The sequence below is a fragment of the Aptenodytes patagonicus genome, chromosome 1 (assembly GCF_965638725.1).
Source record: "Aptenodytes patagonicus chromosome 1, bAptPat1.pri.cur, whole genome shotgun sequence".
NCBI classification, from domain to species: Eukaryota; Metazoa; Chordata; class Aves; order Sphenisciformes; family Spheniscidae; genus Aptenodytes; species Aptenodytes patagonicus.
The window spans coordinates 31,994,410-32,063,614 of NC_134949.1; the positions used below are offsets into that span (position 1 = coordinate 31,994,410).

General features: G+C 38.6%; 2 protein-coding genes across 8 annotated transcripts in view; one reads left to right on the plus strand and one right to left on the minus strand.

Annotated features, from left to right (window-relative positions):
- Window positions 1-3,183, minus strand: part of LOC143156852 (arg8-vasotocin receptor-like) — a 4,598-nt gene extending 1,415 nt beyond the window's left edge. The window contains exons 1-2 of the mRNA XM_076330994.1: window positions 2,144-3,183; window positions 1-1,053 (exon numbers count right to left, since the gene is read on the minus strand). The exon at window positions 1-1,053 is cut by the window's left edge and continues 1,415 nt beyond it. Of these exons, the coding sequence (XP_076187109.1) occupies window positions 854-1,053; window positions 2,144-3,056 (1,113 nt within the window). The 5' untranslated portion in view covers window positions 3,057-3,183 and the 3' untranslated portion in view covers window positions 1-853. The remainder of the gene's footprint in view (window positions 1,054-2,143) is intronic.
- A 14,746-nt stretch (window positions 3,184-17,929) lies between these two features.
- On the plus strand, window positions 17,930-60,010 carry PNPLA8 (patatin like domain 8, phospholipase A2). 7 transcript variants are annotated; one of them, XM_076331050.1, is made up of 13 exons: window positions 18,322-18,408; window positions 19,135-19,207; window positions 19,495-20,348; window positions 21,164-21,313; window positions 22,554-22,705; window positions 24,464-24,558; window positions 29,408-29,579; window positions 34,595-34,652; window positions 36,886-37,080; window positions 37,544-37,663; window positions 48,846-48,905; window positions 56,825-57,020; window positions 59,139-60,010. In XM_076331050.1, exons 3-13 carry the CDS (start codon window positions 19,518-19,520, stop codon window positions 59,411-59,413), a joined length of 2,304 nt encoding a protein of 767 aa, XP_076187165.1. In that variant the 5' UTR covers window positions 18,322-18,408; window positions 19,135-19,207; window positions 19,495-19,517; the 3' UTR covers window positions 59,414-60,010. The 7 variants fall into 7 exon arrangements, with proteins under 7 accessions (XP_076187132.1, XP_076187174.1, XP_076187165.1 ...); XM_076331017.1 differs by lacking the exon at window positions 18,322-18,408 and adding an exon at window positions 17,930-18,014 and having other exon boundaries at window positions 19,135-20,348; XM_076331059.1 differs by lacking the exons at window positions 18,322-18,408; window positions 19,135-19,207 and adding an exon at window positions 17,948-18,014.
- Window positions 60,011-69,205: the final 9,195 nt, after the last annotated feature.

The following is a 69,205-nucleotide window of genomic DNA, read 5'->3' on the forward strand; positions in this document are numbered from 1 at the left end:
AGGGGTTCTAAGCACACTCTGTCAATAAATTGCATGCCAGAAAAAATAGGTCTGAATAGCAAATGAAAGTTTACATTCCTAGCACCCATTTCTATTTAAAGTATGTATACATGTGTGTATGTGTGTGGAGTTTCATTTAACTGCCTGCACATCAGGGAATGTATGGAAGACCAGATCCCATGGTGTGAAGCCACAAACCTGGACTGCTACTATGCTGCTGACCTCCTGCAATCCACAATGGCGTTTGAAACTCAGGTAGGTGTTCAGTGTCACAAGGACACTGAATTCTTTTTTTGAAAGATGCTATTAAGCTGCTAGGCATTTTATAAAAGTATATAAGGAGTTAATTTAAAACAGGTATTAATAATAGCTGGCAATGGATTTTTCTTTCTGCTGCCTTCTCAAGATTTGCCAAACTGTCCCCCAATCACACCAGAATGATGAACAATTCATGGTTCAATTTGAACACATATTCAAGTCTAATTATGTCAGATTCCTTTCCAATTATGTTTCAATTTGTTGGACCAGTTAGTTGTAAAATTTTACTACTTAGAAATCCAGAATCACAGAAAACAAAATACTTTAGGACACAAAATATCTAAGATACTTTTATGTATCTTTGTCAGTCTTTACAAGAATTCATTCTGATAACACAGTGGTGATGGAAGTACTGAGTCAGGCTTGCACAACACAGAAACTTCCTGTATATGCTGCAGAACTGCAGAGGAATATATTTCTATAACAAAAGACACTTTTCCAGCTTCATTATCCACAAAACAAGGGACGGTGGTAAAATATCGATACGTCTTGCGAACATAGCAAATGTAACAAAACTACAAAAAGCATTCAACATTTATGCAGAAGTACTGTTTTCCTCAGGGTCCCTGTCTACGAGATGAATGCTCCCCGTGATCACCGATTCCTCTCGAGCCGAGGTGTTCTCCAGCTGCTTATTTGTGCAATATGGAATGTGGCCACAAAAATACATGTAAATCCATGGGTTGGTGCAACTATTTAAATTGCCAAGGAGCATGATAATGGTGAATGCCGAACCTAGAACGAAATAGTTAAAGCAATAACAGAGTAAATAAAGTGCTCATACAAATAAGTAACATTTTCACAGTCTGCTGCTTTCTGGTGTACCTGTTCATATATTAAAGTTAATCTAACAGTAGGAAATTCCCATTTATTCCATGCAATTTGTAATTGTTGAAAGTATGAAGCACACTGTATTGTATGCATTTCAGAGTTAAATAGATCCATATAGCTCTTTTTTGATGTAACTGCATTACCTTTAAAAGCAATTGCAAACCTGCTATACAGATATGGATAAATACAGACATAGCTATTGATATAAATATATGTGCAGTAAGACTCAAATTTACACTGAAGGAAAGAATTCTTAAAACAAAGATCAGAAGTTTTTTTTCATCAGACAGAGCTATTATCTTTTTTTTCTCCTTTGGTTTATATCTTTGAGTTTAGAATAGGTGAACTTAAATAAAGTCACATACAGAGTCTGCCCTTCACAAAGAGGCAACAGTGTAAGTTTGACAAGATTAATCTTGTTTACAACATAGTGTTCTTTGATATCTCTCTCAGGCTTGTTTTTTTTCCTTTATAAACAGCTGTTTCACAACTTTTAATTGTTTCATAGTGTAATACAGAGATTTCATCAATATGATTTCAATATTCCAATAAAAAAATCAGATGTCTTATAACACCACTGTTCTATCCAGTAAATATGAAATCTTTATTTTATTACTTTGGATAGTTAATTACTCCTTTTCACCTCAAGAACCCAAAATACTGCTGCTATAATATCTAAAACCTCTAAAAGTCTGAACCCTTGCCAGAGCAGATGATGCTTTTCCCTGTGCTGTTTATTAATCTTTAAATCATTAATCACTCAAAACATACGCATACACACAAAATACACACTTATATGATGTTTTGATCACAGAACACATGAAGTTCTCTGTACCTAATTAAATAGAGTAGATAATCAATCCAGGATTCTCTTTTTAATCGTACTCAGATGATCACATGTAACTCTTACACAAAAGCAAAGTGCAAATATAAAGCAATATAGCAATGTGCTAGCCTGCTATGAAGTTATGAATGAGGATGGAGAGTACCTTACCTTCGGTCACGACACTGGGGAACCACACAGACCACAGCTGTGCAATGAAGAAAGGTGACCAACAGAGAACATACGCAACAACTGTCACCACTGTCATTTTTACAGTCTTGATCATAGCCTTTGAAATACAGTTCACACTGCTTGCTCGGGATGGCAGGACTTGCTTCTGATTTGTTACTTCATATTCATTCTGTTTTTTCACACATATATTTCTTTTGATTATTTTGCAAATCTTAACCTGGCACGTGATAAGGATGGCTGAGGGAATGAAGAATATAACTACAAAAATCCATGTCACATATGCCCTTGGGCCCCATGGCTGAATAAATTCACCCCAACATTCAAAGATACCAGGAGATATTTCAGTCTTAGAAAAGATAAATACCTGTGGTAGGCTAAAAATCAGTGATATAGACCAGCTGGTGCAAATGGGGATGTTCCACAGAGCTCTCTTCTTTTGGAAAGTGACCATAGGGTAGCAAACTGCTTGATATCTGTCCACTGTCATGACCACTATCATATAAGTAGAGGCAAACATGCCCAGCAATTGTAGATACTTGATAATTCTGCACAAGAAATCTGGCCCTATGAAAACGTCTGTAATATCCCATATGAGTTGAGGCAGCACTTGAAAAAAGGCTACCACTAAGTCAGCGATGCTGAGGTGAAGCATGAATACATACATCCTAGAGAGCTTCTTTCTTCTTCGCCACAGCACCAGTATGAGAATAAAATTGCCCACAGACGCTGTCAGAAATATGACCCCCAGTACAGCAATCTCTACTTGAGCTAATTGCTCATCTCTTTCTGGTCTTCCAACAGGATCTGACTGATTTGTCAAACTCAGGAATCTGTGAGGAGGACTCTCGGTCTGATGTGTGTTATCCTGCATAGGAAATGAAAAATTCTTCATAGTGCACAGAAGCTACTTACAGTAGCTGCTACTTGCGACTCAGGTTGACAGCTGTGAAGTGCTGGCTAGCACGGGTTCAGGTTTCGGTATATCTTCAAGCAAATCTCCTCCTGCTTGTGTGAACTAAAGCAGTGGGACCTGGATCTTGATAAAATTCCGTCTCTTGCTGGCGTGCAAAAAGGCTTTATATAGGCTCCCAGCAGAGCCTTATGTAACTGCAGAGCCCTCGGGTAGGCTGCAGGGACCGCAGCCAATGGCAGACCGAGCCACACAATTGGGGGAAATATATAAATAAAAGGCAAACTTCAGAGGCTCAACGTAATTCAATTACTCACTTCAGTCAAAGCCCGAACTCATAAATAGCTGCGGCCAAAATCATACTTAAATGATCTTACTCGGGAGAGTTCTTGCAAATATTTTTTTACGCAAACCAGAAGTGCATGCTTCAGCTGAAGCGGGAGAAATGTGTATATGTAGATGGAAAGTTGGGCCCCTGAGCTCAGGCGCATCGTAACTGCAATTCTCTAGGCTCCTGGAGTACAACCACATCCTAAATGAAGCAGAGACAAAGAAATGCATTTTTCCATAGCTTTTTTTTTTCCCTTCTGTTTTCTGGAGTCACCTGATTCTGAAAAAAAAAAAGAAAAAGATTTTAACTGCCCTAAAAATAATCTTTTTATTTCAAGATGGGGTCAAGACTTAGAGGTTTTTTCTCAGCAAAATGAAAAATAACACATGTGAAATAAATTACTTTTAACGGGACTGTGAGTCTACTGAGAATTTAATAGAAAAATAAGTGAAAATTCAGTGGGAAATCGAACTGAGGAAAGGGTCTTTACAATGAAACAATTTCCAAACGTCTCTATTCTACTATAGTGCTAAAGGCTGGGAGGTAATTTTTCAGTACCTAATCCTTTTTATTTTTGTGGAGTAAGTTGTCTTATGACCACAAGAATTTCATTGTTCTTCAATCTTCCAGTATGACTTTTGCATATTGTTAGTGGCAGATAAGAAGAGCAATTTTGATATAATTTTATTTTTTTCTCACTCAGTCTGCCCTCTTAATCACAAAAGATGGATTTAATAAAATTAATTAATTTAACATGAAAGGTACTGTATATATTTGATATATTTGTATGCCATCTTGTCTGAAGCTAGAGCACTCATATCCTTTTGGTTACAGTCAGAAGACTGGTAATTTGAAGTCTTTTGAAGAGGAAACCTATAAGGTTAAAAGTATGTCCATGCTGCATGTATAGTACATAATACTGCACCTACACTGATTAATCACTGTGATCACGACTATGTTATAAAACCAGCTGAGGAATCTCACAAACAGACTACCATCTCTTTGGCACTAAATGTTTTCATGTATCAACAGACAAGGGAAGAGCAAAAATCATAAACAGGATGCTGAGAGACACTACAACGCTTTATAAAAACATCTTTTCTCTCCCTCTTTCCCCCTTCCATCCCACCACGGGACTGATGTTCATATCTCAAGCAAAGGTAAGACTACGAGAACAGACAACAGACAAGCTGAACAACCTCAGGAAATGTTGCCACCGACAGCAGCTATACATATCCATAATCCAGATTTGGCTGAACACTGCTGCAGCTGCCTGAGTCTACAACAGCTTTTCTCTATGACCATATTGTAAAGAGTATGAATCACAACAACTTAATCTAATATACCTGATAATTTTTTTCCTAAATGGAAGCCTATTTGTAGGACACTTGGATTCCTGAGGTTGTTTCCTTTTAGTTTTGCCCCAGTTTGGAATCTATCCCAATTAGTGGGAAACAGCATGGCAAGACTGTAAGGGAACAAATGGTTTTGCCCTTACCCTCGCCCTCCCTTCACCCAGCAACTTCCAGAAGAATAACTGAATTGGCCACAGACCACGAGTCCCTGGTGATTCTGCTGATGGCAAACACTGCGCTGCAAAGCAGGCTGGCTGACCACCCTCACTCCATGAGTTAAGAGAAAGCCAGGTGGGATCTTTATTCTTCTAGCAGGATACTTGGTAGCCATCTACATCTAGGCAGAGCTAGGACTAAGTGGGTTGAAACAGGAACATGCTGAACAGAAAACTAAGCCCAGGGTCAGACATGGAAGATAAATTTACATTTCGTGATCTGAAAGATGATCAAGGAATTATATGTAAAAAGACGAGAATATGCAACACAAGTCACTTCTGGGATACTATTGGAAGACTAACCAGAATATAGTACCAGAAGCATATATTTGTGTCATTTTCACAATGCATAATGTATGGGTAGACGTATTTCTGGCAAATGTGTTTTATCACCTACACCTAGAATAGTTCAACAAGATCCCTGGGAACAGGCAACTCTTCCTAGGCATACACACGTACACAGCACACACTCTCTGGGCAGCAGACATGCTATAATAGGTGTCAGACCCAGCATGTGGACATAGATTGAAGGGCAAGCACGCTGTGCAACAAGTAGCCTTTGCCATGGTTATAAAAAGGGAGGTGGCCCTCCTTGTACAAGTTGCCCTAGTGATGTAAGACTCTACTCCATCTTGCATATAATCAGTTCAATATAGGTTAATGGTTTCATAGTTTTATAATTGTGCCCTTCCCATCTTTTTCATCCATGCTAGCAGACATTCAGGATAATGTTATATTGAAATTGAATCCACTCTGGGAATATAACTTTCTGAGAAAATAAAAACAGGATAACAGATGAAAATATTTAAGTAGTCTTAGCTGTTCTTTTACTCCAATAATGTCCTTCTCCTGTTGCCCAGCTTTGCTCCATTCCAAACCATATCTGTCCAAGTTAAGCTCTTTTCTTAAATTATTTACTTTCAGTAGTGTGGGAAGGCACATTTTAATTAACTTCTGCTGAATTTCTCAGTGTGGGCTCTCATCATAGTTTGTTGGTTATCATCATCTCATAGTTTGTTGGTTAGCTAGTAGGGAGGGATTCAGCTCACGGATTAAGACTTAAGTTCAGGTGTCTGCTTAGAATTACAGAATCACACAGCTGCTCAAAACAGGGACAAAACTGAATTCAGGCCAGTTTACTTAGAGTTTGTCCAGTCAGGTCTTGAAAACCTCCAAAAGCAGAGACCCCACAACCTCCCTGGGTAACCAGTTACAAATGCTTAATTGTTTTCATTGTGGAAAAGTTTCCTTATGTGCCACTAGACCCTCCCATGATTCTGACCACTGTCTCTCGTTCTTCTGCCATGACATCAGTAAGAGCCTGGCTTGGACCTCTTCCCAGCCTCTCTGTAGGTACCAGGGGGCACTGTTAGGCCCCCTGAAGCCATCTCTCCTCCAGGCTGAACAAGCCGTATTGGGAGCCTTGCGGAAGATGTTGTATTTGAGGAGTTAGTGGTCTTGAATAGGACACGTCTGCTCTACTGGGCCTTGTACTTAAAGCCTGTGCTGTGTGCTGGTGAATGGTATGACAGAGATGACATCCCAGCCTGTCAGGAGAAGATATATGACTCTTTGCTACAGAAAATAAAAGGCTCCACGGCATGGGAGGGAGGAGGAACCCCTCCACAGACGGCATCTGTGCAGCGTGCCGGTGTCAGATCCATCTGGTGTCTGTCCGATGCTGCACAAAAGTCGGCTTCCCAGCATCAGAAGGAACCTAAGATTTCCTCACTATCTATATTCCTGGTTTTATCCTATCTTACGGAAACAGCTATTTTACCACACCTTTTATTGTTGCACCCTCCTGGTGCAAAGCACAAGCCCAGCTCACTCAGCCTCCCCCAACAGGTTACGTCTTCCAGCCCTCCGATCATCTTCACGGCCCTATGCTGAGCTCACTCAAGCTCATCACAGCCTTCCCGTGCAGGGGCTCCACAGCCGGAGGCAGTATTACAGACGTGGTATAACAAGTGCTGAGTAGAGGGGAATAACCACTTCCCTCTTCCTACAGATTCGTGTGAGCTGTGTGTCCCAAATTCTATCATATCCAAAGGAAATCAAGGCTTCAGTTCAGTGCCTAAATGTAGGTACTGAGTACTGTTTGAGTTGCCCTAGGGTATACTGAGATGGCCCAAGACTCATTTAGCATAGGTTTTATCCTATCGTTGTGTTAGGATTGTGGAACAATTTAACTTTCTAAAATCTTTCCATGTAGTTTCCTCAGTGTATTATTTTTTAAATATATCTTGGAAGATGAGATATTGCCTAGTTTGTTGTTATTGTTGCCATTTGCAAAATTCCAACATTATCCAAATAATAATTCCTTCAACCTTCCTCTGGCATTTGATACTTTAAATCTGTGGCACAGTGAAGTAATCCATTTGAATTTACTGAGGCTATACAAGATGTAAATCGGGTAAGCATTTTTTTCTGTACCTGTAGCTGGGTAATTCTTTCAAGTCACTTTGTTGTTCAAGGAGGTATTTTCAAAGCTAGGATTTAGGCAAATCTCAGCTGCAATTTCTCCTGTGGCAACAATAGTGACTATACTAGCCTAAGTACCTTAATCATAGAATCACAGAACCGTAGAAATATTTGTTGGAAGGGACATCCTGAGGTCTTCCTCCAGAGCGTAACTGCCTATTGAAGTGGGACTATCACCATCACTAGATCAGGTCAGACAAAGCTTTGTCCAGCCGGGTCTTGAAATCCTTCAAGTATGGAAATTCCACCTCTCTGGGCAGCCTGTTCCAGTGCTCTTGGTGATGAATTACTCCCTAATGCTCCTTCAGAACCTCCCACAGTGGCCATTGTCCCCTATTAGATCACCTGCCACCACTGAGAAGAATTTGGTTCCATTAACTCCATAGCTGCCCTTAAAGTACTTACAGGTCAGTATTAGATTACTCCTTAACTAAATCTTTGCCAGACTAAACAATCTTTGTCTTCCAAAAACTGCATGAATTACAGTGCATTGCAGATGCTTTTTGCCAAGCCAGGCAAGGAATATATGCTGAAGCAGAAATACGTGCATTTTAGTGTTACCCCCCCCCCCAACTTCTAAAAACCAGCAACTGTTTCATCTCATGACAGACATTATTTATTAAATACCATTTGTGAAGATAATAGGTTTGCACTCTTTTACTTTGGAATGCATAAACAAGTTCTAAAAAGTTCCTATTTAAGAAAAGATCAAGTGGAAAATACTGATGTCTGCTTTTGATGTAAGAAACCCAGGTCTGCCTCTTTTCTCTGTGAGATTCTGTAGATCTGAAGAGCTAGTAGATTATCGCTACTGCACTTGTCAAGTCATGAAAACTGATTAATTAAGAAAAGCAAATTTTTGCATGGTCGGCTACATCTCTAGAGGATTTTAGAGAAATCAAAAATTATTTCCTTAGTGCTGATGTGATTCTATTTCTTTTCAAACATTAAAATTTAAAGCCAGCTACCATCGACCTTATAGGGTGGAAAGGACCAGAGTATGCAGTAAAAGATTCAGTTATCAAGAAGATGGTAGAAACATTTACCTCTTAATATATTTTTATATAAAACATTTACTTAGTAAAATATTTTAGGGTAGATAAAAAGAGTTAACATAGTATTGCATTGGAATTGCTCTAGTGATAGAGAATACCTCTGAGGAGATGTATTAAGTAATGTAAATACATACCAGTAGCATGAAATGTAACAAGAACTCCTTTTGGAAGTAGTACAATGGCTAGCAAATGGATTCTTTCATGTAGGAGATTAGTGAAAGTTACACGAGTACTGTTCAAGTATTTAGCCTGTAGCACGGAGGCATTTACAACAAGATAGATTCATATTTTTCAGTATTAAAATATTGCTTATTTCCATAATGTGGTGGATAAACTACTTCACTCTAAATCATCTTTACTGGACTAAAATTATGTACACCTTTTTGCTGCTGTACTGGCACAACCTCCTACAGTTCTGGTTTCTTAAAAAAAAAAATCCCACTGCTAATTCAATAGTTATATTAACACACAAGGTTCTTTGGACCAGGCTTAATGATTCACTCCAACCCTATATAGTTAGAAAGTTACTAGAGAGGGTCTATGGAACTAAAGCAGCCTCAAATGCAACAGCTAAAGCCAATGTGCCAACAAAAGCTAGAGAAAAATGTATCGCAGACAGTATTGCAGACAGCATGCATACAACCATGCAATGCAGGCAGCTACAATGCTGTTGTCACAACACAAGAAGACACAAAATGATGAATAGTGTCAATAACTCTGTTCCTCGGAAAGAGTTAAGCTTTAATTTGGACAAAAACCCTTTTGGGCAGGAAGGAGACCTTTTAGGGAAGCCAAAAGACTATTAGAAAATGTCAGGACAACCCAAAATCTCATCAATTTCCAGTCCAGATGCACTATAAACTACCCTTAACTTTTCAAATTAACATTCTAATGAACACAGGACAATGTTCTGTCCTGCTAACCCTGATTATTATACACACCCTCTTAGTTGTGCACATGCCTATGTTTTGTGTGTCTGTGTGTGTGTATGTATGTGCAAAAGCTGCTCCCCTACGCGCGCGTGCGCGCTCACACACACACACACGAGACCTGGATGCCTTTCACGTTCTGTGAAGCTATGTTCACTTCCCAGATGAGCAGGTTAACTGTGTATTTAAAGGAAGAGGAAGTTAGTTTAGTAAGATTAAAAGCTACATAACAACTAATCCAGCTTTATAGCCTTAAAATGTAGTACTGCAATGCATAAAACTACTATAATTACTGTTAAGCAATATTTTGGAACAAGACTCTCCTAAATTAAGTGCATCCTTCAGCAGGAATTAGCCACAGGCATTAAAGCCAGAGAAAAAACAATGGGTATGGGCCCCCTGTGACTCGTAACTCGACATGACACAGGTACTCATCATAAAACAGTACCACTAACTACGTACATTACTACGTGCCTCTTTTTAATCCCTAAGGAGATTATGTCTGAAAGAATAACTTTTTAACCTGTTTCAGTAAAAGCTTTATTATTCACCAGTGCTGACCTCATTCTTTGGACATGTTTCTGATTTCAGAGACGTTACTGACAGCAGCGACGGAGAGTCCCACTCAGCCCAAAGCCTGAAACTGGTTTGCTTAATTCATATACTTGAATGATGGTGGTTGAATTATCTTCCACAGTTTGTAAATCATTCTCTAAATAATGCCTTTTTCCCATTGCTGCTGTAAAATATTGTGCAACTTTAATAAATAGTGTTTACCTGTACAATACTGAGCTTTTATTGGTACTTCTACAACTTTCATCAGGCTACTTTAAGTTGAGATAGAAATAAATCATTATAAATCAGGTACGTAGGCTTCTGCCAAAAAGTATCTTTTTCATTTGCAGCATTCCAGACAGTCTGGATTCCCTATTAGGACACTAAATGGCCTGCCAGCTCACCTGCCACCAGGGCCGTGGAAAACAACTGACAGATAAGGAGCCTCAGCGAGGCTGGTCAGAGCAAACAAAAATGGAGAAATAACGTGTAACTTCAGGAGAAGGAACTATGATGGACTGTTTTTGAAGAAGAATGACAAAGTACTTTTTACACAGATGAGAAGTTATAAACAGAGTTTTTTAATAAAGGGAAAAATGCTAAGATGGAACCTAGTATAATACCTCAAGGTCTGGTGCAAAGGTTAGACTTATTTCAACGTTTTAATTAAAAGACAAAGTAAATAGCAATGACTCAGTTTCTCTGACGATACTGAATAAGCAATTGCAAACAATGAGGACAGTGAATTAATTCCAGTGGACCTAAAGAGACTGTGCGTTTTGACCTCCTTCCATTCATGCCAAGAACTTTGGCACTTGCACAATCATACTCTCAACCAGACGCTGCAGTAACAAAACCCACATCTATCAGTCCTTGAGTGCTGAACGGCAACAGAATGACTATTAAAGTAATCACAGGGGGCTGAAAAGGAATTGTAATATAACCTCTAGTATGTGTCTGGATTTCAGAGTCTAAGTAATCAACTGCATTATTCATAATTGGTATATTATTTTTTGATTAGTACACTCGTGTTTTTAGCAGCTAGATTTCTAGAATGCACAAAAGCGCTGATCAAGGCCAAAGACCATTGACTATGAGCTGCGGAGGCATAGGAAATCAAGGCTAGCTGCGTAGAGGACTTCAGGTACCAATTCCCTGAGCAGAATCCAGAACCCTGATTTAGGGATCCAAACTCCTTTACATTGTGTGGGAAGCAGGAAACTGCTTGGACTTAGCAAAGCAGGAAAATGAACAGAGGGGGGCATAGCTAAATCCCAGATCCAGTTTCTAATCTATAGTCTTAACTCCAAAAGAGAGCCAGGTGCCTTTACCGATTCAAAATGCAGAGCCTGTAACTCTAAAGGCACCTCACAACCATTCCTTCAAGGAACAGGCTGGGACTTGTCCAGTTCTTTCAAATGGGGTGACAAAATGGAGATCCCTGGGCAGGGAGAGGAGGAACAGCAGGAACAGGAAGGAAGAGGAACAGAGAGAAGGTCTATTGACAATATCTAGTATAACACTATTCTGAATAGAGTATTTGCCCAGGTGATGAAAGAAAATAGGCTCAGTGCTATTTTCAGCCTGAGAAGGTTTAAATACACATTTCTGATTCCCTAAGAGAATATCCTGTTCGCCAATTTATTGGCAAGGCAGAATGGAAAATGCTTTCTCCTCTTGTTGAAACTAGGTGACTATGCAGAAAAGAATGGAAGATTCATGGAACCAAGAAGAAACCCTGGAAAAAGGGACATAATGTTGTATCCTTGTGACTAAAGCACTCCCACGGGAAGGGGAATGCCACAGTCTGGTGTTTGCTCCTACATATGCATTTTATACCAAAAGCTATTGCATAACTAGAATAATCTGAAGAACCAAGACCAGAAGCTATGACCATCCTTATAGATGACTTCCTAACCATGAGGCAGAAAATCATATTTACTTTTGCACTTACCCTTCTGTGCCAGCACACTTACTTTTCTCATTTGGAACAACCCCAACAGGAAAGACACCATGGGAATAACTCGGGTCATTCTGATTATAGTTCATAAGGCTGCCCACACTGCCCAATGAGGCGCTGAAGGTAGCCAGGCTGGCTTGGAGTCTGTGCAGCCGCAGCAGCAGCACAGAGAGGGAAAGATCAGGTGGGATTCAGTGCAACATGTGACTGTTCTAGTACTGTATATGCACATCACGGTTTAATAGCAATGAAGTCCGTGCTGGTTATCAGTCCCATAAATGCACTACACATCTATACATAACAGGCAATGCAAAGCAGGTTTTTGTACAGCAATCCCAGACCATCTTGTTAACTAACATGCACCTTGTGCGTGCACAAAGAGCAACCGCCTCGTCCACGGTGCAGACAGTAGCTCAAACCCTGCAAGCAGGCACATTAGTGTGGTGCTACAGATAGGTGAACTCACATTTTAACGTGTGATTCAGTGTGGAGGTACCCTTGGGGACTCTGACCCTCCTGCTACACTTCTTTTGGAAGATGTATGTGGGAGAGGAATGGGGTAACAACCCAAAATATTCACTGGCTGCTAAGTGAACTGATTACATAATATTTAGTACAACAATTTGTAATATTCTATGCAAATGAGTTGCCTCCTTAGCAAACGCGTTACTTCCATATTATTTTCTAAGATTCAATGACAATGAGGAGCAAAGCAGCCTAATTACTTTAGATAACTGATGTAAGACAAAGATACTAAGCAGTTGCAATGTAAGTCTTATATTGCCTGCTTTTTGGATTTACGGAAGGCAATTTCACAACCATGCGACTACCTGGCAAGGACAGTTTTTTCTGAAAGTTTTTCTTCCATTTGAGTTCTTTAAGCCTTTCTAAGGCTTCAAGAATTTTTAGTTCCTCTTTGACAAGAGCAAAATATTGAAGGGAAATAATGGAGATAACAAAGCAATAAGAAAATAATGTAGAAATGTTTCACTGGATTATTTGCAGTATTTGTGCCAAAAAACACAGCCAAATGAAAGGCTGCAGAAAGCATTCATGCTATCATAAGCATGATATTTTGTGTCTGTGTCCAATGGTCTTCATTCTTATTATTTCGAGAACTTTCAGTGAATGTTCATTCAAGCTGCAAATTAATTTTTCAATATTCTGTCTCTGAAAACAAGGAAATGTTTTCCCATTTTTGTCTGCCATCTAGTGTTAAGAGGCAGAATACCTGTGTTCTGCATTTACAAAGCTTAAAATACTTGGGAGCACTACACAGCTTCTGCCTATGTCATGCCATGTTGATGAAAATAGGAAACAGCATTTTCCCTGAGGCTTAATTGAAGATGTTAGATTTAAGTAATTATCTCAGACATCATCATTAGCAGAACACTACCCTACCAACGTATGTTAATTTGTCATAGTGCATTCAAATACTTGGGGTATTTTTAAGTTGTTTGAGTCTCTTAGGTGACAGCGCTGTGTTTCCAGGATACCATCCATAACCAATATGGCAAGTAAAAAAAAAAAAGCAACCCTGCCTGTCTATACTGAAATGTTATATATACTTATAATACCTTTGTATCAAATGTATAGTGAAAGTATATGCAAAAATATTTTCTCAGAATTAATATCTCACCCCTGGAAGTTGTTCTATTCAGGTTTAATTCATCTAAGCTGAAGTCACGGAACAAAAAAGAGTAAGATTTAATTTTGTAGGGAGTTCCAGAATTACTTAATTTCAGTGTATTTGTGCCACCTTTTATAGTGAAGGAGACTGTAAGAAAATAGAAAACTTTCATATTTCATAGATTGGGAGAGAGAACCCTAGAAAGACAAATTTTGGAACTATTACTTCTGGTAAATATCCAATTTTTATCAAACTGCCTCATAATGCATTATGACTTTCTCCCCAAGTAGCAGCCCAAGACAAACATACAAATGGGAATGTTAGAAATAATTAAGGACGTTTAAAAGTATAGCATACATATAAATGAACACAGTTAACTCACTTGTAGTATGGACATCACAATACTTTGGCTAAATATGACAAAAATCACGTACACCGGAGAAGAACTCTCTTTCATTAAAGTAGGAAGATTTACCACAATTTTTGAGCTGTAACTTGATTTACAAAAGTTTGCATCTTACCTACAAAAACATGTATGAACATGTATGTTGAGAAAACATTTTGAAAGCCTTTGATTTTTTAAATTAAGTTACAGGGATAGCACTCATTAAAACCAAACTACTTTCAGTGTTGTCCTAAACTGGAAACTACCATGTTTTAAGGGACCGCCCTGACAGAGCTTGAGTGCTGGGTATGCAACCTAATAGAGATCAGCAAACACCCCATTAATAATCACAATGAATTCTTGTTTGAGATTTCCCATGGAAAGTATTGAAACAAAAGTATTTTTAAAAGAGTTAATGTACTTCCTATTAAAATATATCTCAAAATGTGATAAATGGGATCATTTCCATACTATGTGAAAACTACTGTAATTGGAGTAAGCCACCCTCTGAATACCGCAGGTGGATTCATCTCTTACCTAAAAAGTAAGTGTTTAGTCAAATGGGATGAATCAACTCACCTCTGACTATTAAGAGAGTTTAAAAAATTAGCTTAGTTGAGTGTCTATCTTTTAAATAAATAAATTTGAGATAATTTCTTCTTAATGTCATGACCACAGTAAAAAGAAGGCTAAATTGGCAAAATGTGGATGCAGAATTTGTGCTTGGGGATACATAAATTTATCTTTTTTCATCCAGTGATTTTAGTTCTTTTGGAGAGTTGAGTGGTTGTTTTGAGAAGCTGATGACTCATGGGCCTCTGAACATGTCACATCAGACAGGCCCGTTCATCCTCGGGGAGAGCTGTGTGGCAAGAATGCGTGGGTTTGTGATTAGACCTGAAATGTGAAATCCCTGAATCCTTTCCTTCGCAAAGGTATGAATCGACATACCAGTTGTACATATCCCAGTGGTGAGACGGATGCCTAAGCAGGCACAGAAGAGAATTTTACAATGAGATTATGGGAGAAAGTGTGACTGTTTAGGAGGGAGCTATGTGCAGATAGAAGGGATCAGCTGCCACGTACCTCCAATGCCTTATTTGCCAGTCAAAGAGAGGCAGGATGTGCGCTCGCAGCATGAGGCTTCACGTGGCCAAACTTCCTTCTTACTGAAGTTGTAGGTCTTGTTTTGCCTAACCCTTTGTTGTCATAAGAATGCAAGTTAGCCTGTTTAAAGCCAGCTCAGGCTGTGGCTTCAGATGGGCCACTGCTTCTTAAGCCATCTTATGAGTTCCAATTCAGTTCACCACACTGGCAAGCAAAAAAGAGTCCTGGGGCTTGCACAAGGGCAGACACAGGTGGGGAAGCTGCTTAAGCTAACACCGCTACCGCAGTCTAAAACATATCAGTACCATGTTGCTCTCATAACAGTAAGTGGCCTTTACCTAAAGCAACTCATAAAACAACGGGCAGTAAAACCTCCCTGCTTAGCTACATCTGGCACTTGGTGCAGACGCCACCACTGTTTCAGCTATTTGGTTTAAAAATGAACTTAGCCATATATAATGAAAACCCACAACAAATTAAAGAATAGCACACAAGTCTTAAAAGCAGTTGCCAGGAGTAAACCATCACTAGATAATACAACCGGATGTGTAGTCATCGACAGGCAAGGCAGGCAGAGCATACCTGCAGAACAGGCCACTGTAATCCAGAAAGCAGCAACTCTGAAAGCATTTAGGAGGGAACAGATGAGCACCTGGGTGTGAACCACCACTGTCCTGTGCCAAAAGGATCCTAGGTAGTACGCGGCTCATGAGCTATTTGTGGCCACTGAGTACTTCACTGAGAAAGTGATACTGCAATACAGCCTTTAAGTCTTGCCTTGAAACTCTTTTAAGAGTGCAAAAATTTGATTGTATTGGGTTTACGTGACAAGGTTTTGGTAGCAGAGGGGCTGCAGGGGTGGCTTCTGTGAGAAGAGAGCAGAAGCTGTCCCCATATGGGCCAGAGCCAATGCCAGCTGGCTCCAAGATGGTCCCGCCGCTGGCCAAAGCTGAGCCCAGGTGAGACATTGGTAGTGCCCCTGTGATAACGTATCTAAGAAAGGGTAAAAACTGCTGCGCAACAGCAGCTGGGAGAGAGGAATGAGAATATGTGAGAGAAACAACTCTGCAGACACCAAGGTCAGGGAAGAAGGAGGGGGAGGCGGTGCTACAGGCGCCAGAACAGAGATTCCCCTGCAGCCCGTGGTGAAGATCGTGGTAAGGCAGGCTGTCCCCTTGCAGCCCATGGAGGTTAACGCTGGAGCAGATATCCACCTGCAGCCCATGGAGGACCCCACACGAGAGCAGGTGGATGTGCCCGAAGGAGGCTATGACCCCGTGGGAAGCCTGCGCTGGAAAAGGCTCCTGGCAGGACCTGTGGCCCTGTGGAGTGAGAGGAGCCCACGCTGGAGCAGGTTTGCTGGCAGGACTTGTGACCCCGTGGGGGACCCACGCTGGAGCAGTCTGTTCCTGAAGGACTGCACCCCGTGGAAAGGACCCACGCTGGAGCAGTTCATGAAGAACTGCAGCCCGTGGGAAGGACTCATTGGAGAAGTTCGTGGAGAGCTGTCTCCTGTGGGAGGGGCCCCAGGCTGGAGCAGGGGAAGAGTGTGAGGAGTCCTCCCCCTGAGGAGGAAGGAGCGGCAGAGACAACGTGATGAACTGACCACAACCCCCATTCCCCATCCCCCTGCGCCTCTGTGGGGGGAGGAGGTAGAGAATTTGGGAGTAAAGGTAAGCCTGGGAAGAAGGGAGGGATGGGGGAAGGTGTTTTAAGATTTGGTTTTATTTCTCACTATCCTACTCCGTTATTAATCGGCAATAAATTTTCAGTTAATATTCATAAAATATTCAAGAGCTGGAGAATGACTTGCATTGGGAGATGCAGAAAGTTCAATCTGTTCAATTTATAAAAACAAACCGTGATAATAGTTGCAACATGCAATGGATATAAATTTTCCTTTGCGGAAGAGAATACCAGGTAAGAAAATTAATTTTACTTTTTAGTTTGTGAGAGAGAACAGAAGCAGATGACTGGAATCTGAAACTACCAAAGAAGCATTATCCTCCTAAGGTTCAAGGCAAGGCGTTCACCAGTCTACTGAGGCACGCGGCACATTCACCATCCTTCGCAGTCACCGCAAGTTTAGGCAACTTCATGAAAATTGTATTTCAGAGAGGTGGGAAGCTCACAGGCCTGCTGCTGCTCTCAAGTCTGGCTGGGTAATACCAAGGTGTCCCCTAAACCTCCCAAACCTATGAAAAACACAGTACTTGTGATCTTTCTCCAAGTACTAAGCGGGAAGTGCGGGTGGATATGCCCGGGGCGCCTGCACCGAGCGGCCGGACAGGAGCTAGGCCGGGTAAGGGCCCTCCTCCTCCTCCTCACGGCCCCTCGCTCCCAGCGCCTCCGGGGGGGGCGGCACCAGGAGCCCGGCGCCGCCGGCAGCGTCAGGCACGCCCAGCTCCGCTGTCACCGATGGGGCACAGGGCAGCGGCCGCCCGCCGCCTCCGACTACGGGGAGCCGCCCCCTACCCGCCCCGGGCCGCGCTGAGGCGAGGCGGGCCCGGCCCGGCCCCACCCCCCGCGTGCCGCTCCGCACGTCGCCGCCCCGTCCCCGCCGGCCGCGGCTCGCGCGCAGGCGCAGCAGCCGCCGCCGCCGCGGCCGTGACCTTGCCCCGCCTTGCTCCGCCCCACGGGCCGCCGCGCGAGGCGCGCACCCGCCCTGCGTCACACCGCCCGCCGCTGAGGCGACGCGTCTCAGCTGTTTCCGGCGTGCTGGGCGCGGCGCAGGCGCAGTAGCGGGGCCCAGCTCGCTGCTCCGCGCCGCTGTCGTTGTTGTGGCTACCGCCGCCCTCCTGCCCGCTCCGCCGGGGTGACGCCGCGCGGGCCGCGGCCCCCTGCGGCCGCCCTGCTCGCGAGGGGCGGCAGGCCCTGCCTGGCGCTCGGCGGCGGCCTGGGGCGCGGGGGGAGGCGGGAGCCGTTGCCCAGCAGGTACCCGCCGGCGCCGGGGTGGGCCGCGTCGCCCCGGGAGGGCGTAAGGGGGGGCGGTGAGCGCGTGGCAGGCACGCGGGACTCGCGTGCGTGACGCAGGGGTGGGTGTGGACGCGTGACGTGGGGCGGCAGGGCAGGGGCGGGGGCGGACGGGACGGGACTCGCCGCTTGTTTACGCGGCCGCTCTCGAAATCGTTTCTGCGAAATGGCGCAAGGTAGAAGCAGAACCCGCTCCCCCTCCCGGGGCGGGAGGCGGCCGGCCGTGCGCCTATATATCACCCCGCCCGCCGCCGTGGCCCGGAGCCCGGCTGCACGGCGGCGTCGGTGACCGCGCCGGAGGGTTGGCAGGCGTGGGGCGGGCGCGGCGTAGGTGCAGGCAGCCGCTGAGGAAGCTGTAAGTAACGACGCTCCTGCCTGCGGCCGTGCCGCCTCTGCTGTTACCTTGGCGGGTGTTAGCCTGCCTGGCCTCCTCTGGCACTTGTCAACGGAGCCAGGGAAGTCTCAGCTTGCCATTTAGGCAAGTGATGGATTTGCGCCTGCGGTTTCAGCGCAGCTCTTGTATACTGTGTAAAACTCTGATCCACCTTAGAAACGTCTACGTTTTTCTTGTAGAGTAAGGCATATATACTGCCCTTAGCTCTTAGGATAGGAACATTTCGTTGAACTTGTGGCTTTATACTGAAGTTTTGCTCAAAGAATTGGTGTCCTTTCTCCACTGGGAGGAATTCTGCAAAGGGGTGGTAATATAATGACAGCTTCGTTTGAAATTTGGTCTCTGCACGAGATAGTTTGCTGAAGAGATACAAATTTCTCTTTATTGGCAAGACCGGCAAGCAGTTTTCTATATGTCACTAACTGCTTTTGACAAGTCTTGCATATGGTTTAAGATGGACTTAAACTGGCCTTTAAGGAATAACGTGTTGAAATTAAAATGTTGGGATGACGCTGCCAAATGTCTTGAGCAGTAGATATCCCCATGAGATTATTTGATTTGAATTTATATTTATCTGTCTGTACTGAAAGAATAAATAAGCTGCATCTGCTTTAAGCAACTCTGTGACTTTAGTTTAACTTGTTACTGGTTTTGGGCTTCCATTGTTGTTTTTTTTCCTTTTTTCAGATAACACCGTGATACGAGACTTATTTATTGAAATATATTTTCAGGAATGAAGTAGACAAGCAACATAGAAAAGGTGTAATTATTTATAAGTAATGACAGTTCATTTATCTTTAGACGCATATTTGTTCTTTGTGATTAACCCAAAAAGTCTTTGGTGGAAGCGAGGAAACAAATACCTGTATTTGTATAGACCTAAAGTCTGCTGGGGAATAAATCATGCCATTCACCTCAGAGTTTTTCATACAAGTGAGCCTCGGTGTAAATGGGCCAGAAGCAGAACATTTTGGTATAACAAATACATTTACAGCCATGACTTTTTATACTACAGAGTCTCTAAACTTTTAACTTCTTCTTCCAAAGGACTTGCAAAAGTGAATAATCGCATGTCACGAATTAAGAGTACTATAGAATCTGTTTCAAAGGCAGTGTCTGGCACTCACAGTGAGCTGGTTTCACGGATAGCTCGATTAAAGTCGCACTCAGGTACTCTGGGAAAAGCAAATAAAAGTAACGCAGATGCAAATAACATCAATGCAAATCTAGAAAATGATAAACAAGTCACAGATGCCAGAACTCAGGATTGCAACAGAGGCCCAGCTGCAAGGAAATCCACTTGTGCAAATGAAAACTCGGAGTCTATGTTAGTAAGTTCAAGTGGCACTTATCAAGATAGTCCAGAAGATTCAGCGTCTACTAAAAGCCACCTTTTTCATATAAGCTGCTTTTCTACAAATTTTGGAGAGACTTACAACTTCGTAGCTGATCATATCAACGGGTACTTTAATTATAATTCTGTTATGGATCAAGAGAAAAAAAGGAATGCTTTATTACAGGACTCTAAAAGCGAAGAGAGGAATAAGCTTGATTCATCAGAAAATACTGTAATGAGTGAAGAAAAGACAGTGGATTCAGCAGCTACTTTAGCTCCTGAAGCAGAGACTGTGGGTGCTGAAAAGACAGATACTGCTTTTCCAGTTTCCACTAAAAAAAGTATTGCAAACTTTCTTTCATATCCCAGTAACAGTGTACAAGCTTTTGTAGACAGTTACATTGGTGGGTTGGTTCCCAAGTTAAGATCCGACACAAAAGTTGTTTCACAAGAAAAGAGTAAACAGCCAGAACAAGAAGGCTCTGAGAAAGGTGAGGAGGACAAAGGAAAAGAGGCTAAGACTGCAGAAGAGAGGGAAAAGCATCTGTCTCTTCAGAGAGAAAAGGCAAGTCTTCGTTTAGTGTTATTTCTTCATATATTATTTCTATGTGTATGTATATTTTATACAAGTGTATATATACACGTGTATATACCTATATGTAAACTTATGTATATATACACATATATACTTACATAAATAAGTATATACCTATGTATGTACATACATATAAGTACATATGTACTTCCATAAATAAGTATATATGTATATACACCTATATAAAAACCATATAAATTTATATATACGTAGTATATGTAGGTTATATGTAAACTTACATATACATACTTACAAATAAGAATATATACTATGTATATATAAAAATATATATATACACACTATATAAAAATGTGTATATACTCTTTATATAAGTACATATATGTATATATAAGTTTATATGTAAGTGTGTATAGTAGATACATATATTTAGCTCATATATATGTAGAGAGAGAGTACATAAATACAGATAGATAGATCTAGTTGCTTTTTTTGTTGTTGTAGTTAGAGTAAGCTTACACTCCTCCATGGTCCAAATGCTATGATTTCAGAGTTGCCCTGAAAATAAACGTGAGTACATGCTGACACGTTTGTTTGGTGTATTGTTGCTGTGAGCTGCCTTTATTTTTCTAGTAAACAAAGAGTCAGAAGGTTGCCTGTTTACGTTTAAGCAATGCTTACTTGGAGCCTGTAGCAGATCTCTAGTAGAACATGCTGTCCGTTACTTCTGAGAAATCTTAAAATAACAGTTTGGAATTAATCTTGCCAAATTTTACACATTTCTTAGAGTAGTTTTATGTTATTTGTATAACTTTATCTTTTTTTAGATTATTGCAAGAGTGAGTATTGATAACAGGACTCGAGCTTTAGTTCAAGCCCTACGAAGATCCTCTAATCGAAGAGTCTGTATCAGCAGGGTTGAAGAACTGACCTATCATCTTCTAGAATTTCCAGAGAGCAGAGGAGTTGCAATTAAGGTGCAAATAGTCTTTTATGCTTAGACAAAAAATAAATATCTGACAGACAATTGACATAGAATAACATAAAACTTTCTTCTGTGCTTTTGTGGGCTAGTTGTATTTTCTGTTTGTAAACATTACAATGTGAATGTCTCTTTTTTTTCTTATAGCTATTTTTTAGCTGGTTCAAGCAGATTCGTATGCAAACTGTCAGTAGTTTAGCTAAAGGCTCTTAAGGTTGCAATGTTTAATTTAGAAGCATACAGCATCGTCATGTGGATAGATAGTATAGCTTATTCTAGTGGTAGACGAAGGTCATACACCGTGTCCTCTGTTGCAATTGACCAGATGGGAATGTACGGTACAGTTGATCTGCATATGCACAACAGTTTTTATGCTTGTTTGCATGCTTCCTTCAAAGAGAGATGACAAGAGTGGAGTATAACCATCAAATAAGTTCATGTAATCTAGTCCTACTCATTCTCTTTCCTGCAGTGAGAGGACAGGAGGTGGGTGGTAGACTATTCTAGCAGTACTAGCCAAGTCACAGCATTTGTCATGCCTTTTTCCACAAGATGTGACAGATGTGTGACATAGATTGTAGAATTGCTGGAAAAGAGATCTTTGGGAATGGAGTGCAGGCTAGATGAATCATCCGAGCAGGGTACAGGTCGGGCATCCACGTGAAGAGATGTGAATTACTTTATTATGAAAGAGTACATTCACTACTCCCATTTTGATTATAATACTGTATATCTTTGTGATAACAATTGTACATTTAAAAATTACTCAGTGTAAGGAAGAATTTTAATTTTTGTTTTGTTTTAATATTAGTGTACTTAGAAGGCATTTCCTGTTTTGAAGCAGTGTGATACTTATTCAGCAAAATCTGGGCTTTTAGCTATACTTGGTGTGCTCCATACTTGAGCTTATGCTTGGCCAACGTGACATTAAAGTCAATAAAACTAAACTGCTGGTAAATACAGCTTTTCTAGCTATTCGAAAGATTTACATTTCACCCTGATTGTTTAACTCTGATAGGTAGTCACTATAGCAGAGGCGCATACGGCATAATATTGGAGTCCTTTCTTTCCCTTGTTAGAAAGAGAGATGGGTAAATACAGATTTAAAGAAGCTTTCTTCTGAGTTTAACTAATATATTACTTTTATACTTAAATGCCAAACTAGTAAATTTAAGCATGGATTCTTTTGGTATAAACATACTTTTAGAATGAAATATCTCTGTATTTATCAATAGGAAAAATTAATCCCATGCCTACTGCGTCTGAGACAGGCAAATGACGAAAGTCTTCAGGCTGCTGTTAGAGAGACTTTAGCTATACTTGGATATACAGACCCTGTGAAAGGCTGGGGCATTCGAGTCCTCACTATTGATGGAGGAGGAACAAGGTAAAACCTCTGGTTTTTTATATACTTGTAGCCTTTTTCATACTGTAACTGGAAATAAAATTTCAAATTCTCTTTGATAAGTTTGTGCCCAAACATGCAATTCATGATTTACAGTTCTGTTACATTTAACTGTCCAGGTGATGGGTATTATTTTTGTATGCATTTGTGCTTAAATTTCCATGCATTGGTAGTCCTATGACACTGAAATTACTTACCCATTTAAAGTTGGCTACACACTTAAGTGCTTGGATTGGCTCTTTCTCCTTTTGGAAGTAAATTAAATGGTTATTTGAGTTAGTCTGCTCACAAGTCTAATCTCAGAAATACAAAATTAGTGTGAAATGCCAGAAGTAAATTTATACTCTTATGATTGTGTTGACTTAGTAATACGAAAAAAGTTCTTGTACTTGTCTGGAGGGTGACCTGCCTTAGCAGGACTGGTCTCATATGAAAGAATGAATAGGCTAGTGGTGAAAGCTTCTCTAGCCAAGCTGTTGATTTATATTTCTTCTACAACGAACACTTTTTTCTTTTAATTTATGCACCACATGCCCTTAGTTATATGTGCTCTAGTTCTGCATGAATTTATGCATCTACCACGATTTGTAAAGAGTAGTAGCAGAAGCATGTTCATTAAATTTGAAGTCTGATGTTTACTAAAAGCTGTGTTTTCAGGCATATTTGAAGAAATCTTGTTGGCAAATACTGATTCACAAATTTTTATTGGTAGAAAGTGAAGTATGAAGTCATTGCAGAAATACAGTTTCACGAACTTTTTGTTTCCCCATAGTATTTCTTTACTTGCATCAAAATCAGTTGTCTTCAATAAGGAGTAAGTGTATGTCACAACTTCAACATTTGTGTTTCCAAAAGTTCATTGTAAACCATAAAGATTTTACAAAGTAGAAAGAAGGATGCTATATGTATAAATAAAGTGTGTTAATTTTTCTGTTAGATTTCTAGGGGAGTGACATTAGAAGACACCTTATCTTTAGAAAGTGGTATCTGCATCTATAGCACCAAGTGAAACAAGCCCAGAGGGAGCCTGAGTACTGACTACGGGCTGTTGTGTCACTTAATTGGTGGTGTTCAGCTGGTTATAGTTTTGGACTGGGTTGACTAGTGCTCTTCAGCACATGCCAGGACAGATTTGGGGGCAGCATGCAGGAGGTGCCATTCTCAGCAGAACGTGTTGGCAGGATGGTACTTGGCTTGGTGCTCCTTTTGCCATACACAGTTCTCTAGCTTTAGCTCAGCAGAATTAGCACCTTTGCGTGCCAGATACTCTGTTTCGTGCTATAGGAGCACAAGTCTGATGGTCTGGAATGCATCTCTCCCATTATTTCTGACACATTGTATTGAGGCAAAAAAAACACAGACAGAAAAATACTGTGTCCTAACGCACATTATATAGCCCTGTTAAGACCAAACTTTAAGTGCTGTGTGTTGTGGATGCAGCTAAAATCTATCCTGAGTTTACATCCACAGAAGATGATCATCCCTGAGCCTTTGCTACAAATCAGTATGGCTGTAGCTGTTGAGTACTATTCTTGGTATGCCTGAGTATGTCATTTATATTTAGTATTCATCATTCCATTATAATTGTGTTCTGCTACTCTTTCATTCCCTGAAATATTCAGGATTCTTACTGTTGTAGTTACTCAGTTATAATTAGTTATAATTAAGCAAAGGTGGGCTTAATTAAAGCTATTAAGATAAAACTACCATTGTATGTGAAGGGGTTTTTTTGTGTTTCAGGGGGTTAGTTGCACTTCAGACTCTACGGAAACTAGAAGAACTAACTGGAAAGCAGGTTCATCAACTTTTTGACTACATTTGTGGTGTAAGCACAGGTAACTGTTAAGCCACAAGTTGGAATTTTGCTATGAATATAGTAAAAGAACATCTGAGAATAAATGTAGATTTTGCAGAACTTGCCAGTTTCTGACTTTGAGTGTAAATTGGGAAAGTACAGGTGTGATTTCTAAAGTTTTTCTTTTTTTCTTCTGAATAAGAAGATCCATGATTCATGATACACTTGTAACTTCAAACTGATTTATGATTTTTTCCAACGAATGTGAAACCTTCATTTTGCACACAGATACAAATACCTTAGATGTTTATGGGGCTTTACAGATGACTAAGGTAACGTCCCTCAGGGACTGATACTGGGCCAATAGTGTTTTCTGTCTTTATTAACGACCTGCACAGCAGGACAGAGTGTGCTGGTAGCAAGATTTTGGATGATACTAAATTAGAGGAAGCGGTCAGTACAGTGATGCCCTCTGTTCAGATTGGCCTGTACAGGCTGGAGAAATGGCTTGACAGGAACAACCTAAGGTTCAATAAAGCCACGTACCAAGCCCTCCGTCTGAGGTGGGCTGAATGCCTAGAAACCAGCTTTGCAGAAAAAGACCCAGTCTTGTTGGAATAAGTTAAACATGAATCATTAGTGTACCCTCTCAGCAAAGAAAGCTGACTACGTATTGGCTGTATGCACAAGAACATACCCAACAGATTAAGGGTCTCTGTTTGGCCACTGTATGCCTAGTTTTGGGCTCCTCAGTAAACCCTTAATCTGTTGGGTACATTCTTGTACATACTGAGTGAGTCTGGCAGAGGGCCAAGTAGATGGTCAGGGACTGGAGGTCATGACATACAGGGAGAGAGTTTAAAACCCAGCAAGAACTGGGTTTATTCAGCCTTAAGAAGAGAGGCCTTATTGCTGTTTCAACTAATGGGAAAATACAGAGAAGATGGAGCTAGACTCTTCTTGAAGGTGCACAGTGATAGGAGAAAAGCTAACAGCCAAGTTGGAATATGGGAAGTTACAATTAGGTGTAAGGAATCATGTTTTCCTTGCAAGGATGGTGAGACACTGGAAGGAGTTGCCTGCACAGGCTGTGGAATCTCTATCCTTGGAGAGACTCAAAACTCGGCTGAACATGTCCTGAGTAACCTGTTCTAACTGAACCTGTTTGAACAGGAGGTTGGACTAGATGACCTTTAGAGGTCCCTCCCAGCCTTAAGTACTCTTGTGATGCAATGGTAAGTTACTCCTCCCTAGGAAGTAGGAAACTCTAAAGCATGAGTTTCTTTTTAAAAGACAGTCATCTCTTTCAGAAATCATGCTAGACCAGTAGCAGCATAATGCTGATTTCTAACATGAGAGGTACGCTGTAGTTCAGTAGCTCAGTTTCCTTTAGAAACCCACATTCTTCAATTTTTTTTGCACTATACTTATCTTCCATACAGTTTAATTCAGAAATAATATTAAATGAAGATCACCACGAGTAGATACAATGTTCGTGTTTCCAGAGATTTGCTTAATAGGCTCAAAATAGTAGAGAAGAAGAGAATGTTTAGGTCTACTAGACAGGATTTGTTTGTAGGCACAGTATAGTTTCCTGCTTTACGTTTTTAATAATCTTTGAAAAAAATCCTTTGTTAGTTAATTGAGCAGTAAGTGGTTGTTTTTTTGGAAGATAGTTTCACTACAAAACACTTCCCTAATGTCTCCTTCAATCATAATAAAGATATTTTATCTTTGATAGAGGGGCCTGGTGTTCTCAATTCGATCCCGCTACTCTGATCAGAACTAACAATTCTTCACCCGATTTTGGGTTTTGTAACTGCTACTAAGTACTTAACGTGTTCTTTTAAGCTTTGCTTACACTCTCAAGCTTTTGTCTGCAGTAGTCCAGCTTGCAATAATAGGTGACAAGAAATGGCTGGGAGAGGTTGTACATATCTGTCAGCATGTGCTAGCAGTGTACTTTACCATTTCAGTTTGTGTTGACCCTACATATGCCAATAGGATTTGCAGAAGCTTGCAGCCGGATGAATTGTGGTTTGTAAGAGTGATGTATTAAATGACAGGAAGGATGCCTCTTGTGCATTACAGTTCTCTTTTTTTTTTTTTTTTTTTTCTGCTGTGCTTTTCATATCTCTTAATATCATTTAGCTGTTTTGCTTTTGAGGTTTAGAAATAATCAGTTTGCTGTGAATTCAGCATCACAGAGTCTGTCTTTGTAGTTAGCTTCCCTGTACTTCTCTTCACTGGTGGTCACAGGGTGTAAATGCAGGCAGTCACAGAGGAAGATCACACTGTAATGATGCTGTAATGGGCCCTGCATACTTAGGTCACCTGCCTGTTGCTGAGCACAGTATCTGGGCATAGAAGCACTAGAAAATCTGCAAGCACGTGCAACACAGTGGTAGCCACTGAACTTTTTTTTTTATGGGGAACCAAGTTAATGTAAATTGTATACTGAGTTTGTGCCTGTTCTGTGCAAAAATCCAGAGATGAAAACAGGGCAATTGAGAAGAGGAAGTGCCATTGCCCCATGAACTAAGCTGCTGGGAATTCTGTAAGTGAGGGTGATTTTCACTGTTCTCCAGAGTATGACATGCTTTTACAGATGCACAGAGCACTTAACCCACTGAGGATAACTTATGTGCAGGTATGCTGTGGATGTGGCTTGTATGTTCTTCTTGCTGCTCATGCGGTCTCCCAATATATCAAAGATGATATTATAGAGCTGGAAGCATCCTTAGGAGGTGATCTCACTTCCCAAGGGAAGGATCAGCTGTGTGTGTTTCACTATTGACAATTTTCTAAGATTTTGAATCATGTCAGACCTCTTCAGAAAATCTGTGCTAGTGCTCCACTGTCTTTACATTTGGGGAAAAAAAATCCAGATGTCTAATGTGGATCTTCCTGTGCAGTTCAGATTTGCTTCCTCTTGTCCTGACTCCCCAGAGACATGGATAACAGATTCTTTCTTTTCTCTTTGAAGCAGCCTTCTGTGCATTTAAAGGCTTTTGTCATAGCCTGTTTACTCAGGCTTTCCTTACAGACTGATTTCCTTGACCTGTGATTGTTTTTTGGGGATTTTTTTGTGTGGTTTTTCTTTTTGTCAGTTGGTCCACATCTTTTTTTGAAGAATGTCATTCAGATGCAGATATAGCACTTCAGCTGAAGTCTTACTAGTACTGAATAAGGAAGGAATACTTTTGTTTTTCAGGTTATATTCTTGCCTATCGTGTGTCTTATTAGCCAACTGTATCCCTGTGTTCTTCAAGATATGCTCCTTAGCCTCCCAGGTTTTATTTTAGTATTTTTTCCCCCCTGAAGTGTTGGCTGTCAAGGCTGAGATGGTGGCTGGAGTGTAGGAGTCTGTGATACAGAGCAGGATGTGATGGAAGCGTCAGAAACTTTTTTCACTGGACTATCTGATAGAGCCTGAACTATATCTTTGATTTTGACCTTACTCTCCTGTGAGTGTCTTGTTAGCATCCAGCGGGTTTCAGCAAAGCCTTTTAACATGTACCTTCACTCTGATATTATCTGCTGCCACTTGTGTGCTCATGTTTACTGCAGTTTTTGGTGCTGTTTCTCAGGGGGTGAAGTGAAAATGAGTTTGCATTTGGTATGAATTTTGGCTCTTTGGCTTTGAAACTGTTCATCAAAATAGCAAACGCATGATATTATAGAATTGGTGCTGGAGAGTTAAGAGGAAAAGAAGGTAGCAAAGGATTTGCCTGATTCAGGAAAATGGTCTTTCTCTGCTGCTAGATGTTTAGTCTGTGTTGAATACAGGCATTTGGTGATTTGGCAGTTGAGTAAGTTTCTCTTGATGAAACTTTGATGCGTCCAGTAGGCCCAGGTTATATTGAGCATGTGTGCTACTTTTTAAAAAAAATTGAGACCATCAAGTCCACTGACACTCAGCTATCATGGTGGTGGGATGATATGTGAGAGCAAAAGAAGCTTGGAAGTCATGTTTCCTTTAAAGCCATCTGTAACTTTATTTATGTAGCTCTTTCTGCATGTGTTTTATTCTTACTCTATTTCAAGAATTTACTCCTTTTTAAATTAATTTTATTCAAACCTATTGCATTCATTTCCAAATTGGAAAAATCATGTGTTGTCCTAATTATTCATAATGCTTAATTACATGTCCTCACAGTATTGCACAATTAGATTTAAAGGTTGTATATGTCACTTTCAGTTTAATGTATCTAAGAACTGTAGTGATGCATTGTGTTTTTCCACAGTCTTTTTAATGGTATTCTGCAACCATGCTTTCTGGATACTGTTGTTTTGTTCCTACAAGGGTAGGTCATAATTTTTTTAGGTACACACTAGATGGCAGTATGTATGAATGGCTAATTATAAATGATTGCAACCAAATGTATCCCAAACTAGTCAAAACTCCCTTCTTTTTTACAGAGTTTTCCTAGAATTTTCCTTTACTGACTCAGAGTTTGCCAGAGAGCAAGTAATGCTCCAAATATATTTTTAGTACCACAGCATAGATTTCTCTTACTCATTTCCCTTTCCAAATAAAGCAGTAGATTTAATTTGCTTTCTGCCATGTACATGTTTGCAGGGATGAAATCTGCGAAATGAAATAATGCCATGTGTCAACTTCTCATAGTTCTGTTTTTGAAAGTAGACTCTTCCTATCTTGCATATGTCCTTTAAAACATAGTTTGTGATCTTTTAGTGATCTAAATTTTAGGAATTCCTAATTCCTAAATTCCTAATCACTTTTAGGAATTTAGTGATACAAACGTCAATTGATCTTCCCTTTTCAAGATAGATATTCTGCTAACCTATGAAATACATTAAATGGTAATCCATCTTTATAATCTTACTCCAGGCTATATTTACATTTCAAAATATTTCTTTTTCAGGAGCTATATTAGCTTTTATGTTGGGGTTGTTCCATATCCCTCTGGATGATTGTGAAGAACTGTATCGCAAATTAGGATCAGACGTTTTTAAGCAGAATGTCATTGTTGGAACAGTCAAAATGGGTTGGAGCCACGCCTTTTATGACAGTGATATCTGGGAAAAAATGCTCAAGTAAGTAAAAAATGATCAGGTGAAAAATAATTAGTGTAATGTGTGAGAGAGCCTTCGGTTTTGTTATTGTTTCACTGGTAAGGAAATTCTTAAAACAACTAGAAAGGATTAGCATATATTCTCATTCTTTTGAAATAGCTGTTTCCATATTTCCCAAAGCATTGAAAGCCTTTAACATAATGATTTCTGTTTCTGGGGAGTAAAGTAAGCTTTAGTGCACTGATGTCTGATTATATTCCTGTATGCTTGCCAACTCTGCTTGATTTGACTCATTATGGATCTGCTACAAATTTTACTGGCCACCTGCTGTGCCTTTTTTCTTATAGGAGACGTGGTGAGAAATGAAATAATGTGCTGTAGTAGGGATTTTTAATCTTAGCTGCTATATGGAGGGGGTTTGCCCATTGCCCCTTTCTTTGAAAAGGGACATGAGTTGTAAGGATTGCAATGAAAAAATATCTGCTCTGTCAGAGTTGCCAGTGAAATTTGTCCATAGATATGTATACAAATGCATTAATGGCTATTCGGGAAAAGTCACTGGAAGAAATTATTAAAACTTATTACGAGTTTTATTACTTAGTTTTATTCATCTGTATTTGTATTGATAGTTCCATTGTTTATAATTTTTAGCAAACTAATGTCATAGTTTCCCAAACAGTGTAAGCTGGCACTACTAGTAAAAGAACTGAAACAATCTTCTCTGAGAGCAAATGTAAAATGGTAAAAAGCGTCTTTGGATAAGCAATGACAGGTTCCTTTAGGAACATGATTAATGTGTTCTATGAGCTTGAAAGAGTTTTTTCTAGACATTATAGTGGGAATACCTGTGCTGCCTGCGTTTTAAGCATCTTACTTCTTTGCTGAAGTGGAGAGAGAGGCTTCCAAGCACCACTTCTCTCTGCTTTTGCATGTTTTTAGGAATAAATGTCTTTATCAAATGAATATCACGAGTTTTTCTTCTCAGATATCATATCTGGAGTTCCTGTTTTTTTAGAAAAGATTTTTGTCTGCCTTTCCTCTTTTCCTCCCCTGCCTAACTAAAAGAAGTCTTGTGAAAATCAGAGTTACCTCATGTGAAAGTATTTTAAATGCCTTTAATTAAAATGCTGTTATTCTTTGCAGCTACATGTAACACATGAGGGAGGTAAAGCACTCTACTCCCGTGCAATGGACAGAAGCCAGGCAATTATTATACTATCCATAGATTAAATGAAAAATTAAATTTACTGATCAACAGATGACTTTCTGTTGACCTAATTCTGCAGTGTTGAAGGGAGATACTATGCCTACACAACATTTTATTGAAACAGTAGGGATTCCCGCAGGCTTCTTTGTGGTGTGGAAGCCTAGAACTAAGAAGGGAATTGAAAGGTTATGTAGCATCTCTCTATGGCAATAAGAAGGTCAGGTCTAACTTTCAGTCATTGCATGGGAGAACTGCTTTATGTTTTGTTTTAAATTTAAAAGCCTTACCTGTGCTGGGTGGGTTTTTGTTGTTTAAATGGTAGTAGACTTGTCAGCCTTGCTTGAAATAGGGAGTATCCATTTACAGTATACAGGCATGCAGTATACCTTTAGCCCTACCATAATATTGATGGTATTATTTTCTGTTAGAAAGTATTCTTGCTGAAAATAATTAAGCTAATGTTGCATTAGGCTAATGTTGCATGCATTCATAAGGCATACTATAAATTCCCTTTCAGAAAATGACAACTAATTTTGGTTAACTAACTTTTTATTCTGAGTGCTGTAGGGAATTGATTTTGTGTCTTACGTATATGCTTATTTTAACTCTTACGTATTCCTTGAATTGCATTTTGAGGACTAGTTTTAATCAGTTACTTTTATTACTTTGTGCAGAAAATTATGCTTACCGTACATCAGTCTATGTAATGCTATATTGAATTGCATTTGTAAGAAGAACCTGGCTTATAGTTCCAAGTTTTCTGTTTTCTTTTGACTGTTGTTTACATATACCATTTTCTTCTTTCATACTGTCTTGAGAAACTACTGGCAAAATTTGAGGAGCAGGTAGGGCTTTGCACAAGCTAACTAAAATCCCATACTGGGAATTTGTAATCTTGAGAAGCAATAAAGCACTGTATAGAGGGTAGGGGTAAAAGTTACATGTTGGAAGTTATGACAAGTTATATGTTTCCATATAGGAAAAAGGATAATGCATGTGTTTGGGATTACAAGTAATAATACTTCAAACCAGTATTCGTTACGCAAATTGAAGTGTAAATTGAGACTGCTCTCCAGTGACTAGATGGGCAACACATTCTGTACCAGTTAGCCACTCCAGACATACTTAACAGATTTTGCAGCATTATCAGTGAGATGTTCTGTATTTTTTATGGAACACACAATAAAAGTCTCTCCTGTAGGTTTGGTAAAGACCTCATAGTTTTCTGGTACTGTCGTTGTTGTTGTTGTTGTTAGAAGGGGGTGAAAGTTACAATTTTGCCTTTCGAACTGAACGATGCTCTTTCTCCAGACTATTTGATTGCACCCTGGCTGTAGCCCATTACAATGTTTCTTTCAGCATATGGTTGGCAATATGTTCTTCATAGCATTAGTGAAATAAGTCATTGCTTCGAGTCACTAATATTGCAACAAAGAGCAACATTTGTAAAGGAGACTTGTTGCTCAGGTAGATCATGTCTAGAGGACATAGGTCACAGACAGACACAAACAAAGCAGATAAATGGAAAAATGGGATGGCAAATGAGATTATGTGTAAAGTAATAACCCATGAGTGGAAAAATGTAAAATGCTTACAGGATTTAGACTAACTTTAATATCAAAAGTGATTTAGGTGTTGTTATGGACAGTTCAATGAAACATCTGTATGCTTGTGGTCAAACAAGATGACTCAGTGTGTGATGGTTGGGATTGAAAATACAGAAAATATTATAATGCTGTTATATTAATCCATAATACAGTTTCATTTAAAATAGTATTTACAGTTCCAGTTACCCCATTTTAGAGAATGTTTCTGTTGCAGGATTGGTATAAAGTAGCCAGTGACCTAAAGACAACTCACACAAAGGAATTAGGACTCTTTATCGTTAAAAAAAGCAAACAAGTTAAAGCAGTAATTTGAGATAGTAAGATATCTTGAGAATTACCGTTCTCATCTTTTCTTCAAGAACAAGGGACTATTCAATAAAATTAAAATTAGGGGACTTTCTCTTTTAACACAGTATGTGAATAAACTGGAATTAATTGTGTTGTGACTTCAGTAAAGAAAATAATTGAACAGTGAGACTTGACAAAGACATTTATATAGTACACAATTACAGTATTAATGCTAGCAACAAAACTAAAATAAATTTGGAGGTGATATTAAACTTTTATCTTTAGACCTTAATGTCTAAAGTTGCATAGTAGTTTAAGGGATTTCTTATACCTACTCTGAAGCATCAGTCCCTGTCCTTCATAAGAAACAAGATGTGAGAAAGTAATTACTCAGTTTGGCAGTTCCTGTAATTAAGCAGTGGATATTGCTTATGCAGTTTTTTTAATCTTTTTCAGAGTTTGGTAAAAAATATCTAATACAGATATTTAGGAAGAAGTAGATGAAAGTGATGCAAATCAATAGATGTCTTTCATATCTCACCTCTGTCAATCTCATCTTTTATTTCTGAATATTCCTACTTCATGCTTCTGTGTGCCTTCATCTCCTTCTGTAATCAATTAGTGAGTGCAGATGGCACTCTTCCCCTTCTGGTTGTTGACTGTGCGACTGGAATTAATGCATTTATTGGAAAAAATAAAATAAAACAGCGCTATTGATGTAAGAGTTGCAGTCTTCGATCATAGGACTAGAAGCTGTCCCCCTTCCTCCCTGTCAAGGACACGTACACAGCCATCCTTCAAGCACTGATATCCACTAGTGGAACAGTAAATTGTCCTACCTCCAAATAGAGTTTACTGTCTACATTGAGGACTACTGCTATTGTAGCATTTAAAGCTTCTTTTATCTTCTGACCTGACTAGATTGATAAAGGTGGTGTTTTTAACAGTGGAAGCGCTACTACCTACTCTCACAGTAGTGCGAGCTATAGATGGATGATCTCTTCTTAACAGCAACACATGGAATCACCTTACTTAAAAAGTGTGGCAATACTGAAAACGGTCTTTGCAGAATAAGGTAGATGCACCTTACACAGTGCACAGATGCACCTGTGTTTGTGTGGGCTGTGTTCAATGGGAGAAAGAAAACTTGCTGATTTAAATGAAAGCCTGTTTGGAATCGTTATGGATGAGCACCCACTGCATAGAGTTTTATACCTTTACTGTGAGCAAATCGAAGTTGAAATAGATGCTGATGTGAGATTATTGGCTAGTATGCTGATATCCTTCAGTCTCCTGCACTATGCAGGAGGGCTCCCTTCTAGTTAGCAATTAGAATACTGACCCTAATGCTGATGTGATGATAAATTACAATGCTGACCATTCGTGTGATTTCACTGTCAGATTTATAAAATGTATGCATATGAAAAAATCCCACCTGAAAAATTGATGTTAAATGCATATTGAATTATTGTTATGGAAGACTACGCGTAGGTGTTTTAACTTTCTTCTAAGTCATGTAGAATGTTGTCTTTCTTTCCCTAGCTTTTGTTTTCATAACAGTTCAGAAGAGTAATTTTCATTACTATAAAACTGCTTAATAAAGATGTAGATTTTTTGATTCTTAAATGTAGCAAAGTACTTTGTTTTCCTCTCACAAAGTAGTTGAGTAATCCTGATGATTAATGGTTAAGCATGTGGTGAAGTAAGTAACTGAATCAAGACCTCAATCATTCTTTAGACTTATTTTCAAAAGCCTAGAAGGTTTGAAGTGCTGGTCCGTTGAAGTCAACCGTAGAAATCCGATTATTAAAGTGAAATCCAAGCATTGCTTCTTTTAAATGCAAAGTTCTCAGAAGTAAAGATGGTAAAAATATAAGTCTTTTTGTTCATACTAAACTGATGGAGCATTTTCAATTTTTTACACTTATTTGTAGAGAAAAAATGGGCTCAAATCTTATGATTGAAACTGCAAGAAATTCCAAATGTCCGAAGGTAAGTACAGTTTTCTAAAGTAAATACTAACTGTGTATTCCACAAGTACTTTTAAGAGTTCTGAGTAAGAGTACTGTCCCTGGAAGAACACTGGATAAACAGGATGAGTGTTGATATGCTCTCCTAAGCTTCCATATGAGATAACTCATGCTTTTAAAAGATAGAAATTCATTACATTCTTAATTTTTCGCAGTAATTTCTCATATTTTTATTTAATACTTTAAGTTAGATTATGTTTGAGATGTTAAAAGGCTTACAAGCAGAGAAATACTAGGTCAACTTCTTGAAGTTGTGCAGAGTTTGTTTTTTTCCATATAGGAGAATTCTAGTACCTGGAGATCCTGTCATGTCAGCTGTGATCTGGACAGGGTTTCTCCTCGCTTTATCTGGATTACCAGGTTTTCTCCAGTCACATTCATAGGCCCCATGATCTCTACTCTTCCTGTACCATCTAAAGGGCACCAATTAATTGGGGGGGTGTTATATACAGCAGCAGCAGCACAAGAGTGAAAGATGAGAAAGCATGGGTATTTTCTTTTTGGTGAAGGATAGGGAGTGAAGAAAGAAGAGAAATATAATAGCACATATTTCAGAACAATCTGTAATTAACAGGTGTTTTGCTGTCATAGCACTATATTCAATGCTTTACTGTTAAATGGAAGATACTCACGTTTTTCTAAATGTAGAAACGTGCTTGACTGACTGTGTTCCTAGTCCATGTCTAAAACAAGGACATGAAAAGGCTGGAGTGGTATGTTGCTTTCTGTGAGAGAGAAGCTATCCTATGTTGACTTGAAAGTTATCTTTGAACCAGGATCTTTGGCTTCCTTCCATGTTCTTCAGTAATAAAATGTGAATATAAATAGAGTTGAAACTAGCTATTCCCAGTAATCGCTTTGTAGTGCTGGCAGCGGTGGCACTCTTTACAAGGCACAGCAAAATCAAAATAAAACATGCAGTTGTGTGCTCTGCTGCTGTTAAATTCATCGCAAGATGGATTTTTTCAGAAGGTGCTCAGCACTTTACAACTTAGACTGCATCATGAAGTGGAAGTGTATATGGGTATTACCAAAAATAAATTCAAACATCAGTTTGATAAGTTTTCTATTAAATTTTCAAAGGTTTTTTTTTTTTCTTACTGCTTCTAGCAGTGCTTAGAACCAAACCTTCCTTTTGACAAAACCAGGAAACTTTTCCTCCATCAAATGATGGAGTACGAGTCATGCATGTGTTTTACTTCTGCATTGTCATATAGAAGTTACGCTTTTCTTGTTCTCTTTTTTATAAGGATGGACTTACTGTGAATTAAATGATGTAGCTTATGTAGCTGAAGAATCGAAATGAATGCAGTGATATCACAGCATCAGCTGCTAGTGCTGTTGAGTAGTGTTTCCCAAAAACACTCTACTCTGTAAAATAGTAAACAAAATAGAGTTGAACACCCACTTGTCTGCTAAAGAGTATTGTTCTGAACAGTGCCAGCCAGGCTGGGTGTATCATCACTAAAAGGTCTTGCACATTCTAACGCTCACCCATAACTATAGGTGCTCTCGCCTCCTGTGATTAGATCTGTAAGATGTGATTTTTTTTTTTGCAGTCATGTTTTGTTTTATGGAAATACCATTTTGGCTTTTCACTTATATTTACATATGTGACTTTTTGTTAATGACATTTCAGTGTCCTTACAAAAAACCTTGAAAGATTTATGTGTGATTCTTTTGTTTTTTTCTTTGGGAGAGATTCTTCCTGCAATCCTTTAACTCAGGTTCTAATATTAAGTAATCATTTTCTTGGAGAAAGAAACATCAACCAAATTCTAACATTCTTATTTAATGGCGTTGTTACATTGCTGGTTACAGACTTTTGAGAACGAACTACTATTCGTAAAGGCACAACACTTCAAAATCATACAGATGACACCAGCTTTTTGTTTAAATATTGACGGATAGATTTTGGTAGAAACAGAATAGCCAGTGGAAAGAATTTCGGGTTAAAAATAGCATTTTGTTTAGGGAGTTTGGTTTTTTGGTTTGGTTGGTTTTTTTGTTTGTTTCTTTTTACTTTCACTTTTTGAAATTTAGATAGGCATTATAAAAAAGTAAATAAATAATGAACCAAGTAGGATTCCAGAGATGCATTTAATGTATAAATTGAATTTCATATTGTGGGAGGTTGTCATTATTATTATTATCAACATCATATATAACTATTTTTGTTCCTCCTAACTCACTAGGTAGCTGCAGTAAGCACCATTGTAAACAGAGGAACACCACTGAAAGCATTTGTTTTTAGAAACTACAATCACTTTCCTGGTGTTAAGTCTCATTATATTGGAGGCTGTCAGTATAAACTGTGGCAGGCCATTAGAGCATCATCTGCTGCACCGGGTTACTTTCAGGAATATGTTTTGGGCAACGACCTTCATCAGGTAAGTTGAAATCTTCTCCTTTAGTAAATATTTTCCAATATTATACCTGAGAAAAAAGTTGTCTGAATTTCTGAATCAGAACTAAGCAAATAAGTTGGTAGCAGAAAGGAAATCTAGGGTGGATAGGGGTAAGAAAGGAAATTTTTAGCTTGTATAGCCCTTATGGAACTAGAAAGGGTATAGGCTTAAAAATCATAGTCTTCTCAATACAAACTTAAGCTCTTCTGCTGTTCCTTTCTTCTCTGCCTGGAAGGAAACCTTATATGAGTTGTAAATTGCTTCTGACTTCCTGCTTACAACTGGTATTTCACTGAGCATTATTTCACTAAACAGGTGGTATGACTTAAAATCTAACAATACTGTAAAATATGAAAAAATAAAGTTACGCATCAGTGTTCCTTCTTTAGTGCCTAATTTCAATTTACGGTCTACTTTTATTTCTTTCCATTGATGGCTTATTAAGCTCTTCCCTGGTTCTGAGCCAGTAAAAAGAACAAGAGATGCCATGGCAGTAAGATTGAACTCGGAGGATAACTGCAAAAGAAATTCCCTTGAGGATAAAGCAATGTCTCCTATGAACAGTGTATGCTATTTTATTGTATTATAACTTCTGTTGGTGACCCTGGTTAGTAAAGAGCAAGGCAAATGAATTTCTCTAGTAGTTTTTTTTAACCGTTGTGTTCTTGTCCTCCAGTGCCCCTTTATTGTTCTGCAGTTCTCTTGAGTTTTCAAAGAATCCTTTTTACAGTACATATTAATTTAAAACTATTCATATTTCTCTTTAAAAAGATCTGTTGCAGATCTGTGGCAGAAAGGACTACAAAGGGTGGCTGAACCAGAGACCATCAACAAAGACAGCATAGGATTCTATCACTTTAAATTTAAAGAAAGCATCTATTACATTTCCATCATATTAATTCATATGCTGGCATTAGCCTTAACTACTAGAAAGCAATAATAGCATATTTTGAGTAGTAAGATGTACCTGGATCACATACAGAATTTCTCATGGTGTCCATTAAAAGGCCATGTAATCTCATTAGCATTGTAATGTGCATAAGTAATACTGAAGTTTAAAGATTAACAGATAAATAAGGAGTATAAGATGAAGTAGTGAAAAATTCATTAGGTTAAGAGATAATCAGCAGAAGCATTGATACAGAGAAACAGCCAGAATTTAATCTGAAAAAAACCAGCATACTTCCATATTTTGAATTAACATTTATGAGGAGATGGAATAACTATATTCAGCTATATAAAAGCTCTACATAAGTTGGGGGATGAAGGGGAAGGGTTCCCATGGAGGGCAGAATGGTGCTACTACATCAAGCAGATTCTGAGGGTTCTTCCATTTTATTCTGTTTCCCTGTTTTGTTTAGGGTCTTTTTTTTCCCCTCCCCCTCCCCCCCCCCCCCCGCCCCTGCCCAACCTCCCCAGTATGGTACATCGTGTTATCCCCAAAATATTTTAATCAAATACTACCTGAAATAAGCAAATAAGGTTTTGGGCTTTTTTTTTAAAAGCTAAAAATGGAGTAGCACATCAGATATTCCAAGCCTAAGCACTGCTTGAAATCCTGAAACATGGTCATCTTCCATCCGGCCAAGCTGGAAAGGGAGCTGCTTTAGCCTTTGGAGCTGTTCCAGGCTGCTCCTTAACTGCTTGAATGGGTCAGTGTTAAGCTATGTGAAGCACTTTTCTTCCTCTTCTCACCTTTCCACCCCCTCTTTCCTTGAACTGAGAGTACATCAAAGGCTGTCTGTGCTTCTGTATGAAGAATAGCTAAATAAACAACACGATTTTTAACTTCTACATAGTGCTTAGACAATTATTTGTCTTAACTTCATTTCTGAATTACCAGACTTGTGTGAAATACAGTAAGGTGGATATTAATTTCATCTATATTCATTTTCAAGTCCAATTTACCAGACTAGAGAATGAATTATTAGTGTTAATAGAGATCAGATCCAGTATTCTCAGACACACAGAGCTAGAATGAAGTCTAGTTAATTTTTCCTTACTCCAGACTCTTTGGACAAAGCCCTTCCATATGATCTTACCAACCCTGTTTCACAAACTCACCATTCTTTTCTATTTGATGTGTTTTAATTACTGGAAAGCAAGGGCTTGGGGTGTGGTTCACTTTTGTAAGCCATAAAGAACTAAATATGTTTTCAGTACTAAAACTGTTTATTGTAGTAGAACGAGATACTAAATTTTCTGACTTAAACTTTCATATCATCTGAAAATCTCTCTTCTACCCAGGCATGATATTTAAACACTTTTGAATTCTTTTAGAATCCAAAGATTGTCATCTTTCATGTTTTTCTTTCCCCCGATTACACTTTTCTTACTACATCTCTATTTCTGTAATTATCTATTTTCTGTGGGATGTGCTTGGTTTTTTACGGACAGCTGGCTAGCAAGGTGCTGCATGGCAAATGCTACATAACTGTCTTCATGCAGATTTCTATCTCAGATTATAAATCCACCACTTCACACTCAAGCTACCTTGTTTTAACCCTGGGGTAAGAGCCTCCATGCGTGTAGCAGACTGTTACCCTTACGTTCTTGGGTGTAATGGTACCTCAGTGTAAAATGCAAGGTAATCAAGAGTTTTATCTCTATTAAAGTATCCAAGATGAATTGAAAAGAATACATATGCATAAATACGTTTTTAAATAAAGAGACTCCTAAATGCAGTCATATTCCTGTTTAAAATAGCTTTGTGATTATTGTAAAAGTATGTTATTAACTTAGTCCTTAGTTATAGCTCATATCATAAATATGAGATAGTAGATTTTTGTTAAGTGTCTTTATTCTAAAAGTGCACTGCAATCGTCATGTTAAGTTAATTGACCAGATCATGTATGATATTAACATTTGTAGTTTATATGGAAGTAATTGCTCTTTTCTGTCTTATCACTTTAAGCCTGTACACTATCTAACAGGTTGGGCTGCTTTTGAACTACAGAAATAAATGAAACATAACATTGTTAGACATTCTCAGCAGTACCATGTTTTTTGTAAAGTGCATCAGCACAGTACACATTAATTGTAAATAATAATTTATGCCAAAGGCTTCAATGTTGTAGTACAGTGTCAGAAAGATGATGGTCTTTTGAGGATTTTTTTTTTAATGGATTGGAAACTTCCATTAATTAATCAACATATGTTGATTATGTTCTTTTCTGAACATAAACCATGCTAGTTTCTTATTAACTTATATATAGTCTGCTTCTGCAGTGTTGTTATTTCTAAATAATTCAAAGAATAGAGATGGCCAAAATGTGAAAATGACTGTAAAATGTCTGTGAAAATTCAGAATAGTAAATATAATGGGATTTGTTTCCTGACTTTGAAGTTTGGGACTTTAAAGGGTTATATATGGAGACCAGGTTTTGTATTGGCTTATCACTCAGTTGTACGTTTAAATCTGAATGAAAAGTACTCTGGCAGTTGATCTGACTTAGGACTCTTTAAATGTGTGAAAATATTTATTTTGATAATGGAAATTTAGTGGATTTGTTTTATGGTCAGCCTGCATATTCTTGTCTTATGTTATCTAGCTTTTGTTTAAATTGGAGTCCTTTCACAAACCCTGTGAAGTAGTTGAATGAGAGTTATGCGTAGGGTTCAGATTAATGCGTAAAGATTTTATGTATGACTCTAGATGTATATGCTGGAATCATGCCTGGACTGAACTGTAGCTGTTTGCTTTAACCCTCACTTTTCCATAATATATATATATGTGTGGTATATTTGTGTACACACATGCATGCCCTTTCTCTGGGAACATTCCGGTCTGACTTCCTGCACTAGTCACTGTAAATGTTTGAGGGGATTGTAAAGTGTGTTAATTTATTAATAAAGTAACAAATTGTTTTTACAGTTCTTCTGATGTAATTGTTTAGAAAGAGATTTCTAGGTGCCTGAACACTTATTCTTATTTGTGCTGCAGATAAGCTGATGCCAGGTTTGCTAAATTTTAGCAGAAAGTAAGGAGTTCAAAACCAAATAGCAATGTTTACGTTCAGGTCAATCATGCTATGCTATCTGGTTCCACTCTGTCAAGTAGGAAAAAACAGTGCAGCTGTTGGTAGATGAGGGGAGGAGGATTAATATTCTTTGTGGTTCAAAAGAGGAACATATTAACATTCAAATCCCTGTAACGTGCTTCTCCAGGAACTGTGCAAGTCAAGAGAGACCAAGTCATGATGTTACAATATAGAAGCTGTATTGCCACGTATGTCAGCTTTTTTATATTAAAATCTATTTATAAAGCACTGAGGGTCTCTTAACCTCTCCCCAGTCCTGTTAAAACCAGTGATTTTTTTTTTTTTCCCCGACTTCCCACAGAGGGGTGTTGTTTCTTATATATATTCTTCTTTTTTTTTTTTTTCTGTAGTGTGAAAAGCATTTTGGGCACTCAATAATGTCACTTCAGTAGACAGTACAGTATGCTGAGAAAATTGCCAATTAATTAAAAGAGCAATTTAAGGTTTAAGAAAATCATTATGCACACTTCATTTACTGGTTTTACAGTAAAAACTAAATTTGTCCCACAGGATTAATTAAAAAGGCAGCAGGGGTGGTGTGTGTGTGGTGGTGGCGAGTTCAACAAAGCCACAGATTTTTCTCAAAATAAAAATGCTCAATTTAATACAAAGGACTTGATCACCTTTTTCTTGATAGCTTCCCACTATTTCATTGCTGCATTACAATTCCATTTATTAAAATGCTGGTGTTGCCTTATAATAGTGTTCAAATAATCATATTTTCTTTGAGCAAGATCAGATACTAAAGCGGTTAAATTGGCAGCTAATCTGTTAGTGGAGTTTTGATAATGCAGATGTAACAGGATGTGTGGTGAGAATACAACCTAGAAATAAAAAATATGTACAGTACAATAATATGATGTAACTAAAATTTCAAGTCTCACCTTCGCTAAAAAAAGATAATTCGCAGTTTCTTTGTATTTTTCAAACTTTTCCCTTCCTTTATTAGGCAGTAAATCTGTAAAGCCATTTCATCTTTGTAGCTTGTTACAGGAGAGGCCTTCAAAAGTGATTCACTTAGTGGATCCTAATTGGTTTTACATGGTAGTTCTTAAAATTAGATTCAAGGGTGCTTCCCAGGCTCTAAGAAGACATAGAATATAGGTCACATTGAAGTTCTTTTCATTCTTAGGATATGCCACAGTGATCAGTATGCACCAGAGCTTATATAGACTGTGGTTTAATAGGTGTATCTTGTTCTCACAATGATAGAAACAAATATTTCTTTGTTTCTCTGTCTACTTGTTGCCATACACGTTTTCCTACGGCCTCGGAGGCAATGTCGCCTACTGTTTAAGGAAGAGGGAATTTACTGGAATGTGTTAGCTATATGGATATGTGCGTTTCTTTTTTCTCTTACGGATTCTAGAGGTTTGGTTAGCAGCTCTTAAGGTGGACGTGCATGATGCAGTTTACCAGTCTTCGTGAAATTGCTGTGGTTACTGCACCAGTAGTATTTTGCAGAGCAAACTGCTTGCAAGATTCCCAGCAGGGACTTGCTAAGTGAGGTGTTATTGGAAGATTTGTTTAATGAAATGAAATTGAGAGTGTATTTTGTTTAGGCATTTAACTTGGGTGCATTATAATTTTTATCTCCAATGATTCAGAGTGATGCTTTGCTAATGTAATTTTCAGAATGCTTATTTTAAAAAAAAAAAAACTTCACTCCCAAATGAGCTGTGTTATTTAACTATTTATTTGCTTAGACTTCTGAGCCCATATATCTTTAGTGACACTGTTTACCAGCTAATATTTGCTATAAAATAAATCTTGTAAAATCAGAGGAGGCTGTTATAATGAAAAATTAAGAATTGAGTCAATTCAGTAATGTCTGTACAATCTAGGTTGCTGCTCTCAAGTTCTGATGTTACCAGCCACCGTTTCTTAGATCAAAAAGAACAATTTACTGTCAATTCTTGATAGCTTGTGATTTTTATTTTCCCAGGTTGTGTATCTGTCTAATACTGACTTGAACGGGCCCGTATTTCCATATGAAATAGCCTTGTGATATTCATCGCAAAGAAAACCTAAGAATGTAGTACGACTATTAATATACTGTTACCTCTTCACATAAGGAAAGCTTGTTTATGATACATAGTGGTCTGGTGCTTAACGTAAACAATCACTTCATCCTTTGTCAGCTACCAGCCAGCTTCTAATTTGCCTTCTGTATTGTAGTTTAGGAAACTGCGCTCTTCTTGTCATGGATGTAGGTCTTAGCACTGCGATAGGAATAATTTTCAGCACGTATGCAAAATGTGCATGAACTCAATTAGTTCAATACTCAGTGCATTCCCATTAGTCAAGTAGGGCACAATGTCTAAGCCCTATTTCCTGTACTGAGCTTCTCTTCCAGTACAAGGATTAATCTATAGTGTTAATTTTGCAAATCCCAAATCAGTTGGAAATCTCTTCAAAGATTCTTTACCTTGCAATGTTTCTTTCACTGGGAGTATATTTGCACTGCTGGTTTTAGTAGCAGATATATTTTAGATTTTTTTTGCTACAGAATTTAGAATTATTTCAGCTGGCAAGATAAGGGATTATAGAACGAAAACCGTTTCCCTCAGGTCAAATTCAGTCCTCTGTCATGGTTGCCAACTGCATCATAGACTGTAGTTCGTAAAGATGTAAAGCTGTCTTTGCTGTTGCTATCCTTATGGAAGGTTGTTTCAAGAAGATATTTCTTCATTTTTCTGATGGCTAGAAAATTTCTGATTTTCACTCTTAAGTCTATTCGCAGCTAATGGATACAAATTGTCCTTGTGCCAGTAATGTTCTCTGGTTTAACTAACTTTTCTTCTTGTAGTATTTACCCTTCTGATGTGTATATAGAAAGCACTCATACCCTTTTTTATTTTGTTAGTCTAAATATACCAGTCTGTCTCAATCTTGCAAAATAGGCTCTGTGTTCTCTTGATCATCCTAATGACCCTTCATTGCACCTGCTGCAGTTTGAGTAATCTTTCTTGAAACTGGACTATTCAGCATGTTTTGGCATGACCCAAGACACATTGTACAAAGTTGAATGGTAGACCGATTCAAAATTAGCATTTCTAAATTAGAAGCAAAACTCAGAGGAGTTAATTTGATCAGGCTGGAACACTGTATTCTAGATGATGTCTTAACTGTCTCATGTATTTCCTATTTCAGAGGAAGGTACAACTTAGAATTACAGTTGCCTTTCAACAGCTACTTCATATATATACGTAGTTAAATCATTCTGTGGTAGTGCTCTACTCAGATCTTTCTCATGGTTGGTCTGATTCCACCTTAGTTATGAAGAGCATAGCTTTGCTTGGCTCTATGGCGTCTCCTTTGGGTTTTCTTAGACATTAGAGTTGTTCTGTATTTACACTAAGGCTTTTGTATTTGCAAAGACTCTAACTTTAGAGTAACAGATTCCATTAGCAGTTGCATGCTTTTGAGAAAATAATACAGAGAATGAGCCCCAAACCAGCCGTTGAGTAACTGATAGAAAACAGTCCTAGCCAAAGAGTTCCCCATTCGGTATAGACTGTTGTCCCCATCTGATCAGCTAGTTCTTTCTCCACTGTGGTCTCTTTCATCACTTCCAATGGTCTGATACGTAAAGTGCTTTATAAATCCAGATTTTCTTAATCTAAAAATTTCTGTTTCAATTTCTACCTGCCTTTGATAAACCCATCTTGTATTTTGCCATCTAGACATGTACTTCTTAATTTAGAGGATGCATAAAAATGCAGAACTTTTCCTTCGGTTCTTTTTCCCCCTTCCCCCACCCCCCCACTGTGGATACAAATACTAGGCAGTTCATATCCAAATCCTGAACCCTTCACATCAATTATCTCCAATAATTAGTTCACTTTCTTAAATTTTATCCATTTTAAGATCAAATCCTTTAGTTATGAACCTGCTTTGTTTCAGTTGCAATGAAATGAAACCTAACGTTTGAGTCAACAAATAAAGAATAAAATTGTATTAAGAAATTTAAATAGCTTACATAATTTTATAAAAAGGGGGTTTATTGGAAATCCAATTTCAGGTTGAAATTACAATATGAAAGATAAAAAGAAATTTGTGGAGTGCGTAATATATTTAGTTTTAGAGGTTGGCTGTAGAGTTAGCTTACAACATTCTGATTATTGTACAGTTTTAAACAGGTGAATGACCAGCAGGTTTTGAGTAGCGTTTATCAGTGATATATCCAATAATATGAGTCACCTGGATTCCCTATGGATCACTACTGGTCTTCATACTCTTCCGTATTTTTCTCAAAGCATTTTGAATTTCCTGCAATTTAATATTCCTTAGTAAACTGACAGCTAAAAACATACACCAATTAGTTAGCAAAACTAATATCAATAAGTAATATTAATAACAGTCGGGTTATTGATGTAAAATGTATTGAATCTTAAGAATATTTACATTGTTAGCTTGGGAAATGAAGTTTAAAGAATTTTGAAATACTGAAAATCTAACATGGTCGGCTTTCACGAGGATTAGGATATCTGGATCTGGGATTTCTTGCTCACTTGTGGAAGTTTTATAGTAATGTGATTCTTTTGTGTAACTACTAGAGCTTTCTCCTTAGTCTGATACATCCTGTCGTAGCAAATAGTTTTTACATGCTTCGTAAGTTAAATGTTGTTAGAAAGGACAAACCTTCTAGACTTGAGTCCCCTGGTGTCATCTGAATCCAGAAGGATTTTGTTCAGATCCATGGGGTTTTTTTGGTTGGTTTTTGTTTGTTTGGGGTTTTTTTGGTGTACTCTTGAACCTTGCCTGTGCTTCACAAACATCATATGGAGAACTCGAGCTCGGGCCTATTTTTGGAGCCAGTACAGATTCAACCGCAGGCCAGCTTTTTCTCTTAGGTTGCACGCTATGATCCTCGCTTGTAATGTTACAGGCAATTCATCATTTGGGAACCGCAGCTAAAATACTATTGTGGTGATGTGTCCTGTTGTTCATTGCAGAATTCATGTAATTAAATCTGCGGTGCACAGCTTGTGCTTTTAATGACAGTATATTTTATTGCCCAGTAATTCTTTCTTTCGTGATGTCTGCTAATATTTAGCAAATCTTCATCAGTACATTTTCCGTATCTGACATAAAACCATGAATTCAGTAATGTCTTCAGAGCAGCTGGTCATTTTTTGTGAATTAATGACTCGCTGCGATGAGTTAATAATTTAAGATAATCACCTAGCAGTCTACTTCAGCCAACCATTCACTCTAAAGAAATGTCAAGAATGAACATGGCTAATGTAGGGTAAAACAATGTAAAATATATTACTAAATGGTTAGCTTATAATAGCAATAGTATTGATAGCTCTCAGAAGCATTTAGCATAACATTTGTGTGTATGCAAAGTGTATTACGGTGTTGCTAATTTTTAGGAAAAAAATTATAAATACTGTATGGGAGAGCAGTTGTACTGAAAAGGAAGCTTTTCAGTAAACTTTCAAACTTTATTAGATTTTTTTTTTTTTACTTTATGTAATGTGATCTCGGTATAAAATGTTCTCTTTTTGCAGCTGGTGTAGTAGAAGTACAAATGTAGCTAATATACCTTCTGATTTTTTTTTAAACTGTCAAAGACAGCAGTAATGGAAATTTTAATATTAGTGTTATTCAATAACATAAATACAAATGCATTTAATTTTCATTTTCTGTACATTTTCTAAAGAATTTTTCCATTAGCCAGTTCAAGGCGAATCCCCTTTTCAGTGCACACTTGAGCAGTTGTCAGTTCTAGAGTGAGTGTTTTTCTAGTGTCTGAAGAGAAGTCATAATTTTGAGATAGCCTTAAAAAGTAATGAGCACAAGACGTTTATTTCAGGAATTTAAAGGAGCACCTCTCCCTCTCCTTAGGTAATGGAATCAGTTCATTCCAAAATTGTTAGAAATTTGGTGTATAGGAGGATTGCATTAATATCTGTCACCAATTAAGGCCTCTGTTGGAAATCAGCGTAGTGCAGAATACATCATAAATTGTATGTAGTTGACCCAATAGCATCCCTATTAGCATGATTATGAAGCAAGGGTGAATATTGCTAAATAAATTGCATGAAATATTTGTATAAAGAGGTAGCTGTAGATCATTGTATGCTTTATAGAAAATTACCTAATTTATTAAAAAATCTTTTCTCACTCATCTCTCATGCAGCAAAGTGGATCAGACACACCATTAGAATGAAGCTAAAACAAATTGTTCTAGTGCACTGTATGTTTTAGACAGAGATTTGTTAGAAACATTGGCACTGCCATCCATTGCTTGTCACCAAGATAAAGAGGAAACAATTCTACTTCTGCACTGTTTCATGTTTCTAAAACATTATATATTATATGGGGTCAAAATAGTTTGTGCAGGGACATAAAGATTTCCTGTACTTGCTGGGAGCTCCTCTTCAACAGTTTCATCCTCAGGAGTACTGTGACCAGACTGACTGATTACTCACAAGAGGAGACCCATAATTAATGTAATATTTCAAACATTTTTGTATATATTTAACAGAACAGGGAGAACGTGTAACCTTTGTATTGAGAGCATATCTGAGCTGAACGCTAGAGGGGCTAGTTTATTGCACAGTTAAATCTGAATGTATAGATTCCTTTTTCACAAAGCTTATATTAAAAACTGTAATTTGGTAGCCCAGTGATGTTTGAGCAAGCCCTAAAGCTTTATATGCGAATATACTGACATTCTCATAATGGCACTGGGTGCCCAGTGCAATGAGAGGACTAGGTTAGGACGTGAATCTTGAAGTTATCTGTATGAGTAGATCTTACAGGTAGTAAAATAATTCTCCTGTTTCTCATTCCTGTCTTCTACTCTCAGGGCATTTGCTGCTACTTATGTAAACATACTGAGCTGATTTTACAGAATGATTTGGCAAGGTGTACCCATTTTGCTTAATGGAAACTAGAGTAAATGTTTTTAGAGTAGTTATTTTAATTTTTCTAAAAAGTAACCTCTTGTTATAGTGCAGCAACTCTTCAAACTCCTCATTGGAAGCAATAAGCCTTGTCCTTAATCTGCATATTTATTATATTTATGTTGACTTTAAACATAGAATTTAAAAAATACTTTTCAAAAGTCCATTCAGAATCTTAGTCTGTCTTGTCCTAGCCTGTGATGTCTTTGTACTAATTCTGTCTCCACTTTTTCACAAAGACAATGAAAGTAAACAACAGAGGAAGTCTGTAAAAGTGAACTAAAATGCAAAGCATGTCTGCACAGGCAGTGAGGTGAAGTGGTTACTATGGAGCCAACAAACTCAGCTTCCAAATATCAGACTTGGCTTTCTTAAGTTATATATCCTTCATCCAGTGCTAGATTATTTTCTTCACAATGTTTAGCATCATTTAAGTGAAACTTAACACAGGATGTTACACAGAACAATTACAAGGCACAACTTGAGTCTGACAAAATAAGGAAATCTAGTGATAGCCTATGAATGTACAGAGTATTCTGAACTTGTTAAAACAACTGCCCATGGTAAAGTATGGTCCAAACTGATTTTTTATTTTAATATCTTAATTTTAAATAACTGTTTCCAAAGTATTGACTTAAATATGTGAGTCTCAGAAGGTCCTGTGCTACCAGGCTCCCAACTGGTCTGGAGCACTTTCTTTGAGACTTCCTGATGTATTTTCCTTCTGATTGTAGAATTTGCCCCCATCTGTTTCATAATGTTTAACCAGGCCTTTCTTTATCCCTAGAACTGGGCGAGCAGGGTATCTTCACCAGAGAGTTTTCATTGGAGCGTATGCTTACAAAAGGTGCATTTTTCCTGCTTTAAATAACTTATGATCTGATTGCAAATCATGAGGGAGCCTTCCCTGAGTATTTTGCAGCTATCAAAAAACTTACAGAAAATATTAGCTACAGCTTTAGACTTCTGGCTAATGACCAACAAGCCCTAAAAATATGGTTGTAATTGCATGGGGAATTTTTTGGAAAAATCTGTATGAAGAAAAATTTCATTGAGTTTGCTTGGGAATTAGCTGATAAAATATTAAACAAAACATAACAATTGAATGTTTACCACTTGGAAAGCCTTTGGCAAAAGACTGAAAGCAACATCCCCGTCCCTGAGTTCACTGCTTTGCTATCACTAACAAGCTTGGTTTTATATCTATTAAGCTCCATTTTAAGATTAATTTATTTGATTTCTTCCATTATTTTTATTAGAAATTTTAAAAAAGCCTTCTTCCCTACTGTTTACCTGCATGATGATATTAGGAGGGTTATACACCCTTTTTCAGCACTTAACTTGCATGAACTTTCCTACTGTGGCACTTTGTATTTGGTATGCTGCCAGCAAATTAAGTTGACTCAAGTGCGGAGTGGTTTTGTGAAGTTCAGCACATGAAGAAACATCTAGTACTTGCCAGCGCACTGACTGTAGCAGCACCGAAGGACGCAAAAGGGAAGGGGTGACTCATGTATGTCTGGGAAGTGAAAAAGAGAGTTTGCAATTGGATTGAGAACTAGCTAAATGAGAAGAGATGGTGAAATGTAGGCCAGACAATCTAAGAATGGGAGAACAGAGAGAATGAGGGATCTATTCTGGCTGTTTGCCCAACACTGAGTCCTGAGTCAGAACTCGGGACAATTGCACATCTTTGTGGATGTTGGTCAGCAGTTTAGTCATTTGAAGATTTCCTGTAAGTTACCCTTTCAGTTGCAGATTCCAAGGTATGAGTTGCATATGGAAAATGCTTTCACAAGACTTAGACTGGACTGACAAAGTTCAATTTCTAATAAGAATGGCTTTTAAAATGTAATTTCATTTTACAGCTAAAATAACATGCATCTCTGATTCATAGAGTATTTCTTTAAATAGAGTAGAACCTTAGGAGAATTGGAGGAGGACAGGGCCTCAGGGGGTCATCTGGTCCAGCCTCCTGTTCAGAGCAGGATAAACCTCAAAGTTAGGTCAGGTTGCTCAAGGCTTTGCCCAGTTGAGTTTTGAAAATATCCAAGGATGGAGATTCCACAGTTTCTCTGGCTCTTATTCTGCACTTTTTGAAAGAGTCTGGCTGTGTCTTCTCCCACTTTAGGTAGTGGAAGACTATGATTAGATTCCTCCTTGGCTTTCTCTTTTTCTGGGTTAAGCAAAACCAGTTCCCTGCATCTCTTCTCATATGTTATGTGCTTCAGCCCCCAAACCATCTTAGTGGTTCTTTAATGTACGTATTCCAGTTTTTCAGTGCCTTGTAACTGGGTGGCTAAAGTTGTACACAGTATTCCCAGTTTGACCTCATGAGTACTGAATAAAAGGGGATAATCACTTCACTTGACCTACTGGTTTTGCTTTTAGCCCAAGTGTATATTGATAATCTAGTAGTTTATCTAATATACTGTTCCTATTGTCTCTGTTTTTCTGTGTGCGCACAGACAGTACCATACCATATCAATGTATCTAGTAATATAGATGAAAGGAGGGACATTTGAAGACATTCCAGTCTGTCAAAAAGGAACTGATAAATTTATTAGGAACTGAAAAGGTTTAGGGCCGCGCATAAAGTCAGCATTGCTTTGTAGAATTAGAATTGCACCTGAAGGTTATAGTATAATTTAAAATACCGCTTTATATCAACAAGATTTTTACACTATTGTATATGGTATAAAGATCCTTTTTTGTTTGCATTCTTTTGTTTATATGAAGGCTTTAGGAGATCAGAATTGTGCTATGCTAGCATAGGTCCATGAAATACATGCTTTTCGATTATAAATTATGTTCTGAAAATATATTCCATAAAATAGATAATGGGCACAAAGAATGCAAAATATTCATACACTTTGAAGGTTGCATTCTGTCAGTGCAGTTTGCACATCTTGCTAATGTTGGCATTTGCTGATCACTATACTTGCAATCATTCTAAAATGCATTATTGTGTAAATACAGTTTTATTCATGGAAAGTCAGACACCTGAAACTTCCCCACAGTCATTCCGTAGAGTATGCAGTGCAGCTTGTCACTAGTATACCTAGTTTCCCTAATCTTTTCAGCGATTGTCATATTTTTCCCCCTAGCCCATCGCAACTTCCACTTTGCTGTATTTCTAAAAAGTATTTTACTAGTGTTTGCTTTTGTTTGTTCCCCAGACATGAATGTCTTTCAGTCCATCAGCCTGAATCAATAAATTTAATTGTTTGGGTTAAACTTTTGCTCCCGTATTACTATTCTTGGTTTGTCATTCTTCCCTCCTGCAGAAGCACGCTGGGAAGATCCTAATTCTACCATCATACTAACTGAAAATTTTAAATTTAAGATTGAGAGATAGGTGGATCAAAGAGAAGAGATTGTACTGAGAAAACAGAACATTTGAAATTGAATGGACTCATAAAATGAATGACTTCCTTCTGAAAAAAGAGACAAACAAGAATTCAGATTTTGGCCAACAGGCATCTCTCTACCCATAGATCAGATAAATTGGCCTCGTTTACTTCCAGTTGTTTAACTGCATGAAATGTTAAAAGTGTCAAGAAAGCTCATAGAAACTAATATGGAAGAGGAAGCTATTGTGTTAGTCACCAAGACATTGCATACTACTAGCAGTCATTCAGCCTTTTGGTTATATTGCGTTTTGGTTAATGTATTTTTATAAACATCTCTTAAAAGCTGAGTGCTTACAATAAAAATATTTTAATTGGTAAGTTATAAATAATTTAGATTAGTTTTTATGATATAACTATAGAATAACTTCAACAGAACCAGAAAAAAAAAAATTAAGATACCAAATTTAGCAGTTCTCCAAAACAAATTGACAGACTAAATACATAGGAATTCAGAGCAAGGATCAGTGAAGGTTCTTGTGATCTCAGTATATCTTATGTACAAACTGCAGAGTTGATCACTTGGAATTGTATTCCAGTGTCTCAAGGACAAGCATGAAGAAGGACATGTCATGATTTCTTAAAATTACTTTTTTAAGAATTCAGATCTGGCTTTCATATTTCTGTATTGCTAGTTTAATATATTTCTCGGGAAGGACTTTTTGTCCAGTTTTGTGAAGATAGAGGAATTGTTCAGAATCAGAAAGGTTAGTTTCTATTTTTTTAATCTTAGAACTGGAAAATTCTTTGTTTACAGTTTTCTTAGAATTTGCATACATGTGAAATCATTGCAACTAATTTTAAAATTTGTGAAATATTTTTCCACAAGAATTCCCGCCTTGGACGTAATTAGCTCTAAGGTTTCTGGAGCTGCAGAATTAAATAAATTATTGCAATATTTCCTTCATTGAGTCCTTAATAGTCTGATTCAACTAATAAAGTTATTTATTGCTTCAGTAGTTGATCACTGTAAGCAAAAGAGCGATATGATGAACATCTTTGTTTAACAAAGTAAGCTGATTTGAAGTACAATATTGATCGGGATGTGGTCGTTATCAACCATAATCTGTGTGGAGGGGAAGAAAAAAAATCAGTTGCCTTCCTTATTGAGTCCTACTTCTAACTTTAAAAAATGACATGTATCTATATAAATGCTAGAATTTATGTTAAAGGTGTCTAAATTGAAAATAATTAGGAATGGATATTTACTGTCATTTCAATAAACCTAAATTGGAGAATGTTTAAATATGGAAATTGTTGCACAAAGCTGTTAGTTACCATCGCAATACACATTTGGTATGTGTAAGTGTTTGTACTTTACCTTCCTTTGATCTTTTACTTGTCAATATTACAAAAATGTTGTAGTAGTCTAGTATTATATACCCCCTAACTTTTGATAACACTAATTTTTCCATGGTAAAGCAATCATGTTTAATTAAATTATATTGACAAGATCAGTGGAAATTATTTGGTAAGCATGTTTTTAATCTAGGATATAAAGAAAAAAGCACCACAAAGATAACTGTTAAGATTTTAGATTAAGATTCATGGGGAATTATATCAAGGACAAAAACATCCTTGTATTTAGTTTTCTGTGTAGAAACTAATTTAAACATAAGCAAAGGATAAAGGGCACTGAAGAGACCATTCATTTTACAGTGTTTTGAGCAAAGCGGACAGTATCCAGAAGGAGTTCAAAGAGCTTTTTGTAGGTTGAAATGAAAGCTTAATTAAAAAAAAACCCTCAGAAAACTCAGCTCAGTAATCCTGTTTTTACTTATTTATCTAGCACAGCTGTGGTTAAAAGGAGTTTCTGTAAAATGTTTATCAACTCCAAAACATTTTTTATTCTAAGCTATTCCTGAGTAGAGTTGCTTTTTTTTACTGTTCTTGTAATGTAATGGTCAGGTATAGGATATAGGGAGTTCAGGGAGCTTTAGGATATAGGGAGCTTTTGCATAATGCTTATTGTAGTCAATATTCTGTTTCTTTTCTATTTTACATGTTTTCTTTGTTTAGATTTTGAATGGCTATAAAGATCTTCGTCTCTGCTATTAATAATGTTTTCAGCTTAAGTTTTGCCTTTATAACTGCTTTTTTTTAAGGCTTTCCCAATATAGAAAGTCCTATTGAATTCAAAGTTCAACGTGATCTGTTTCTTAGTTGGAGTGAAGATCACTTCACTTCCAAGAAGTGTTGAACATACTTTTTGAGATTTGCTGGATCAAAATCTCCTTGTCTGAGTATTTTATCCCAGCCTCATCACCTACGCCTTTGACATATTGCTAGCAAAAGATGTCTCTCCTCACTTCCAGACTTATAAGAGGAGCCTTTGTTCCTATTAGTCTTGGGCTGAATTCTGATCTTCAGACAACTAAAGCCTCACGTTCCCAAGGCCTGGTCCTCAGGGGGCACTTGAATCATCCTGATACCTGATGAAAGGACGATACAGAAGAGCTCAAGCAACCTAGAAGATTTCTCAAGTGCATTGATGACAACTTCCTGGCACAGTTGATGGAGGAGCCAACAAGGAAAGGTGCTTTGCTGGACCTGATGCTTATGAATAATGAAGAACTGGTCAGGGACGTGAAAGTTAAAGAAAGCCTTGGCTACAGTGACCATGAGATGATGGAGTTCAAGATCCTAAGAGAAGGGAGCAGGGGAAAAAAGCAGGACTACAGCCCTGGATTTCAGGAGGGCGGACTTCATCTTCTTCAGAGCTCTTCTTGGAAGAATCCCATGGGCTATGGCCTTGAAGAGAGGAGGGGGTCCAGGAGAGCTGGCTGATACTCAGTGACAATTTCCTCCAAGCTCAAGAAAGGACCATCCCAACAAGTAGGAAATCAAGCAAAGGTGGCAGGCATGGATGAGCAAGGAGGTCCTAACTGAACTCAGACATAAAAAGAAAGCGTACAAAAGGTGGAAGCAGGGGCAGGTGACCCAGGAGGAGTATAGAGCTCCTGTCCAGTCTTGCAGAGATGGGGTTAGGAAAGCAAAAGCCAGCCTGGAGTTGAATCTGGAGAGTGATGTGAAGGGCGACAAGAAAGGATTCTACAAGTACATAAACAGCAAAAGGAAGACTAGGGAAAATGTGGGCCCGCTACTGAATGGGGCAGGGGAGCTGATGACAAATGACATGGAAAAGGGCAAGATGCTTAATGCTGCCTTTGTCTCAGTCTTTACCAGTAAAAACAGTTTTCAGGAATCCCAGGCCCCTGAAGCTAGAGGGAAAGTCTGGTGCAAGGAGGACTTACACTTGGTGGAGGAGAACCAGATTAGGGAGCAGTTAAACAAACTGGACATACATAAATTCATAGGGCCTGATGGATTGCACTCATGAGTGCTGATGGAGCTGGCTGATGCCATTGCGAGATGACTCTTGATTATCTTTAAATGATCATGGTGATTGGGAGAGGTTGGGAGAGCAAATATCATTCATATCTGCAGGAGGAGCAAGAAGAAAGCTCTAAGGAACCACAGGCTAATTCGCCTCCGCCCAATCCATTGGGGGGTGATGGTGGAAATCCTCCTGGAAAGGATTTTCAAAGTCATGAAGGACAAGGTGATCATGAGTAGTCAGCATGGATTTACAAAGGGGAACTCATGACTGACCAGCCTGGTAGCCTTTTGCAATGAGGTGACTAGCTTGGTGGACAGGTGGAAAGCAGTGGATGTTGTTTACCTCAATTTTAGGAAAGCCTTTGACATTTATCTCCCATAACATCATAGACAAGCTGACAAAGTGTAGGTTAGATAAGTAGACAGTAAGGTGGATTGCAAACTAGCTGACTGACCAGGCCCAGAGGGTTGGGATCAGTGTCACAAAGTCCAATTGGAAGCAAGTCACTAGCGGTGTACCCCAGGAGTCAGTACTGGGGCCAATACTATTTAACATCTTCATTAATGATGTGGATGATGGGACAGAGTGCACCTGCAGGAGGTTCGCAGATGGTACAAACCTGGGAGGAATGGCTGGTATACCAGATGGTTGGGCCACCACTCAGAGGGACCTCAACAGGCTGGAGAATTCTCATGAAGTTCAACAAGGGGAAAGGCAGAGTCCTGCATCTGGGGAGGAATAACCTTATGCACCAACCCACACTGGGTACTGACCGGTTGTAAAGCAGCTTGACAGAGAAGGACGTTGGGGTTCTGGTGGACAACAAGCTGAACATGAGCCAGCAATGCACCCTTGTGGCAAAAAAGACCAACAGCATCCTGGGCTGCATTAAGAACAGTGCTGCCAGCAGGTTAAGGGAGATGATCCTTCCTCTCTGCACTGCTGAGGCTGCATCTGGAGTGCTGTGTCCAGTTCCCCAGTACAAGAGACAGGAGCATACTGAAGCGAGTCCAGCACAGGGCCTCAAAGGTCATTAAGGGACTGGAGCACTTCTTGTATGAGGAGAGACTGAGAGCTCTAGGACTGTTCAGCCTAGAGAAGAGAAGGCTTAGGGGGAATCTTACCAATATGTATGAATAAAGGATGGGAGGGAATGAAGATGAGGGAGCCGTATTCTTCCCAGTAGTGCCCACTACTGGGGACAAAAGACAATGGCACAAATGAAAACACATGAAATTCCACGTGGACACAAGAAAACTTGTTACCGTCAGGGTGGTCAAACACTGGAGCAGGTTACCCAGAGAGGTTTTGGAGTCTCTATTTGTGGAGATACTCGAAACCTGACTGGACGTGGCCTTGGACAACATACTGTAGCTGACCCTGCTTGAGCAGGGGGGTTGGACCAGGTGAGCTCAATAGGTCCCTTCCAACCTAAGTGATTCTATGATTTTCCAAGTCTTAAATCCAGGCATAGCATCCTATGTAATGACTGTGCATATAAGGTAGCTTTGGCCAAGCTTAGCTCTTGTGATTTTTTTTATTTTATTTATTTATTTTTAGAATCTGCAGGTAGTGATTTGGATTTTGTTACAGAATATATCCTTGTAATACCAGTAATAAACATTTTGAGATGCAGACTTTTTGATTGTTTAAGAAATTGTCAATATGCGTATCTGTCTTACCTAAAAGGTCTTCAGAAGATGAAGTCATAATTTCCTCAGACACTGCAGTGAATGCTGCCGTTTCAGCCTACCTCTTCTATACAATTCTTACAACAGCAGAACTGACCACAGACCCAGGAGCTGCTCTGACAGTGTCCATAAGCCCAGGAAGCCTAGCTACACAGCTGCTGCACAGCACAAACGGAACAGTTGCACAAAAGATGGAAATTAATGCTTGTTTGATTTAATTGATTTTGTCTATTAGTGCTACGCTAGTTTAGTTTATAGTTGCAGTTTCTTTTATGACCATATGTTATATATAGTACTAACATTTGTATTTATTTTTAATTTACAGGATGGAGGTCTGCTTCTAAATAATCCTTCTGCACTGGCAGTTCATGAGTGCAAGTGTCTTTGGCCAAATGTTCCATTGCAGTGTCTAATATCGCTGGGCACTGGTCGATACGAAAGCGAGGGAAAGACCAATGTCACATACACCAGTCTGAAAGCCAAACTCACAAATGTTATCAGCAGTGCAACTGATACAGAAGGTTGGCGTCTTAAGATACATTTGCATTGTGACTGTTCTGGTTTTTATGTTTCTTGGAATTACAGTTCCAATTCAGAGAGCAGTCTGCAACCTTTTGCCTTTCCCCTTCTCCTCTCTACCCGCCCCATTGAAACTACTTGAAATGTGTCTCTTCGTAGCTCATTATGTATAGTTGGTGTTCTAGTACCAGTATTACAGGTTTTCTGGAGATGATAGTATGAATGTGTTTCTTAGCCTTATCTCCGTGAATCTTCATCCTCACTATGTTGTTGCTAAGCTCTTTCAGTTCTCAACTATTACTATGAGGTTGATGACATAGGTATACTAAAGATAAAAGATAACTTAAAATTTATCAATGACAATGATAATCCAACAGGGTTTATACAAAGTGATATGTTTTTACTTGCACTTCAGGATAACGGCATACTCGGGAATCCATTTCAATAGAAAAATCCTATTTTCTTATATTTGGTTTGTTTTCCCCATAAACAGAAATGCTTAATAGTTAATATATAACATTGACTGGTTTTCAACAGCTTCAGAAAAAGTATTTGAGTTCTGTTCTTTTCTATATGTGCTCTTATACATGAGCTTTTCCAAGAACTAGACTGTATCTGCCAATGGTCATGACTTCCATTGCTGTCAGGAGGAGTCAAGCGTGTGTGTTCCAAAATAAACTGTTCCTAGGATGGGAGTACACTGGAACTCTATCACTAGCAGTTTACATCTGTTTTGTTTTTATAAACAGGAAATACTGACATGCAGAAGCTTCCCCCCCCCCCTTACAAAGGAATCTGATACTGTAAAAAGCTAGGGAACAAGAAATACTCTTACAGTCTAGATCCTTTGCTGTGTGATCTCTGTCAACTGACTGTCATTAGTAAAAAAAAGCTAGATTTTGGGCTGCCTTTGTTGTTTGCACAATCATGGAAAGGCAGTGGGAATTGTGGGAAGGAGAGCTGTGTTGTCCACTTTCTATCAAGGGAAGAAAAAGTTTCATTGCAGCTGAAAAATCAGGCAAGAAATTTGATGGGGAAGAGGAGGAGAGGACAGTTCATTGTGGAGACCAAAGGAGAGGAAATGGAAAGAGGGGAGAGTAGATTTGAGCAAATGGGAAGTTACATTATGAAGGAAAAAGGGGAGAGTATTAAATAGGGCAAGAAAGACTGGATGTGGTGAGACAAGAAGAGAGACACAGCTGAGTAATTTACAGGAGGAGGGACCGAGCAGAGAAGATTTCAGGTTAACAAGAATCTTTTGCTGTAGTCTTACCCGTGATATTTTTTTCAGTTTAGAATTTTATATAACAGTAGATGTTTAAAAGAATGGAGGAGCATGGTAAGAATGCAAAGAAGATGGAAATAAAAGAGAATGAAAGATGAAGGAAGTCACGGAAATGGAATTTTAAGGGAGCCAACAAAGAGAAGAGATCTAAAAGGAGAGAGAAAATAGGTTATAAAAGAGAGGGAGAAAGGAAGAGGAGAGGAACATCCAAATACATTACATAGCCAGTTTATTATTGTGCTAGCTAATTGAACTGTTTTAATTTAACCTGAACACTTGAAGGTAAATGAATGTTAAAGTCAAACCCAAAATCTGTAGTAATATATAAAAAATGAATTAGTTGCGAACAAAAGAAAGCTTTAAACTTGCGTATTTTTTACTGCAGTCTTTGCGATTAGAGAAGAATATATAGCTGTCATTTGCATAATACCTACTTCCGTTAGTACTGAGGGTAACAAATCATGGGTATCCTGAATGGGAATACATAAGTTACATTCCTGCTCTTCAGAATGCACTCTTGCTTGTAAAGGAACGGAACGTACGTGTAATTAAAAATCTGGAGAGCTGCAAAGCCTTCTTAATAGTCATACCAGTGAAGTTGTCTTAGAATAAAAGACGAAGCTTTTCCAGAGTAAACGGAGCTACGGGGTCACTTGCAAACCTTCTAATGAGAAGGGGTTTTTGATAAGGCAATGGTGGAAGAACATTTACTCAGCAAAGCAGCACCTGTTTACACTTACTGTGTCACTCCAGAGCACTTGTTGTTCAGAGACTGCAGGACTATTTGTCTGTCTCATGTAAATATAACTGTTTCCTTCATTTGTTTTCAATGCAGAAGTTCACACCATGCTGGATGCACTGTTACCTCCAGATACTTATTTCAGATTCAACCCTCTTATGAATGAAGACATACCTCTGGATGAAAGTCGTAAAGAGAAACTCAATCAGCTGCAGACAGATGGAATTCGTTACTTAGAACGAAATGAAGAAAAACTGAGAAAAGCTGCAAAAATATTAACACAAGAAAAAACAACTTTGCAGAGACTTCAGGACTGGATAAGATTAAAGGCTGACATGTATGAAGGCCTTCCATTTCTTTCCAAATTGTGAATATGTAATGCATGAAAGATCATAAATGTAAATCTTGTTCCAGAAAATGGGTTCAGTACTGTAAAGGAAGAATGTTTACTGGGGGTAAATAACATCTATGGAGAGCTATCAGAATTCTGGAGAAAGCAATTCAGGATGGCTGTTTTGTCCACACTCGCTTGATGCAAGGTTTTATGGTGTTAATTATTTTTTGAACTTTATGGATCTTACTGTTCCTCTACTTCAGTTTCTTAAAGTCGGTAAAACTGAAAATTATGAAAACAATTGTGCTATGCATTTTTGGATGTATGTACCATAATTATGGTGGCAGTAAAAGTTTATTTATCGACTACCCAGGCTTATTCAAAATTAACAAAAGAGAAAATCCTCATTCATTTTAGTGTAGGCAATATACCTGTTAGGCTCTTATGTAGCCAGTGAATTTAATAGAAATGTAACGTTCTTACAAAACCTTTGCCTGTGTTAACTGCACTTTTACATTTGAAAGATAACATTTAAATCCTTTTTTTATTTTCAGTGTTTTTTGTACATAACTGTATTGAGTAAGATGTTTGGATGACTATAAATGGCATATTAAATTATCAAAATTAACTGATACTTTTAGGACTTGCTGCTTATTGTTTTTATTGGGATAACTTCAGATTGGTTCATTCATTTTTTGAAAATAATCCCAAGCCCCAAAACTTCACTTGAGCAGCTATTCCTGTCACAGGATAAAGGAAATAAAGTCTTGAAATAGTTCATGTGAGTGTGAAGCTTACCATAGAAGCTTCAGTTTTGGATGCCAAACTTCAGGTGTCTCTAGTCAAGAAAAAAATTTGCAGTTGATACATGAAATAAGTAGTTACGCATTTCCTCTTGTCTTTTAACTTTCATATATGCATCCTCTTGAAACTACCTTAGAGTTGTGAAGTTAACATTCAGAGCTTACTACGATCTTACTGCTCATTCCTCTGCAGCTTTCTGCTTATGTCAAGAAGGGTGGTTTGGTAAGCTATGAGGATATAGTACGTCGGTGAAACAACATTTTCAACAACAGGAAGGTACACATGAGTTCTTCGAAACAGTATGACTGCAGTGAAATTTGAGTTAGACACAGCTGCTGTCACATGTTGGGCATGTACCCGTTAATAAGATTGCTTGACAGGTTTCTGGGTGAGTTTTTTTGCCTCTTAGTAGACAGCTACAGTACATGAAAATATTTACTAGATAAAATGTCCAGTTTCACCAAAAACCAGTGCATTTGTCACTTTGCCATTTGGGACTAATCACCTGCCATTGCATTATCTACTAAAAATAACATTTACGTTGATAGTCACCTTCTGTACTTGTCTTTAAACACTGAAAATGTTATTAGGCTCCCTTTGGGAAAGGAACTTTGAGGAAGACAGCTGAGATCCTTCATTATCTTAGGAGTTGCTACATAGTATTCTGTGACTGTGCAAGAAAACATTTGATTTGGGTTGTTTTTTTTTAATATGATGTATTTTTAATTTTTACCTGTGTCATTTTACTCAGATACCTATACTTTTCTGGTGCTCCCTCAGTTCTCTGGCTTGTTTTTGCCAATGAAGCTTGTAAGTGTCATTAGCGCATAAGCTGTAGCCTTCATGTTTTTTTTAAATTGTTCCCAATGCAAACAAATTCGAGGTGCCTAAGGACTAAAGAAGCCTTTGTCATTCAGTATGTGAGGCAGGGAAAAGAGGAGAAACAGAGGGAAAGAAAAGTTAAAAAGCTACATTCTTTCACTTCTTATCTTTAAATTGTTGTATGTTGTTATTCTCCCCCCCCCCCTTTTTTTTTTAAACTATGAACACTAAAAGTAGTTCCTTGAATAGGGCAATAAAAATACTAAAAAGGGAACTTCTGTGATCTTGGTGCAACTGTACTTTATACAACTTCCCTTCTTCATTCCAATTACTAAGAACTGAGTAAAAGAATAACAAGAGATCAAGCCTTTCCCAGTGGTGTGAGATAGTTTAAGCATACAAAAAAGAAATGTCAACGTTATTCTGATCAAGGCACCTTGTACAGAGTTAAGCTGTGTTGCCAGCATCCTAAATCAAAATAGACAATATAGGATAGTCTCATGTAACAGCATACATAAGACACCTTCCCCTGGCAAAGAGCAAAGTCACGGCATCCTCCATAGGGCTATCAAAGGCATTATTCTGAATTCATAAGTTTCCAGTCATAGCTTTTTGGGATAAGCATTTATTTAAGACAATGCTTATCTGTAGTGAACAAAGTGATAACATTTCCACTTAATTGTTACACAAATAAAACCTGTGAGTTACTAATACTCAGACAGTGGGGTAGGTGCATATACTGAACTGGGCTTGCAGGTTGGAATGTTGTTTCTGTTTGCCATAATGCAAGAATTTTTCTTCATTGAGAAGTTCTCCAAGTACTCTCTACTCTTCTCATGGATAAATTCACCATTGTACTAGGAGGTGATTAGAGCATGTAAACCAGGAAAGCTTCCAGTCTTTTGAATGAGTACAGAATATCTCAAATTATTTTTATTTAAATATCAGGCTTTTTTCTAGTTCTTTATGAGCTGCCTACAAAGCTTCCACTGCAGCTCTGTTGAAAAAACAGTCATTTTGTATAGAGCCTTGGCTTTTCTAATCCGCCTTCCAGAAGACTACATTGAACATATTCTAGGCTGATGAGTGCAGCTATGTGGCTGACTTTTTAGATCCCATATTTAAGTTAATTACAATATACTGGCGAAGACATCGACGTTGTCTCCATGTTACTTGAGGTGGCCTTTCCAAGTGGATGTACATAAATGCATTTAATCAGCTCACAGGAGTGAAGGCAAGTACTGCTTTGCCTTCAAAAGGGTACTTGCAAAATGGCACTTGCAGCTGGTTGCTTTCTCTCTGCAAAATCCCAGTGTGGGTTGCTTCAGCCCGCAAACTAGGACATGAGAAGTGCATGGGCTTCATGTTAGACCTCTGTAAAGCTTGATTTTAATCTTCGGTTTGCACTAAAGGAAGTCTGGTTCGGAGTTGCATAAATAGTAATAATTGAGATAGAGCACATGCGTATAAAGATAAGTGATAGCAACAACACTAGGTAAATCCCTCATGAAACGCCGGTTCACTCGTGTGACTACAGAGGGTAAAAAAATCATAGCTCTTAAACCGATGAGGTCAAGGCTACATATAAAGAGCAAGAAGAAAAGGCTGTATTTAAATCGGTTCATTCCATGAAAAGATTCTGATTCAGTTTAAATGTCTTGCTAATTTTTGACATATTGCTGTCTTGAGAGGGAAAGAGGAGTTTATTTCAGTTAGGGCAAGATCTGGATTTGCAATTACACTTTTTGCTGGTAGCTACTATCTTCATTCACCCTTTTTCCTCTTTTTTATTGCTATAACAATATTTTTTCTTAGGTGTGGCTTTTAAAAGTAGACATGGAATTGAGTTGAGCTATAGAGTAATTCATTCAGACTGTTTTAGGCCACTGTGTGTATAAATTCACAAGATGCATGTATTGAATCCTTTCAGACGGCACTCTTTGATCCTCAGTGTTGCAAGTGCCACACTGTCTATCAGGCACTAATTAGGAGTTTGCTTTCCCCTCTAAATCACTTTAAAATGTGCAGGTGCAACAGTTTTATCACTCTAGCTGTAATTAGTTTTTAGTTACTTCAAAAAAGATGTTGGCAGTTTGCAAGGAATCCCAGCTATCGTGGATGTGTTCCTACAGCACTGTGGATAAAGTAAAACCATTTTCGGGAAGTTTATTGAGGTATTAGATGTGGAATCCCACATGATACTTTAATAGGAGAAAATGGAATAAGGAGAACTGTAGAGGAATCAGGACTGGCTAAATAAGGAAAAATAATTTTAAATTAAGGGGGTTTATTGATAGGGAGCAGAGGGATTAGTGCTGGGTCAAATACTAACATTTTAACTAATCATTTGATGGATTGAAGAACATGATCATTCTCTTCACAGGTGAATCTAGGAGGGATCATGAGTCCTATTTAAAATCCTATTTTAAACAATAGGATTTCAGTGCAGCATGAATTTGAGAATAAAATAGGCTAGAATGAAAAAAGTGCCTCTGAAGAATAAAAATGTAAAATTAACAATGGGAGAAGGAATAATCTAATGCAAAAAATCACGTTAAAGGAATACTGCCTTGAAGAAGTACCCCTGGGAATGCTGTGCGGTTATCCAATTAACAAGCTGAAATTGAGTCAGCAGTCACAGCTACAAAAATAAGGATATGTATCAACGCACCAGGGAATTCCTTGGCCAAGAAAATATGAACAAACCTGAAAAAATGAGATATCAATGTGAATTTTGAATCTAGAATAAGAAATCACAAGAAAATAGTAGATAACCATTCCAGGTTACTCATGAAGTCAGAGAAGGCAACAAGGTTTATCTGCCCAGATGAGTGTTCCCATTTGAAATGTGTCAGGTTTGCATCCTGGAAAGAAAATCAGGAAGTTCATGCTTTAGTTTAGAAAGTGCTTGTGGTGGGTTGACCTTGGCTGGATGCCAGGTGCCCACCAAGCCGCTCTATCACTCCCCTCCTCAGCAGGACTGGGGGGAGAAAATAAGATGGAAAAAAACTCATGGGTCAAGATAAAGGCAGTTTAATAAAGCAAAAGCAAAGGCTGCGCGCAGAAGCAAAGGAAAACAAAAGATTTACTCTCTACTTCCCATCAGCAAGCGATGTCCAGCCACTTCCTGGGAAGTCGGGCTTCAGTACGTGTAGCGGTTGCTCCGGAAGATAAACATCGTAATAACGAATGCCCCCTCTCCTCCTCCTTTCTCTTAGCTGTTATTGCTGAGCAGACGTCATATGGTAAGGAATATCCCTCTGGTCAGTTTGGGTCAGCTGTCCTGGCTATGTCCCCTTCCAAGATCTTGCCCACCCCCAGTCTACTGGTGAGGGGGGAATGTTGGAGAGACAGCCTTGATGCTGTGCGAGCACTGACTGCTCAGCAGTAGCCAAAACACTGGTGTGTTATCATCACCTTTCTAGCTACCAATACAAAGCACAGCACTGAGGGCTGCTATGGGGAAAATTAACTCCATCTCAGCCAGACCCAATACAGTGATAATATCAAATCTTTGCAAAATGGACATAATGTCCTTGCTCTGATTTTGAAAGGCAGGAAGAAAGAGTCCAGACCAGGAAATTAAAAGGTATAGACTTAAAATAATCTCCCTTTCTGCAAAGTCAGAAAGAGAAAAAGCCTCTAGGTAATCTCTTAGTTTCTAATTATCTGTGCAGAAGGAGATCTTAATTGAAGGAGGTTTCATTACCAAAGGAAAGAAAACAAAACTTTTAAATGTTGAAGTGTGATCACTGATTCTAGGATATTTCCTGTCAGTGTCCATTCCAGCAGTGATACGAAGATACTGATTTTATTGCACAAGGTGCAGGCAGCAGCAGTTGAATATAATTATAGTTTTGGTCACTGCTATTAAAGAAAATGATATTCAGACTAAAACAGATGCAAAGAAGGGCTGCCAAAGATTTAAGAGAGCATGGTTTGTTTCATCTAACAAAACAAGGGCTGGAAGGAGGGTACATGCTGCTGCTCAAAAATACTTCAAGAAGGAAAAGATAGCAAGCTAAAGGACAACACTTGCATAAAACCAAAGGTGCTCAAACTGACCAGAAATAAATTTATCCAGGAAGTAAAAAGGTGCTAAAGGCCCAAGCAGCAAGATTACAGAAAGCTATACAGAGAATTAACAGAGAAAAAGAACCTGTTTTAATGTAAGTTTTAGAAACTGAGCTCATGAATGGGGTTCTATAATGCACTACGAGAATGGCTACAGTCTCCATAGCCAACTGAATCCCTTTTAACCTATGCAGCAGGTAAGAACTCGTTAACCCCTTATATATAACAGAATCCAGAGGCTCATGGAAGCTTCTAACAGCCTCTTTTCATTAGGCATAATAGATAAGGATTATGTCTTGTCTTTGATCCATCACTTACAGAGCGTTTCATTTATTTTGCTTTCCTTGCCTAGCTGGTAAAGGGAGCTGACAGAGGCTGAAGTAATACAAGCCACGTGACAGGTGAAGGAAAAATCTGGCGTGTGCTTACTACTCATTGGCACCATTAATTTTTCATCAGAGATTAAAATACTTATGTGCTGCTGGGTCAACAAATAGTGGTGATTTTCTTCCATTAAAAGACTGTTCTCAAAATCACAAGTATTAAATACAGACATAATCTTTTGCAGGAGGGGCTGTGTTAAGGCTTCCTGTTTCTGCTTAAGGACTGCGCTCCCAGGCACAGCTGTGGTATAAACCCGCAGTCTTTTACACTCAACTACATGAGGCAAGAAGGCAAAACCTTTTTTTTTTTCTTCGCACTGTTGCCTAAAAAGTGAGTCAAATTTTCAGACCTTGCAGAACTGTTCCATTTGAGGGACAGTTCGGTGCTAAAAGTAAGGTATGTTCTTAGTGTAATCATATTCATTTACAAAGAAAAATAAGCATGCCAAATCCCTCTTCCTCAACCTCTGTAGGAACAAGATGAGTAGGCTCTTTCCTTGCTCCAGCCCCACATCACTGAGGTGTGAACTCAAGGGGCTGCTGCCCCCTGATTCCCCTGTTCGCTGCTCAGCCTCCTCACTCCCGGCCTCCTCATTTCCATACCTGCAGTCACGTATGCTCCTGGTACATACCAGTTAATTCCAACGTGCTGCCTGGTTCGATACCTTGCTGATGTCCTTCACTGTTTGCAGCTACTTACATAACAAAACCAATTTTTTTTAATTGTTCTTTCTTCAGGATTTAACAAGGACAATTCTATTATTTATTTTAATAAAATTAAAGACTTCAATAAGGGGGAATCATTAGCGATTTTCAGCATAATATAAAAATGAAACAAGTATTGAAACGCTCCAGTACTTACATCCCTGGTAATGCATGTTTAATCTTTCGTAGCGATGCAATTTTGCTTTTTATTTACAATTTCATTTAATCTATTGGTTTCTCATAACGATATCATCAATGGCTATTTTACCATATAGTTGCAATAGCATAAAAAATACACAGGAGCATTTTGAAATCTTTGCCTTTCAGGAAGAAGCTGTAATATAGTATTTTCATGTAAAACCACAGAGACAACCCAGACAGATTACTAATATCATTAAAGTGCAATGCTGAGTTCAGCAAACATGATTTTAGCATTTAAAAGCTTTTTTTCATTTTCAAAACCTGGTAAACTGGAAAAGAAACAGCTTTTTCTGCTCAAACCATTATTTTATAATTGAATGAGATAATAATCATCACAGTAAGTATTATAGGGAAACAGTCTTCCAGAATGTCTCAAAATTTTGATAGCAAACTCCTAGAAATAATTTCTTAAAAACCTGGTCTGTGTTCACTTTGGGGCATAATTTCAGCCAAACTGCTGTTCCATGCTTCCTCACTGGCTGCTCTGTAGAAATCAGAAATATGGTCCTGTCCTGTCCTCTCCTTTTGTACACCTCATTAGAATACATTTGCAGGCAGGCAAGTCAGGCAGTCATGGAATGCTTCTAGGAATGAAACAATGAGACATATATTGTAGAGAAAAAAAGCAGAAATGTTTGAGAGTTTAAAAGCTGAGTAGGGAAGATTTCTATCCTCCTACAAGGAAAGGCAGATATCTCAGGTACTGCTTAAAATGTGGAGTCAAAGGACAAAACCATTGGCATTACTAAATCTGACTTCAAAGCATTACTTTACAGAGTCTACTAAGACATAAGCATGTCATAACTTCAAAACTTGAGCATTGTGTCCATTCTAGCTGGTTTATTTCTTGCTAAGTATTAGATTTAAAACCATCATCAAGCAGGTCTGAACAATACTTAGCCAAATCTGGGTATGAATACAGCAGGAAAGACAGTAATATTTCTATAGGAGACTGAGTTTTAAATAATTTGCACTAGATATGTCATAAATCCTTGGGAAGAGCTACAGATCAGTAAGGAAAGCTTAGATGAGATTGTCAGGAAGCAAGTGTGCTCTGGACAGCTGTTTATTGCATGGATTCATATATATATATATATAAAAAATGGTTATATAAATTAGATATAGTAAAGAAAAAAACAAGACAAAATATTTCCAGCATGATGCTGTCCCTATGTATTTTATGTCTGGCCTGTAGAGCGCATTCACTTCAGTCTGTCTTTGAGAAAAGGAAAGCTTTTTCTCACCTATTATGCAGGGCTCAGCACACTGCAGCCTCTCAGATAAATGCCATCTCTTTTCAAACCAATGTATTTACAGCAGGCACGTCATATTAAAACAAATACTACTAAAAAAGAGGCTTGTTTCCAGAACCGAATATATCCAGCATGTGTTAGATCAAAACTGAGGGGTTGCTACCGCCTATTGTCAGCAACTGGTACGAGTTGGTTGGAAGGTACTGTCACTGTGGCACACCCAGAAAGCAGCATTACTTCCACGCAGTTTCTGCTGCATGGTCACTCGGTCACTCTGCAAATGGCCCCTGCTGGCATGGGAGACTGCGGCAGCCGTACGCGGGCAGCAGTCGATTATTCAGCAGACATTCTCTTCCTTCACATTAGAGTTGTAGCCACTTCATATTAGTAGTTACTCTGAGCAGCCAGGCCTTTGCAAAATCAAACCACACAGAAAAAGATACTTCTCTTTCCTTCTGGAGATAATGAGGAAGAAGACTTAGATCATTATTACTGTCCAGGACACAATGCCTTTGCTTTCCTCCCTCACAATAGCTACTTGTAAAGAAGAAGCTCTTGCAGCCAGGCCTCAGAAAACAATACTCCATGCTCACAATAGCCCACAGTCAACTCAAAGTTACTAAAAGCACTGGACAGTACTATTTCTCAGGTCCCCAAAATACTTTGAAATGTCTGATTTCCAGCTGGGCTTCGACTGTCAAACCCTAAAAACATTGTGAAAGACTGGCAGTGCCAAGAGGTCCCTCTGCAGAAGGTCCCCATGGTAAATTCCCCATTGCAAAAGCACTTCAGAGGTGTGGAGTCCCCAGAACAAATAAACTCCAGCTGACGGTAGGTACCTTGTTCTGGCAACCTTTTCCATCAAGAGCATCCCTGACAGACGTGGTATCAAGTGCCCAGCTGACATACAGGGATATTTGTGAAATGGGCAGAGAGTTATTCTTAGCAGGGAGCTGGTGCCAAGCCTTCTCCTTTCTGCCCGGGACAGTTCCTCAAAAGAAGACTCCCATGCCAACCTTCTGACCCAGAGAAATCTACTGTACAATGAGACAACAAAGTTCCCAAGCTAGATTCAGTGTTGGGCTGAGGGGTGTTAGAGCAGGTTTTCAGGTGTGTGAGGAAGGGAGCGTGTTTCCTGCGCAAGCCAAAGGATAAGCATGGGTGCTGCTTTGCTAACCCTACAAGCCACTTGTATGACTTTTGGTTGTCATCACGGGGTGACATGGGGACAGGCAGTCTGCTATTCCAAACGTCAAGTTTTCTATCATGTGAGAGGGCACTCTCCTGTTGGTGGTTGAAAAACGTAATTGGTCCCAATATGTGCCTGTGCTGCCATGCTTTTGCAGAGATGTGCTATCTACGTGGGCAAAAGCATGCACTGTGGAGGTGGCATGGAATATGTGCTGGCAGTCTCACTGCAGACCCCACGAGGAGGTGATCTGAACGGTAGTGTAAGAGTACTGTTCCTTGAGGAACATAGCCCCCGGACATCAGCTGGGTCTTTCTCCAGAGCCCCAAAGCATTATGGGTGCTGCCAGAGGCATGCCAAGGGAAGACAATGAAGGAATCTGAAACTGTGCAAAGCAG

Bases quoted from the DNA above. Each gene is read 5' to 3' on its own strand.
- PNPLA8 (XM_076331017.1), top strand. From the start codon at position 19,227: ATGACAGTTCATTTATCTTTAGACGCATATTTGTTCTTTGTGATTAAC. The intron at 29,580-34,594 runs GTAAGTAAAAAA...ACTTATTTGTAG, and splicing joins ATCTGGGAAAAAATGCTCAA to AGAAAAAATGGGCTCAAATC. The intron at 37,664-48,845 runs GTATGCTATTTT...CTTTATCCCTAG, and splicing joins CAATGTCTCCTATGAACAGT to AACTGGGCGAGCAGGGTATC.